The following is a 67040-nucleotide window of genomic DNA, read 5'->3' as shown; positions in this document are numbered from 1 at the left end:
CATCTCTTCCCTTCCCTTGCCTGAGGTAATGTCTATCCAGAAGCTTCCTTGACATAAAAAAAAGGGGGGGGGCGCCTGGGTGGCTCAAATGGTTAAGCATCTGCCTTCAGCTCAGGTCATGATCTCCAGGTCCTGGGATCAAACCCTACATCTGCCCCACAGTGGGCTCCCAGCTCAGCAGGGAGTTTGTTTCGCCCTCTCCCTCTGCCCCTCCTCCTGCTTGTGTTCTCTCTGTCTTTCTCTCTCTCTCAAATGAATAAATAAAATCTTTAAAATAAAAAAACACTTAACAGCTTTGCTGAGATATAATTCACAGACCATACTGTTCAGTCATTTAAAGTGTGTGATGCAATGATATATTCAGAGTTGGGCAACCATCACTGCAATCAATTTTAGACTATCTTCATCAGCCCCCAAAGAAACTCTGTGCTTGTTATCCGTCTCTCCTCCATCTCCTCTACCTCTGCTCTAACCCCTAGCTTTAAGCAACCATTAATCTACGTTGTGTCTCAGTGGATTTGCTGCACCATTTTACATTGCTACCAGTAGTGTGTGAGAGTCACAATTTCTCCTTTCTCTTACTTTTGAAAATACAGTTTCTTAAAAATATATTCTCTTGCCTTTAGCTTTGTCAATAACCTATCACGCTGCATGTAACCTTCTGGTATTTACTTTCTCACTATTACAGTGCTAAGATTCACCTAAAGTATTGCACCTATGTGGGTTTGGTTCATTTTCCATTGTGAGGATATACTACAGTATTCCTATCTGTTGTCCCATCCATGGACAATTAGGTTATTGCCAGGTTTTTGCTCTAATGAAGAGTGTTACTGTTACCAATCCTAAATGTGTCCCTGGAGCTCAAGTGCAGGGTCTCCAGAGTGTATCATGGAAACTGTGATGGCTACACCTGAGGACATGTGAATGCTAACTTTTACAAGATAACGTCAAACTTCAAGTTGCACCAATTAACTTTCACCAGCAGCATAGAAGATATCCTTTTCTTTTTTTTTATCTTTTTTTTTTTTTTTTTTAAGAGAGGGAGTGAACATGCATGCTTACTTGTGCGCATGGGGGGATTGGGAAGGGATGGAGAGGGAGAGAATCCCAGCCAGGCAGACTCCATGCTCAGCCCATGCAGGGGCTCGATCTCAGGACCCTGAGATCATGACCTGGGTGGAAACCAAGAGTCGGACGCTTAACCAGCTGAGCCACCCAGGCGCCCCGGAAGAGATCCTTTTCAGCCACGTCTTGTCCAAAGTTTGGTGTTGGTGTTGTCAGACGTCTTCATTTTTGCCCATATTATTCTCATCATCTTTCTATTTGCTTCATGGCACTTTTAACATTCTGGAAGTATTTTATTTGTTCACTTGTTTTTTGCTCATCTTCTCTCCACTAGAATGTAAGATCCAAGAGGGCAGAGATTTTTGTCTGTTTTGTTTTATGGCTCTATCCCTAGGAGAGTGTGAAGCACATAACAGGGGCTCATTAAATATTTTATTTTATTTTTTTAAGATTTTATTTATTTATTTATTTATTTATTTGACAGAGAATGGGACATAGCAAGAGAGGGAACACAAGCAGGGGGAGTGGGAGAGAGAGAAGCAGGCTTCCTGCAGAGCAGGGAGCCAGCCTGAGGTGGGGTTCGATCCCAGGACCCTGGGATCATGACCTGAGCCGATGGCAGACACTTAACGACTGAGCCACCCAGACGGCCCTGTGGGCTCATTAAATATTTACCGAGTGAGTCAAAGGCAGTGTTCTATCAGGAGTACACTCAAATTCCTATGGGAACCCGGAAAAGAAAGTAAAATTTTGGAAAACAAAACCTAAAACTTCAGTCTGCCACTGAGATGTGGTGATTACCAGTGCATGCAGGCTACCCTGAGTCCTTTCAAATGGGTGCCCCAGAGTCTAAATCTTGTAGGCCATAGGTTTTTAAGGCTGGGCTCGCCACTGAGCCGTTCGGTGTAGACTACAGTCGGAGGACGGTGAGGTTTTTCAAGAGATGCTGACCACCGCTACCCAATGGGTCAGGCCACCATCACCTCTCATCCGGGCACCTGCCACACTCTTTTCTGGTCCCTACACCTGCCAAGTCTCCTTCCATTTCATTCTCCCTGAAGCCAGAGTGATGGTATTTTCCAGTCACGAATCTGATTGTGTGTGTTCCCTTCTTAAAGCCCTTCGGTGGTTTCCCCACTACTCTCAAGATGAACACCAGGCTTTCACAAGGCCCACCAGGCCAAGCTTAGTCTGACCCCTACTCACGATCTGACCTCCTCTCCTGCTTTCTTGGTCTTGAGCCAGTTTCCAGCCACATTGCCTCTTCGGTTTGTGGAACAAGCTGGGCTTCCTCCCCACACAGGGTGTTGTGAAGTCCATTCCCGGACCCTTGCCTGCACTCTCACCTCTCTGTCCCTCCTTGTAGCTCTCCTAACCCCATGTCCCTTCCTTTCAGTGCACCAGGGGCCTACCTGGCTCATGTGACACTCAGGACAGATGACTTTTTTTTTTCTTTCTTCTCTTTTTGGAGACGGTGGGTGGGGAGAGTGGTGGAGGCAAAGGGAGAGGAACAGAGAGAATCTTAAGGAGGCCCCTCACAGAGCCCAATGCCAGCCTCGATCCCACAACCCCAAGATCATGACCTGAGTGAAAATCAACAGTCAGATGCTTAACCGAGTGAGCCACCCAGGCACCCCAGGACAGATAACTTTTTAATACGTATATCCTCTAAATGATGATATTTTTTAAAAAAAGATTTTATTTAGGGCGCCTGGGTGGCTCAGTTGGTTAAGTGACTGCCTTCGGCTCAGGTCATGATCCTGGAGTCCCGGGATCGAGTCCCGCATCGGGCTTCCTGCTCAGCGGGGAGTCTGCTTCTCCCTCTGACCCTCTTCCCTCTCGTGCTCTCTATCTCTCATTCTCTCTCTCTGTCAAATAAATAAATAAAATCTTTAAAAAAAAAGATTTTATTTATTTATTTGACAGAGAGAGAGAGAGAAAGCACAAGCAGGGGCAGCTGCAGAGTGAGAGGGAGAAGCAGGCTCCCCGCTAAGCAGGGAGCCTGATGAGGGGCTGAATCCCAGGACCCTGGGATCATGACCTGAGCTGAAGGCAGACGCTTAGCCTACTGAGCCACCCAGGTGTCCCTAAATGACAGTATGTTCAATAACGTTCGTAAAATGCAATAAATAATACAAATGAAAATGGCCAGAAAAGAAATGTAGATGGTGAAAATATTCTTTTTTTGAACTTTTTATACAAATCATGTCAGCAAAAATAAACATTACAGTACAAAAAAAGGAAGAGTATCGAATCAATAGTTTTCAATTACATTAATATATTTCTTTGAAAAAAAAGAAAAAAAATACCTACATAGTGATCTTTTGCAATGATAGTTATGTCACATTATGGTTTAAAAACAAGAAAACGCTTTAAAAACAAGAATCAATTTTAAGATTAAATACATTATTCAAATTCAGTAAAACATAATTTTATCAGGGGCACCTGGCTGGCTCAGTTAGTAGAGCATGAGACTCTTGATCTCAGGATTGTGAGCTCAAGCTCCACAGTGGGCATGGAGCCTACTTAAATAAAACAAAACAAACAAACAAACGAAACCCCACATAATTTTATCAAATGAAAATCGTAATATGATGTAATATAATATAGCATAATAATACAATATTACTAAATAATAAAATTTGCAGTTACCACACTGCAATTCACTCTTTGTTTCACTATTTTAACTTAAATACAAAAGCTTCAAGTGGTCATATTGAATGACAGGTTGAAGCAACTCAAGTTCTGGATCTTCAGCTTCATAATCACTGTGCTATCATTGCTTATTTTGAATCTATTTTTTATTTTTTTAAATGTTTTATTTATTTATTCATGAGAGTCAGAGAGAGAGAGAGAGGGGCAGAGGCAGAGGGAGAAGCAGGCTCCCCGCCCAGCAGGGAGCCCCATGCAGGACTCGATCCCAGAACCCTGGGATCATGACCCAAGCCGAAGGCAGATGCTCAACCATCTGAGCCACCCAGTTGCCCCTGAATCTATTGTTTAAACAGAGACATATGTTGTACCAAAGGGGCTGGAGACACAAGCGCTCAGGAAGCTAGCTGGAACAATTCTGGACTGCTATGAACTTATTTTCAAAACTAACATGTGTAGCTGCCTCTGACTTGGCATGTCAGGGGCTGATTGACCTGGGAGTGCTCTGAGTTAACTTCCTTGAAGAATATAATGTTTGTTAGTGCATAAGTAATTAAAATAGACTGAGTTGAAGCTTACAAATATATTATTAAGATTCAAGTTAAACCAAAAAATTGATCTTCGGGGAGGAGTATTTTATCACTGACAAGGTTTAGAATTGTGGGCACATGGAGATAATAAAATGCAGGCTGATTTTCAATCAGTTTTATTAGTGTTTTTAAATTCTCTGTGGACAATACACCCTCTCATTGCCTGCAAGCCCCACTTGGTACGCTACCGCAGAGCAGAAGCTCCATGAGATCAGAGGACCCACCTAATTTCCACTCTCACCATTGTATCCCCAGCACCTAGCAGATCTCAACACAACATAGACTCTCAGTAGCTGTTCAAAGAAGGAGCCCACCCAGACACCATCTTGCAACTCCTCGCATCCCAACTGTGACTTGCTCCAAAACATCAGTCTGTGAGCTGGCATGGTCATCAAGGACATACATAATGCAGAGAGAGAATAGTAAGAACAAGGTAATTCATGTTTTGATTTATCTAAATGTCTTCTTTATTTTTTTAAAAGATTTTATTTATTTATTTGAGAGAGAGAGAGAGAGAGAGAAACAGCATGAGAGGGGAGAGGGTCAGAGGGAGAAGCAGGCTCCCCGCTCAGTGGAGAGCCCGATGTGGGACTCGATCCCAGGACCCCGGGATCATGACCTGAGCCAAAGGCAGACGCTTAACCAACTGAGCCACCCAGGCACCCTATCTAAATGTCTTCTTTAAAAATTCAGAGATTATGGGCACCTGGGTGGCTCAGTTGGTTGGGCAACTGCCTTCGGCTCAGGTCATGATCCTGGAGTCCTGGGATCGAGTCCCACATTGGGCTCCCTGCTCAGCAGGGAGTCTGCTTCTCCCTCTGACCCTCTTCCCTCTCGTACTCTCTATCTCTCATTCCCTCTCTCTCGAATAAATAAATAAAAAATAAATAAATAAATTTTAAAAAATGTGGCTTCTAGAAAATTTTATTTTATTTTTTAAGATTTTATTTATTTGTTTATTTGGGAGAGAGAGACAGAGAGGGCACAAGCAGGGGGAGGGACAGAGGGAGAGGGAGACACCCCGCTGAGCAGGGAGACTTAAGCTGGCCTCTATCCCAGGACTCCGGGATCATGACCTGAGCTGAAGGCAGACACTTAACCAACTGAGCCACCAGGTGCCCCTGGAAAATTTTAGATTACACTTACGACTTGCATTATATTTCCAATAGACAAGACTGATATAGAAGATGGAAATTTTTCTCACTTTAGCAAAATAAAAAGTTGGCAATCTTTTGCCTATCCCCAAATTTTTAAAATGTGTGTTTTTGTTTTGTTTTAATGGGGAGGATTTTTTTTTTTTTTACTTCTTTGTGAAATGCCAAAGTCTTAAAAATCCTGTTTGAATGCTGCATGGCCAATCTATGAAATGTAGTTTGAGATTCAGACAAGCACAAGGCAGAAAGGAGAGACCAGAACTGGGGACATATTTATGGGGAGAAGAAGACAGCGGCAGAGTCATTTTAACAGCAGCGGCACAACTGATGGAATGGGGATTAATCAGATTGGGAGAAAGAAGGGGAAGGTGAATGGGTGAGGGAGGGGATTTGATCTGGGTAGCAGGTCCTGCCTGGTGACCCTGAAATCACACACCACTGGTACATCCCCTCATCTCCTGGAGTATAATCTTTACCACTACACCCTGAGTCTAAAATTCATTAGACTTTTTCCTTTGGCAGTGACCATGTAGTTTATGATGAAAGGGACACTATTAATAATCACGCTGGAACAACAGAGATAACTGAGACCACCTGGGTAAACCAGGAAGCAGGTCATCCTCATCTTATTGGCTAAAAGTAGTGGACTCCCTTCCATGACTCAGAAGTCAAGCATCGGAATACTGGGGTTTTAAATAATCAATGTGTCCAGGATTTGAAATAAAAACTTCAATATTATTAGTCTTCGGGGAGTTATTTCAACCCATTAGTTTCCATTTTCTTATCTGCAAAATGGGAGAGCATAATAGCTGAGGACATGGGACATGGTAACAGTTTAGTGAGTGCTAGCTATAACAAAAGCAACAACAAATATACTCTAGTGTGTCTTCTCTTTATTTTTTTAAAAGATTTTATTTATTTATTTGACAGAGAGAGAGACAGCGAGAGAGGGAACACAAGCAGGGGAAGTGGGAGAGGGAGAAGCAGGCTTCCCGCGGAGCAGGGAGCCCGATGCGGGGCTCTATCCCAGGACCCTGAGATCATGACCTGAGCTGAAGGCGGACACTTAACAACTGAGCCACCCAGGTGCCCCTCTTAAAAAAAAAAAAAAAAAAAAGGGCGCCTGGGTGGCTCAGTTGGTTAAGCGACTGCCTTTGGCTCAGGTCATGATCCCGGAGTCCCGGGATCGAGTCCCACATCAGGCTCCCTGCTCAGCAAGGAGCCTGCTTCTCCCTCTGACCCTCCCCCCTCTCATGTACTCTCTCTCTCATTCTTGCTCTCTCAAATAAATAAATAAATCTTAAAAAGAAAAAAAGGCACGGGGGCGCCTGGGTGGCACAGCTGGCTAAGCAATTTTGGCTCACCTTGTGATCTTAGGTCGGTAAGATCAGCCCCAGGTCAGGCTCTGTGCTCAGCGTAGAGCCAGCTTAAGTTTCTCTCTCCCTCTGCCCCTTCCCCCCATGCTCTCTCTTTCTCTCTCTCTAGAATAAATAAATAAATCTTTTTTAAGAAGATTTTCAGGGTGCCTGGGTGGCTCAGTTGGTTAGGCGACTGCCTTCGGCTCAGGTCATGATCCTGGAGTCCCTGGATCGAGTCCCGCATCAGGCTCCCTGCTCAGCAGAGAGTCTGCTTCTCCCTCTGACCCTCCCCCCTCTCATGTGCTCTCTCTCTCTCATTCTCTCTGTCTCAAGTAAATAAATAAAAATCTTAAAAAAATAAATAAAATAAAATAAAAAGATTTTCATTTATTTATTTGAGAGAGAATGAGAGTGAGAGAGATCACAGAGGGAGAGGGAGAAGCAGACTCGCCACTAAACAGGGAGCCTGATGTGGGGCTTGATCCCAGGACCCTGAGATCATGACCTGAGCTGAAGGCAGCCACTTAAACAACTGAGTCATCCAGGCGACCCCCAAAAGTCATTTTTTTTTAAATAGGCACAAAAGGCAAAACTATAGAGATAGTAAAAAGACCTGTGCTTGTCAGGGTTTGAGGGAGAGAGGGCTGAATAGGTGAAGCACAGAAGACTTTTTTAGGGTGATAAAACTCTTCTGTACGATCCTGTAATGGTGAATACATTATGCATTTGTCAAAACCCGTAGACGTGTACAACACAAGGAGTAAATGCTAATGCATGAGAATTTTTAAAAAATCATTTGAAGCATCTGGAGAACCTCAAGATGGAATGCAGAATGCAATGAAACAATCAAACTGTATTAGAACTGTATGAAATAGTCCCACTGAAGAGGGTGGGAAAAGGGTGCTGACTTAAGTAACTTTAGAAATGAATGGATCCTGGGGCACCTGGCTGGCTCAGTCAGTTAAGCGTCTCCCTTCAGCTCAGGTCGTGATCCCAGGGTCCTGGGATCGAGCCCCGCGTCGGGCTCCCTGCTCAGCGGCGAGTCTGCTTCTCCCTCTGACCCTCTTCCCTCTCGTGCTCTCTCTCTCTCATTCTCTCTCAAATAAATAAATAAAATCTTTAAAAAAAAAAAATTAAAAAAAAAAAGAAATGAATGGATCCTGTAAAACTAAAAGCAAAAGAAAGTGTGCAGAAGTACTGCACTCTAGTTGGTAAAGTTTCCCACATGGGTATGGGTCAACAATGCTGATACTGCCATATAGGTACACTGGAATTGAACAATTAGGTAAATGGATGATGGATAGTGGGAGCCAGGTTTCTCACCGTTGGAATGGGAATTTACAGATAAGCAAAGAGAGAAAGCTATAATGACTCATGTGGTAATGGATTAGAGTTGGAAATATAAATATGAACTCATGGGTGCCTGGGTGGCTAGATGGTTAAGCGTCTGCCTTCGGCTCAGGTCATGATCCCAGGATCCTGGGATCGTGTCCCGCGTAGGGCTCCCTGCTCCTTGGGAGCCTGCTTCTCCCTCTGCTTCTCTCTCTCCCTCTCTCTCCCTCTGTCTCTCATGAATAAATAAATAAAATCTTTAAAAAAATAAATAAATATGAACTCATGTTTAGTTTAATATAGATACAGATGGTTATATACAGAAATATTTATAGATAGTGTTTACACACAGGTTAGTATATATACACATAAATTTCTTCTGTTAGTTGAGAAGGCTTAAAAGAAATGACACTTCAGTAGCAATGAGCACACTTAGCATCCAGATCTTGGCTTCTTTTTTTTTTTTTAAGATGTTATTTATTTATTTGACAGAGAGAGACAGCGAGAGAGGGAACACAAGCAGGGGGAGTGGGAGAGGGAGAGGTAGGCTTCCTACAGACCAGGAAACCCGATGTAGGGCTTAATCCCAGGATCCTGGGATCATGACCTGAGCCAAAAGCAGACACTCAACAACTGAGCCACCCAGGTGCCCCCAGATCTTGGTTTCTAATACCATTCTCCAATGGGAAGAATCAGGGCTTTTGAGAAACGGCTGATTCTAGACTGGGGCAGGAAATATGAAAGATAAGCCTGGGGCATCATATAGTGCCAGAAAGAAGGAAGTGCCCAAGAACAACAACAAGAAAAAGAAAGGACGCACAAAGATTGGGTTATGTCAAAGGGACACAGGAGGTAACTAAAAGAGCTCCCAAAAGACAAAGCTGGAACACTTTGAGCGAAAAATTAAGTAGTATTGAGTACTTTAAGTATAAAATAAATATCTAGGGCGCCTGGGTGGCTCAGTTGGTTGGGCGACTGCCTTCGGCTCCGGTCATGATCCTGGTGTCCCTGGATCGAGTCCCGCATCGGGCTCCCTGCTCGGCGGGGAGTCTGCTTCTCCCTCTGACCCTCCCCCCATCTCATGTGCTTTCTCTCTCATTCTCTCTGTCTCTCAAATAAATAAATAAAATCTTTAAAAAAAATAAATAAAATAAATATCTATGAGTCTATACTAATATAAATAAATAACCGAATAAATAAATAGAAAAGACAAAATTCACTGCAGAAAAATTCCAAATAACTTATGTAGCTACTCTACCCTCAAGGGCATGGAACATAACTCCCCACAAGTGTGGGCTGAGCATAGTCACTTCCTTCCAAAGAGGACAGCATGAAAAAGGGTAAAAGAAAAGTAACTTTCCAGTGGAGAAACCTGACAAACTCCTCTTCAGCCAGGTAGTCAAGGTGATAAGTCATGTTGATGTCTGACAAAATGCCAGAGCCCAGAGGAACCAAGGGGTTATAAGATAAATGAGATCCCATGCTGGATGGGATCCTGGCATAGAAAAAAGGCATCAGGTAAAAACTAAGGAAATCTGAATAAGCTATGAACTTTAGCTACTAGTAATGTATCAGTATTGGTTTATTAATTGTAACAAATTTATCATGTTAATATAAAATGTTAATGGAGGAAACAGGGTAGGTGGGGGTAAAGAACTTTGTATTATCTTCACAATTTTTCTATAAATGTAAAACTGTTCTAAAAAATAAAGTTTATTTTTGGGGCACCTGGGTGGCTCAGTTGGTTAAACGCTGCACTCCTGATCTCAGGGTCCTGAGTTCAAGCATTGCGTTGGGCTCCAACGCTGGGCATGGAGCCTACTTTAAAAAAATTAAAAAAATAAAAAATAAAATAAAATAAAGTTTAGTTTTAAAAAATGACATAAGGTCTTAATTACTTATTTTTTTTGTAAAGATTTTATTTATTTGACAGAGAGAGACACAGTGAGAGAGGGAACACAAGCAGGGAGAGAGGGAGAGGAAGAAGCAGACTCTCCGCTGAGCAGAGAGTCTGACGCGGGGTTCTATCCCAAGATCCCGGGATCATGACCTGAGCCGAAGGCAGACGCCTAAGGACTGAGTCACCCAGGCGCCCCGACATAAGGTTTTAAATACACATTTAGTTTATTTAGACTTCAGAATGTCAAAGCCATTACACAACCTACTTTGAAAATGGAATTTCTTCAATGGAGTAAAATAAATATTCATTTATCCTACAGTTTTACTGTGTTTTGAATTCAGGCAGGAGTTAAACTAAAAGTCAGCTACCAGTTACTTAGGTCAATGTCTCATGAATTCAGCATCAAAAGCTCAGCATCTTTAATTTGTATGTATTTGAAATACAAACAAGGAAAGCTGACTGGTTCCTTGATCATTTTAAATTAAATGAAAATACGTATAATGAAAGAAATCCACATAGAGCAGATATCATCCCCATTGCCTGCACTTTCATTGCCTCAAATTGTTTAGTACAGAATGACATATATTGTTATGTAATTGGAACAATTTTGTTCTCCTTAAATAAAATACCAGCCAAAGATCATTCCGGCTGCAACTGACAGAAGCGTTACTACTAGTTCCTTCTAATTTAGAGAATTCCTTTTTTTTTTTTTTTTAATCGAGTCTTGTTTCTACATTAAAGCTAAATGGAGAGCGGGGTCGAAGCTCATTGGTGGTGTGCCTGGGCCGAGGGCAGGGCTCTAAGCCATTGGTGGGCTGCCGGCAGCGGCGACCGGGCGGGGGCGCCGGGGATGGAGCTCGGAGCCCATTGGCTGCGTCGCTGGAGGATGGTGTAATGGACCGCCAAGGCCTGTGCAGCCGGTTTCTACGGCAACGGAGGCTTGAAAGAACCACTCAGATTTCGGCGTTCGCCCCCAACTCCCCCTTCCGGAGGGGGCAGGGCGGCCTGGATTTGAGGGCCCGAGAAGGAGGCGTGGGGGCTGGGAGTTAAGGGGACAGGGCCTTCCTCCGACCAAAGCTACCTAGCGAAGCAACATTGGAACCGGTTCGAGGAACCCGGGCTGCGTGCTCAGTGGGAAAAAAAAAAAAAAAAAAAAAAAAATCAGCCAAGCAGAAAGCCGTAAAGAAGAAAGAGAAAAATGACATAAAATTCCATCTTCCCCTGATTTTTTCATTGGTAATGTTTTGCATGTGAACGAGCACAAAGCCTGGCACAGAGTAGGAACTCAGTATTTAATGGAAGGGAGGAAGGAAGAGAAAGGGGAGACGGAGGGAGGATCCATGATGTGGGCAACGTGGCGTGAGACAAAGTGCCCGCCCTACTGGGCTGAAATTCCACAGACAGACCCCGAGAACTGATGGGAGTATGACGGCCTTGAAAGGAGAGAGGGGTCGCCGGTGCGCGGGCACCGGGCGGGGTGGAGGGGGCGGCAGGCAGGGTCGTGACTGGATATTTGGAAGACCTGACTCTGCAGTAAGGCTCCTTGGGTTCACATTCCCGCTGGCTCTGCCCCTCGCCAGCTGCCAGGGCTCCAGCTCTCCAGATCCCAGTGTCTTTGTGTTTGGGGAATAATAATACTTCATCGAGTTGGTGTCAGAACTGAGTTGAGATAATGCATGTCAAGTTCTTAATACAATGCCTGAAACATCCTAAACGTGCAATCACCAGCAGCTGTTTTCATAATTGAAGAGGGGTGGGATCCGCCTAGGTGGAGAGAATGGGGGGCTTATATGGTTACCGGGTAAGGAAGGAGGAGGGGGGAGCTGTGTGGAAATCCTACAAAAGAGACCAGTTTGGATGTCATAGAGAAAATCATGGGAGATGATAGCCAGAGGGCAAACAAGAGAAAAGTAAGGAGGGTAGCTACTGTTCGCTGAGGGCCTGGCACCCTGCCAAGCCCTTTGCATGAATTGTTTCATTTCATTTTCTCACCATCCCTGATGAGGCAGTTATCATTAAACTCATTTTTTCTGGTAAGAAAACCGGCCCAGAGAGGTTATGTGGTTTGTCTGAGCTAAGACATGACACAACCAAACAGGGGCATTTGTGGGGGCTGGGACAAGAGTACAATTGGAGGTCCATAGGTCTCTAAATAGTTAGAAGTTATACATCAATGTCATGTGCTGAATGAAATACGTTTTCTTTTTATTCTTGACGAATATACCCTCAGAAAAACCTGGAAGGCCAGGTTCGAATTAGAATTCCAGGACCCCTGGAGTTCTGTACCAGAATGTGTTGGCCTAAGGAGAGCTACTGGATCCTGCGTCCTGCCCTTGTCCAGCTCCCTCGCATCCCATCAGTGAGGGACCCAGTGTGCATGAGTGGACAATCCAGCCCCCACATCCAAGCTGTCTCTTGCAAACAGCTACTTTGAGAACTAAGCCTCAGGTCTATAAGGTGTGCATTAGGCGGTGTAGTTTACCCTCCGCTGAGATGGACCCAGGGATGAGACCCATGAAGGCTCTGTAAATGAGCGTAGGGATATTTTGGAAGGGGATTCTGGGGTCTCAGGAAATGTTCTAGAAAGGGAGGACACAAACTCGGGTGGGCAGTTCCTCTAGGACCTACAGAATCCTCGCTCTACCTCCTGGGGAGGAGAAATCAGGTCTCAGGGCAAAGGCTACTCTCGCCAGTGATGATGAGGGAGCGTTGAAGCCGGGTATTTGGAATCCAGGAACCTGGTGCTGTCTCCTGGGCCTCATTGTGCCAGGAGACATGCAGGCTGTCTCAGTGATAGACCCTCAGAGAACTTGGGGAGGATGGGCCTGACCTCTCAGGCTGAAGGAAACTATTAAAGCTGAGAACACTGAAGGAGTATATTAGCTTTTTTAAAGATGAAGGAAGAAGACCTTTTTCAGTATAGAATCAGTGCAGGTGTGCTAAGGGATATTTTGAGTATCATTAAAGAAGGACAAGTAGAGGGGTGCCTGGGTGACTCAGTTGGTTAGGCGTCCATTCTGTTAGTGATCTCAGGGTGGCAAGATTGAGCCCCTCGTCCAGGCCCTGACTCAGGCTCTGGGCTCAGCTGGGAGACGGCTTGAGATTCTCTCTCCCACTCCCGCTCCCTCTCCCTCTGCCCCTCCCCGCCCCCCACCACTTTCTCTCTCTCTCAAATAAATGAATAAATGTTTTTGTTTGTTTGTTTTTAGAGAGAGAGAGTGTATGGGGGGAGGAGCAGAGGGAGAGGGACAAGCAGACTCCCCGCTGAGCATGGAGCCTGATATGGGGCTCTATCCCAAGACCCCGAGATCGTGACCTCAGAGGAAACCAAGAGCCAGACACTCCACCAACTGAGCCACCCAGGCACCCCAATAAATAAATCTTAAAAAAAAAAGGACAAGTAGACACCATGTCTTGATCTGTAACCTCAGCTAAGTAATTTCTAGATCATTCATGCAAACGAATACTTAATGGGCTTTTACTATGTACCACACACAGTGCTAAATGGTGGGCTACAACCAAGAGCAAAAAAGTCATGGTCCCTGCCCTCTGGGCTCAAAATTGAGAGAGAGAGACAGATATTATTAAAGCCATGACCTAAATAAACCTATCATTGTACTTGCAAGGAGCTGCTGGAAGGAGAGGACAGTGTAAGAGGGTCTGGTCTAGAAGGTTAGGGAAGGCTGCAGTTAGGAAGTGCATTAGAGCTGAGCACCAGGAAAGGTAAGAGTTAACCATGGGTGAATTCCAGGAATGACGAGCAGGAGCCCAGCCAGGGTGAGGGGGTGAGGCCCAGAAGAGGCAGGGCTCTAGCAGGGCCTGGAGGGCCCCAGGGAGGACACAAAGTCTTTGAAGGTCTTTAAACTGGGGAGTAATGTGATCAAATTTCATTCTGGGGACTGTTGTCCTGGACTGAAGGAGACCAAGCTAGGAAGCAGGGAGACCAGTGAGTTGGCTGCTCTAGAGTCTTAAACTTTCCCATCAAAATTTCTTATTTTGAAAGATAGAGGAAAGGGATTCCAGTCTCTGCAGAGTCTACAGGAATTTCTTTGAAGTCTTATGTTGTATTTTGCATTTTTTTTTATTTTTTTGCCAGAAATAACACATGAAATAATTAAAACAAAACAAAACCTCTAGGGATATACTGTAGAAAATAAGTTTTCCTTTCATCCCACACCCCAAACATCCAGTTCTCAGAAGCTACAATAGTTGGGGCACCCGGGTAGCTCAGTTGGCTAAGCAGCTGACTGTTAATTTTGGCTTGGGTCATGATCTCTGGATCCTGAGATCAAACCCCCAGTCAGGCTCCCCCAGAGTCTGCTTGGGGATTCTCTTTCCCTCTGTCCCTCCTGCCCCCACACATGCATGCTCTCTCTCTCTCTCTCAAATAAATAAATTTTTTAGAAAAAGAAACTACAACAGTTACCAATTTCATTAATAGCCTTCCAGTATTATTCTATATATAAATAAGTATATGTACATATTAATTCCATAATTTTAAAATATGTGTATCAAATCTGCCTTCAGCTGATTTGATTTGTACATTTTATTTTTTTTTCTTTAAAGATTTTATTTATTTATTTGAGAGAGAGAGAATGAGAGACAGAGAGCACGAGAGGGAAGAGGGTCAGAGGGAGAAGCAGACTCCCCGCTGAGCAGGAAGTCCGATGTGGGACTCGATCCCGGGACTCCAGGATCATGACCTGAGCTGAAGGCAGTCGCTTAACCAACTGAGCCACCCAGGCGCCCTGATTTGTACATTTTAAATATCTTACAATTTTATTGCCAATTATAACTCACTAAAAAATGGAAAAGTTAAAGTTAGAAATTTTAAACAGTAACATACCATATCTTGCTTTGTTCACTTTATTTTCTTTTAAAGATTTATTTATTTATTTGAGAGAGAGAGAACGAGGGGAGGGTCAGAGGAAGAGGGAGAGAATCCTTAAGCAGACTCCCTGCTGAGGACTGGAGCTGGAAGCTGGGCTCGATCCCAGGACCCTGAGATCACGACCCCAGTGAAACTAAGAACCAGATGCTCAACCAACTGAGCCATCCAGGCACCTCACTTTGTTCACTTTGAAATACATCTTAGAGAGCATTCTGCATTAATATATACAGAACTGTTCTTTATTTTTTATTTTTTCTTAAAGATTTTATTTATTTATTTGACAGAGAGAGACAAAAGTGAGAAAGGAACACAAGCAAGGGGAGTGGGAGAGGGAGAAGCAGGCTTCCCGCCCAGCAGGGAGCCCGATGCGGGGCTCGATCCCAGGACCCTGGGATCATGACCTGAGCTGAAGGCAGACGCTTAATGACTGAGCCACCCAGGCGCCCCCAGAACTGTCCTTTAAACAGCTATATAATGTTCCACTATCTAGTTACCTATTGATAGACAGTCAGGCTTGTTTCTAGCCCTTAGTACCCCTAGTAATTCTTCAGTGAACATCCTGGTACACTGGTATTGTGCACATGTCCAAGTTTAGCTATAGATTCATTTCCTATAAGTGAATGCTGTGTTAAAGATTTTGCGAATTTTAAATTTTGACAGAACATGCCAAACTGTTTTCCAAAAATGTTAGTCCATGTTTTATTTTATTTATTTATTTATATAGGGGGGCTGCGCAGAAGGAGAGAGAGAGAATCCCAAGCAGGCTCCACGCCCAGCTCAGAGCCTGACTCGGGGTGGGTCCCACAACCCCGAGATCATGACCCTAGCCAAAATAAAGAGTCAGATGCTCAACAGACTGAGCCACCCAGGCTCCTCCCATGTTTTACTTTAAAGTTCTGTAAAGTTTGCTTTCTCCTCCATATTATATCTGTGTTTATTTTCATGAAACATGTCTTCCTCCAAATAGTCTCAGTCAGGTTGAAAATCCAGTCAGTGGCACTGTATGGACCCACTGGCTTTGCCCATGTCTGGTGTACACTCTCATGAGACTCCACCTTAAACTTGGTATAATCTGAGCCCTGTTCACCCATAGCTTCCTCTTGTACCGCTCCACCCTCCGCCATACTGAACTCCTTCTGCTTGCTCTGTGTTGGCCATACCTGGAGTTGACATGCATAGATGTAATGGGCACTCTGGCTGAGAATGAGGTCCCAAAGGAGCCCAGGAGCCTCTTGTGAAAGGACTTGGATGCCAGGCTGACTCCCTAGAGCAATAGGGAGCCCCAGAGGGAGTGTCGGAGCACTGGGCATTTTAGGAAGATTATTTGTTCCTTGGTCTGCCTCCTGTTGTCATCACTCTGCCTCTAAAAGTCCCTCACCAGTGACCTCCCCATTACTCAGTCCAAGGGGCACTCTTCTTTCTTTATACATAAGTACATATATGCATATGTCTGATGGCCACAATATAAAATGTCTACCTTATTGTGGGATGTGGGTAAAGCGTATGAAGGCCATTGCTATAGGAATCCTGTTTCTTTCTCTAGCCCAGAACTCTCCTTAGAATTTAAGACCTGTGTTAAGCCACCTATTCCATAACTTCCCTTAGACATTCTTTATGTCCCAAATCTGACTCAAGACCTTCATCTCAAACTTGGATTTTCTCCTCTCTTCTGCATCTCAGGGACTGGACCGACCATCTATCCAACTGCAGAAGCTGGAAACCTGGGAATCATCTTTGGTACTTACACGTCCCCCAGCCCATGTCTAAGTCTTGCTGATTTAAACTCCTAAATATATCTCTTTACCTTGACTACTTTTCTATGTCCATCTTCACCATCCAGGTCCAAGGTGCCCTCATTGCTCACCTGGGGAAATTGGCTTTCTTTATGCTTTTTTTCTTTTTTAAGATTTTATTCAGGGGCGCCTGGGTGGCTTAGTCGTTAAGCGTCTGCCTTCGGCTCAGGTCATGATCCCAGGGTCCTGGGATCGAGCCCCACATCAGGCTCCCTGCTCAGCGGGAAGCCTGCTTTTCCCTCTCCCACTCCCCCTGCTTGTGTTCCCTCTCTTGCTGTGTCTCTCTCTGTCAAATAAATAAATAAAATCTTTAAAAAATAATAAGATTGTATTCATTTGAGAGAGAGCGAGCGAGAGAGAGCACAAGTGGGTGGAGGGACAGAGGGAGAGAGAAGCATACTCTCTGCTGAGCATAGAGCCCAATATGTGGGGCTCAATCCCAGGACCCCAAGATCATGACCTGAGCTGAAGTCAGCTGCTTAACTGACTGGCAACCCCTGGTACCCCTGCCCTTCTTTATATTTGGGCTCCTGCTGACCCATTCTCTACAAAGCATCCTGAATTATCTTATATTTTATTTTTATTTTTTATTTATTTATTTATTTTTTTTTAAAGATTTTATTTATTTATTTGAGAGAGAGAATGAGATAGAGAGAGAGCATGAGAGGGGAGAGGGTCAGAGGGAGAAGCAGACTCCCTGCTGAGCAGGGAGCCCGATGTGGGACTCGATCCGGGGACTCCAGGATCATGACCTGAGCCGAAGGCAGTTGCTTAACGAACTGAGCCACCCAGGCGCCCTATTTTATTTTTATTTTTTATTAAGCAGGCTCCATGCCCAGCATGGAGCCCAACACAGGGCTTGAACTCACGACCTTGAGATCAAGACCTGAACTGAGATTAAGAATCAGATGCCTAACCACCTGAGCCACCCATGTGCCCCCTGAATTATCTTTTAAAAATACAACCCTGATCATGTCTCTTCCTCGCTTAAAAATCTTTCAATGGTTCCTCATCATCATTCTTAGACTCAAATTCTAAACATGGCTGACCAAACCCCCAGGATCTTCAGCCTCATTTTGTACCATTGTCTCCCTTCTCTCTCTGCACTGGCCACACTAGCTGTTCTGGATAGGGTTGGTTAGTTGGCAGACGGCATCCATTCCCACTGTTTTTTGTTTGTTTTTTAACTCTACCCCAGAAGTGGGGCTTGAACTCAAGACCCTGAGATAAAGAGTCACAGGCTCGGGATGCCTGGGTAGCTCAGTCAGTTACACATCTGCCTTCGGCTCAGGTCATGATCCGGGGGTCCTGAGGTTGGGTCCTCCTTGCTCAGCGGGGAGCCCGCTTCTCCCTCTGCCTGCCGTTCCCCCTGCTTGTGCTCTCTCTCCGCCAAAAAAAAAAACAACAAAAAAAAAACCTTAGAAAAAAAAGAGTCACAGGCTCATGGCTCATGGGGCTCTTGGCTGGCTCAGTAGGAAAAGCATACAATTCTTGATCTCGGGGTCGTGAGTTCGGACCCATGCGAGGTGTAGAGATTACTAAAATAAATAAAACTTAAAAGAAAAAGTCGCAGGCTCTATCGACTGAGCCAGCCAAGTGCCCTGATTCCCACTGTTTATGTGCCTTCCTGTGCTCACATACTGGAAAGCTAAAAAACTTCCTGACTCCCCTGCAGCAAGTAGATACATTTGCATGAGGTTTGAAGGTGGGAGTAAGGCAGGAGTCAAATAGTTTCGGCTGTTTCTGCTAAGTAAGCTTGTGGAGACATGCGTGTCCTGTCTCTGGCTTCAAAAACTCATTTCATTGTCCTGGCAGTAGACATGGCAGTGGCCTTCTGATCCCGGCAGCCTGTCCTTGGATGGTAGCTTCAGTAGTGTGTCCTCAAACTCAACCCTTCCAGTGATGGCTTCCTGGCTCCTTTCTAGGAGAGGTAGCAGCTCCTGTAGTAGGTTAGTTCAGTAGTGTTCTAGGAGTCATTCTTAATACCCAACTTAGGCCCCATCACTTTCTTCAATACCTACAGTGGTTTCTGTTTCTAAACCTGGACTTTTACACTGGGCATTTGGTTTCTAGAATCGGCCATGGCTCGCTCCTCTCAGCATAGGGTTGTTATACTTGTTATCCCTTTTGCGGAGGCTAATATACTCTTGTCGCCTGTTAACCCCCAACACCATCTCTCAATTAACTCCTTATAGATTTTCTTGACCTCAGTTCAGACGTTTTTTCTGGGAAGTTATCCCTGACCTCCAAGACCAGATCAATCTCTGTTTCTTTCAGTGCTTGATCATAGTTTGTAATTATGTCTTTGTGTGCCCCTAGAATTTGAGCCCCAGGGAACTTGACTCTTGCTGTATTCCATGCCTAGAGAGAGTTGGTGCTTAGTATACATGCTAAATAAGTGGATGGAATGGAGGTGGCCAGACTGGAGGGGGTCAGGACAAAATAAAGTCTCTTAAGTAACACCGACAGGCCCAACAGGCCTGGGGCCACCTCCTCTTGGCCTTTTCCCAAGCACATCTTTTGGTGACTCTACAGCCAGCCTGAACACCCTGTGTGCTCTGGCCTCCAGGTCTTTGCACAGGCTGTTTGTGCTGCTTGGACAGCTCGGCACTCTTCACATGGCTTCTTCATCATGCGGGTTTCAGTCATGACATCATCATCTCTTCCAGGAGACCTGTACTTCAGACAATTTTATATTCTTTGTCTTTTTCAGAATATTTAAAAATACTTAATATTATTTTAAACACTGCTCTTCACTTATCTGCATCTCCCTCTGCAAGTAACTATCTCATTCCCGGGTGTATGCAAAATGCCTTGCAGGAGGGCTTGGCTCTAATGGCCCTCCTATCTGTTGAAAGCCCAATGAAAAGAATGTCAGTTAGCCAGCCTCAGTCTGGGATCTCTGCATACTCCCTAGGAACCCATGAACAGTGAGGGATTGTAATTTGGGGGTTGCTAGATCAGGAGAGGAAGCTGGGGGAGGTTTGTTCCTTTCCAGCCCATGGCTCCGTCCCCAGACCGCCAGGCAGGAGGCCCTGGAGCAGATCCTGTGGGGGATGGGCAGGGAAATAGTTTCTTCCTCTGCTCCCTTCAGGAGAGCTGGGGGGAGGGGGGGAGATGGGGGGAAGGGCAGAGAGAGGGAAGATTCCTTCCAAGGAGGCTCCTTGGCACAGTGCCTGCTTGGAGGGAAGGAGGGTATGATGAATGCATGATGAATGCAGGCTTTCTCCCCGCCTCCGGCCTGTGAAGGAGGGAAACCCAAGGCACAGAAGGGAGAGATAAGGGGGGAAGTGATCGAGCAGGGAAGGGTCTGTTTGCTTTGGGAGACAAGAATGAGGGGCTGAGCAGGCCTGGAAAGGCAGGGCTCCTAAGAGCCAACCAGGCCTTGACTATACCTTATCAGTTCTGGAAATATCCTCAAATCACTGAGTTAGAGAATCAAGACATTGAGAAATTTGGTTCTTAGGATTGGATCATTTTAACGTCTCAGAGCTGAAAATCCTTCAGTTGGTTGTGTCTGGGGTCTCAGAGCTGTGTCTGGGGCTGGCTTGGAGTGAGTCAGCTCTCTGGGAAGTTTCCTGGACTCTTTCTTCCTCCCTTAGTACCTGAAAAGATGGCATTTAAAAAAAAAAAATTTATTTATTTATTTGACAGACAGGGACAGCGGGAGACGGAACCCAAGCAAGGGCAGTGGGAAAGGGAGAAGCAGGCTTCCCGCGGAGCAGGGAGCTCCATGCGGGGCTCGATCCCAGTACTCTGGGATCATGACCAGAGCCGAAGGCAGACGCCCAACGACTTGAGCTACCCAGCCGCCCCAAGAGATGGCATTTTTAAAAGCCCATAAGTACTTTGCATCCAATTCGTGGCATTTACTCTAAGATGATGAAGCTAACATCTTACTTCTGCCTTCCCCATTGTAATCTCCTGAGGCAAGAATCCATCTCTCTCATTTTAGTACCATTCAGAATTGTGGTCTCAAACCTGGCTGCCAATCAGAATTGTTTGGGGATGCTTACTAAAAAAATTCTCACTCACACCAGCGATTCTGAATCCTTGGAGCAAAGTTAGGGCTTAAAATTTGAGTTTTTACAATGTGCTAAGTGAGTGCGATGCATACATACGGTTTAGGTAACAATTCCAAAGGGCCTGGCACAACACAGTAGGTGCTAAGCGTGGCCTGCAGGGGTTGGAAATGTTTTTGCAGGGTAAACAAATGATGTGTAGAAATATGGATTGAACTAGAGAGTCTGTGTACCCCAGCATCTTACACTTTGAAAAGAGATAGGGCAACGGTGTTAGCAATACAAAAGATAAATATTTATTCAGAACAAAACTTTTAACAATCGATTTTACATTCTAAGCCACAAGGAAATAGCAAAACATAATGCAAAGGAAAAACAAAAACTAAAAGAAAAGCAGCTGTCTTTTCTACTTTAACTCGGTAACACTTAGTTGACCCAATGCCCTCTTGCTTGACCTGTTTTGCAAGCAAATTTTAGAGTTAACAGCTTACTTATGATTCCAGGTTAAAATCACCTTTCTCCTGTGAGTCAGGAAGTTGTAGATGAGCTCCAGTTAGAGGCTTCTCTGGGGTTTCTAGCTATTGGGGCTAAGGTGCAAATGTAAACCTCTGGTAGGTTTCCTTATTTAGGAACACCCCCATTTCTAAGTGGTGGCAGTGAATGATGAAGGGTAAGGCCCCAAAGGACTTGGCACTTTAATCCAGATATGATACCTCACGGAGCAATGAGTACACCCTAGATTATGTTCCTTTGGCCCTTCCCTATCTCCCAAGTATTCAGAAGCCCCTGCTAAATCCCTTTCTGCTTCCTCCCCGAGATGATTTCTTAGCATTCCTCTGGGCTCATCATTCTGGAGAGATCAGACTTTCTGGGCCCTCAAGTGTTGAGGAAAATGTTGTGAAGTGTGAGAGGTAGTGGAATGAGCACCGGGCTTGGGGTCAGGGAACTCTACTCTAGGCTAGCTCTGGCACCAGACAGCTATGTGATTTTGACCCAGTCATTTAACCTCTCTGGGCCTGTTTCATCTGTTGGAAATCCAGGGGATTGGTCTAAACCAACTTTTAGGTCCTTTCCAGCAAGAAAATTCCAAATTCCATGATTCTGTGAAAAATGGCTTCTGAGCCACTGAACAGCTGTCCCAAAGTCCATGCTTTTTAATGCCATAAGAGAGGCCCTTGGCCACCATTCAGAGCTTATTGACTCAGATTACATACACTTCTAACAACAATGGTTTCACAAATTCTCAGACCACATAGATTAGAAGCAGCAAATTAAACGGGGAGGGGGGGAAGAGCTGCAAAAAGTAGACACCCTGACAGAAGCCACAGTCAACTTCTCAATTCAACAAACACTGATGGAGTGCCTACCACGTGGTGGGCCCCGTACCTAGTGCTGGGGCATAAAGATGCGCAAGGCAGCCCAATGGATGAAAATCCCGGGAGAAGACAAGGCGTGGGGAGTAAAAAGTACAAAAAAACCCACACAAAAACCACACACAAAAACAAAAACAACCCAGATACAAAAACGAAAACAAAATTTTAAAAAGGGAGAGGCGACACATCTGCACGCTACAGTTCTCGGTGGTTACTGATGACAGAGTCACCAATTCGGAAAAGGCTGAAATGGAGTAAACTCGATTTAAGAAGGCAGAGAGAGATGTCTCTTGTAGGTTTAAAAAGATCTCCTTCGAAAACGTAAAAAATGGTTTAAAAAAAAGTTTTGGCACTTAAGAGGGGTAAGCTGGCTCTGTATTCACCCTGGCAGGCAGGCGGGTGTTCAGTGCCCAGCCACCCCGGTTAGCTGAGCTGCCACGGAATTGTGAACTGCTTTGGGACACTGGGCAAAGGCGTGTCCTCGCTTGCCACAGAGGTTACACACGATACCCTTCCGGCAGTAAGGGCTCAGGTGCCCCTCCTCCCCGCACCTGAAGCACCTGTCCTGCGTGCAGCTGCCACTCATGTGGGTCCGGGAACCACATTTAAAGCACGTCTTGGGCTGCCCCTTGTACCAGCTGTAGCCCCTCTCGGCCCCCAGGAAGAAGGCCCCCGGCAGGTGCCTGACCCCGCCCTCCCCCTGGCGCAGCTCGATCTCACACTTGTACTCCCCGGTCCAGATCCCAAACCTGTCGGTCACTTTCACGGGCACGGCCAGCACATCGCAGTGGCGCTTGAGCCAGGTCACGATGTCCTCCACGTCCACCGTCTCGTTCCGGAAGAGGATGAAGAGCGTCTTCAAGCTGGACTTGCTCCGCCCCAGCACCACAAAGTTCTCCCAGCAGTCCTCCTGCTCGCGCTTCTCCTCGTAGACGCGTAGGAACAGGGCCAGCTTCTCCGCCGAGCGGAAGCTCACGTCGAACTCGCGGCTGCCTGGGATCTGGATGACCGCGTAGATGTCGCTCGGGTCCATGCCGATGGAGCGCAGGATGAGCGCGCCCACAACGAAGTCCCGGGTCGGGCAGGCGCCCTCGTCTCCCTGGAAACAGATGCGCACCAGGAAGCGGCCCTTGCCCGGGCCCGCCGCGGGGCCCGTCGCCACTGCCTGCTCGTCCTGAGCGGGCCGCTCCGCCGCGTCCTCGGCCGCGCCAGGCCTGGCCGGGCCCGCCATGGCCGCCGCCGCCGCCTCGGCCTTCTTCCTCCGGCCCGCCTCGGCTGCACCCTTTTTCTTGCGGGGATCCGCCGCCTCGCCGGCCGGGTCTCTCCGCCGACCTTTCGGGTCCCCGCGGCCGGCCGGGGGGAAGTCGCCGAGGCCCGGCACCGCCAGGCCCGCGGGGGCGCCGAGCGCGCCGCCCACGCCGCTGCCTCCCTCCTCCTCCCGCCGCGACGGCCGCGACTCGCGGAACTCGCCCTTCTTCTCGGCCAGGTTCTTCACCACCTGGGCCCAGCCCATCTTCTCGCGGCCGCCCTCGGCCTCCTCGCCGCGAGCCGCGGGCCGCGCGGGTGGCAGGAGCTGCGGCCGCCCCCGCTTCCTTTCCTCCTCCGCGCCGCCGCCGGTGGCCATTTTACCTCCTTCCCAGCATCCTCCACTCGCTCCCGCAGCCAAAGGGCGCCCATCCGCGCGCCCGCCCGCCCGGGGCTGTGGGGGTTTGGTGGTTTTTTTTTTTTTTTTTTTTTTTTTTTTTTTTTTATTTTGCCCCTTCTCCCCCCCGCCCCGCTGAAGGTGTTTACCCGCGGCGCGCCGCGGCGAGCGCCGGCCCGGAGCCCTCGGGTAACGGCCGAGCCTCGTGTCTGCCGGCGCGCTCCGGCCCCACCTCCTGGGCGCCGAGGCGGGATGCGCCGCTTGGAGCGCGTCCCTGTCCCCTGCGAGGCCTTGGCAGCCCCGGGTCACGCTCTCGAGGATTCGCTCTTTCGCAAGCGGTCCTCGATTTCATTCCGGCAGCATCACGAAATGACCCTCGGCCCTGAGGCGGGCCCGAGCTGAGGAAGGTCTCGCCCATTTTGTTTTCTTTTCGATACCTTTTCTGTTTATCAGGAAACAAAACGAAACTAACTCTTCCTCTTCCCAAAGCACACGACAATGCGTTGTTTTTCCAGCGTTGGGTTATGGACATTTTCAAACACAGAGAAGGTTGAAAGAATTTTACCCAGTGGGTATTTTACCTCTAACTTTGGACTATTTTAACTTTCTGTCAGAATTTTTACTATGCCTTGTCACACTACACCTCTATCCATAAGTCCTTATTTTTTGATACACCCCTAAGTAATACCGCATTATTTTTTTGAAAAGACTTCCATCATACTCATGATGACAATTATAATATATTGAGTTCTTCGGCGCCCGGTACTGTTGTAAGCACATTAGGACAATTGCAAGCTTTACCACATGGAATCTTCCAAAACCACGCTGTAATTACACCCATCTTACAGGAGGCAGGGGGCTTGGAGACAGGGTTAAAACACTCGGTGAAGTGGCAGAGTTAAAAGGCGACCGCGTGAAGCTGGCTTATATTTCTAAAATCGCTTGCTTCTGACATTGTGGATCAAGGCTGTCTGCATCAGACTCCCCAGAAAAATCTGGTTAACACGAAGATTCTCGGCTAAAGTTAGGGAGCGCTGGACAGAATTTCTGTTCCTCCTTCAAATGTCTCAACTGGAGCTTTGGAACAAAGCATTGATAAAATCTGGGTGTTTGAGGGGATGGGCTTAACAATACCCTTTGTGAGCTTTGTTTTCTTAACGCAAGTCTGTGCGTTTCAGGGTGCTTCAGTGACCATTGTGACTTTGGTGAAAGGAGAGGTGGAGATAGGGAGACCCTAGTGTCAATCTGACTGCTTTGAGTCTCAACCTTGTCACATGGGGCCAATGACCTCAGTTTTCATAGCTTCAGTTTGCTCATCCATAACAAAGGGATATTAAGGTCTACTCTCAGAGGACTAATGTTGGGGTTCAAGGAGATAGCCTGTGTCAAAGAGCTTGGTCCACAGTGGGGTTTCCAGGAAAGGTCATTCTTCCTTCTGTTGGTGTTGGATTCTGTCCTATTTCTCTGCCATATCTTCTGGTTCTACTTAGCATTAAAGGAGTCCCTGTGAATTCTCTCGTCTTGCAATCTTTCGCTTCACCCAGTTCCACATATTGGTCTCGGGGAAGCCGACATCTCCAACTCTTGTGCCATTTGGACCTTCCAATTCCCTCACATTATATAACCTCTGGCATGCTTTCCTCCATCCCTTCTCTGCCACACATTCCCATGATCATACTCAGATCACTACCAGAAACATCAAACTCTTTGAGTCATGTAATCCACTCTTTTCTTCTTTCTGTTTGCCAGCTCACTGGGAGGACTTTTACAAAACCAAACAGAACCTATATAATTTAAAATAATCTCTTCCATTCCTCTTCCCTACCCTCCCACCCCAGGCAATATCATACAAATATCTACAGGATCAGGCAGGTACCTTAAATAAGAACAATGTGCTGGGTGAACTGGAGAGCACGTATTCTATCTGAAGGGGCAGTCGCAAGTCAACTCTAGCTAATTATTGCTCTCCATAAGAGCCCGCTATAGCCAGATACTCCAAATTCTAAAGAGAAAACCGAACTCTATTTTATTTATGGGAAGCATTCTTCCTTCTTCCATAAGGCTGTCTCAGCTATATTTGGGTCCTCTGTACAAAATTTAGATTCAGTCTACTAAGTTCCAGGAAACCATTTTTTGGGATTTCAATTGGAATTGCATTGAATTTGTACATAATTGCCATTTTATAATACTAAATTGCTCCATCTATAACCTCACTGGATGTCTCCTTTATTTAAGTCTTATTATTTTTATAAATTGCAATAACATTTTATGGTTTGGGAGGGGGTTGGGGGGATGGGTTAGCCTGGTGATGGGTATTAAAGAGGGCACGTTCTGCGTGGAGCGCTGGGTGTTATGCACAAACAATGAACCATGGAACACTACATCAAAAACTAATGATGTATGGTGATTAACATAACAATAAACAATTTAAAAAAATTGCAATAACATTTTATAGTTTTCTTCATAAGGGTCTTGCATAATTAAACAAATTATTCCAAGGTACAGTATGGTTTGGTTGCTATTGTAAATAATATGTTTAGAAATTACATATTTGTTTCTGGTATTTAGAGGGAATACAATTGGGGCCCCTGGGTGGCTCAGTTGGTTAAGCATCTGCCTTGGCTCAGGTCAGGATCTCAGAGTCCTGGGATTACCCCGCATCCTGCATGGGCTCCCTGCTCAGTGGGGAGCCTGGTTCTCCATCTCCCTCTGTCTGCCACTCCCCCTGCTTGTGCTCTCTCTCTCTTTCAAGTAAATAAAATCTTTTAAAAAAATAAAGGGCATAGGGGCGCCTGGGTGGCTCAGTTGTTGGGTGTCTGCCTTCGGCTCCGGTTGTGATCCCAGTGTCCTGGGATCAAGCCCTGAATCGGGCTCCCTGCTCAGCAGGGAACCTGCTTCTCCCTCTCCCACTCCCCCTGCTGTGTTCCCTCTCTCTCTGTGTCTCTGTCAAATAAATAAATAAAAAAATCTTAAAAATAAAGGGCATACAATTGAATTTTGTGTAGTAGCAACAATGCTGACATCTTTTAAAATTTCCAATGGTTTTTAGAATCACTTTGCTTTTCTGTGTTGATAGTCAATATGGTGTGAATAACGAAGGTTTTGCTCTTTATGTTCAGATCTTACACTTTTTTTTTTTTTGTCTTACTGCACTAGCCAGGACCTCTCATATAACCAACATATAGTGGGCATTTTTGTTTTATTTCTGACTACAAAGAGATCTGTTTGTATTTTGAAAAGATTTGACTTGTGGATTGGGTTCTGGCTCCATCTGAAATTTTAGTAACAACATCTTGTATTGTAAGGTTTTGTTGATATATGTATGGCCATTCCTTCCATCAATTCCATTTTTCTCAGGTCAAGTTTTGCAGATCCAAGATTTCTGTATTCTCTTTTGGTTATTTTTTTGCTTTATTTCTTGTTGATTGTCATTGCCAGCAATTTTCCCTATGAGTTGGATAAAAGACTAAATCTTTATATTTATTTCTCAGTGGATTTCTTTTTTTTTTTTTAAGATTTTTTATTTATTTATTTGACAGAGGGAGACAGCGAGAGAGGGAACACAAGCAGGAGGAGTGGGAGAGGGAGAAGCAGGCTTCCTGCTGAGCAGGGAGCCCGATGCGGGGCTCGATCCCAAGACTCCGGGATCATGACCCGAGCCGAAGGCAGATGCCCAACGACTGAGCCACCCAGGCGCCCCTCTCAGTGGATTTCTTTAAAAATTATCAGCCATCCTCCTTAGCAGTGTTCCAGCAGGCAGGCTGGCCTGTTGTGGAGATCACTGAACCAGGAGCTACAGGGGCCACGCAGGTACCCTGTGAACAGATCAGTCCAGATGGGCACTGAGGCCATCTACAGAGGGGAGCCTGACTTATTTCTGGCAAATTATTGCCACAGAAGGATATCAGAATTGGTCAGTTTGGCACCTCAGTCTAGGTTCTTATTGACAGACTTTTAGAATTGCACTTTTTTTTTTAAGATTTTATTTATTCATTTGAGACACAGAGATAGAGAGAGAGAATGAGCAGGGGGAGAGGCAGAGGGAGAGGGAGAAGCAGACTCCCCACTGAGCCAGGAGCCTGATGTGGGGCTCCATCCCAGGACCCCAGGACCACGACCTGAGCCAAAGGCAGACGCCCAACCATCTGAGCCACCCAGGTGCCCCATGGAATTGCACTTTTAAAAAATGTATTTTATTTATTAAAAAAATTTTTTAAGGATTTTATTTATTTGAGAGAGAGCACAAGCTGGGGGAGGGACAGATTGAGCAGGGACTCAATCAGGTCATGGGATCATGACCTGAGCTAAAGGCAGGCACTTAACTGACTGTGCCACCCAGGCGCCCTGCACTTTGTTTTAAAAAAAGATTTTATTTAGCTATTTGAGAGAGAGAGAGAGCAAGCAGGGGGAGGGGCCGAGGGGGACTGAGAGGAACAAGCTGACTCTGGAGCTACGTGTGGAGCCCGACCCAGGGCTCTTATCTCATGACCCTGGGATCGTGACCTGAGCCAAAACCAAGAGTCAGATGCTCAACCAACTGAGTCACCCAGGCACCCCGGATTTGCACTTTTTTAAAAAAAAGCTAGTTAGCAGACTGTGGAGGAGGCACGATTTGAGATGCACCTTGAAAGAAGAAGCGGGTTTTGGAGCGCAAGAGAGAAAAAAATCTGTGCGCCAGAATTTGGCAGGTAGGTCTCTCTGTCCTGCAATGTCATAGTCTGGGTGTGAGACGAGAAGTAGGTGTGTGTATGTGGGGTGGTGGTAGTAAGAAGTATGATTCCAGATGTACTTTCAAGGTATTGCTGACAGACTTGGATGTGCGATGAGAGGTGAACCAAAAGATGAATCAAGGGTGACTCCAGGAAGAGTGTTGCCATTTTGAGTTGGGGGAAAGAGTTGCATGTTAGAGTTACCTATTAGGCACCCAAGTAGAGATGTTGAGTAGATGGTTGGATGTATGTGGCTGGAATTCAGTGGAGACCCTGGAGATATGAGTCTGGGAGGCCTCCAGGTAGAGATGGCATCCGAAGTCACAAGACTGGAAGGGAACATGAATAGAGTGTGAGTGGATAGAGGGAAAGGGAGGGTGGGTCTGAGCCCTGAGACACTCCAATAATAAAGGGAGAAGAGGAAGAACCAGCAAAAGAGAGAAGGGGTCAGGAAGCCACTCAAGAGAGTGGTTTCCTGGGCACCAAGTTTAGAAAGTGTTTCAAGGAGGGAGTGATTCGCTCTGTCAAATGCTGCAGATAGGTCACGTAAGATGGGGATGGAGAAGTGACTGTGACGTTTAGCAAAGTGGAGGGCACTGGTGGCATTGACAAGGGCAGTTTTAGTGGAGAGGTAGAGAATGAAAGCCTGATTAAGAGGTGGAGAGGAATGCGCAACAGTAGACAAACCTCTCTAGGAGTTGTGCTGTAAGTGAAGCAGAAATGGCAGGTTGCTAGATGGGAAGTGGTCACTTTTTAAATTTTTAAAAAATTTTTATTTATTAATTTATTATTTTTTAATTAATTTATTTTTAAAAAGATTTTATTTTTTTTTAAATTTTATTAATTTGACAGAGACACAGCGAGAGAGGGAACACAAGCAGGGGGAGTGGGAGAAGGAGAAGCAGGCTTCCTGCGGAGCAGGGAGCCCGATGTGGGGCTCCTGGGATCATGACCTGAGCCAAAGGCAAATGCTCAACGACTGAGCCACCCAGGCGCCCCTAAAAAAGATTTTATTGACAGAGAGAGAGCACAAGCAGGGGGAGCGGCAGGCAGAGGGAGAGGGAGAAGCAGGCTCCCCACGAAGCAGGAAGCTTGATGGCATGTGGGGCTTGATGCAATGACCTGAGCTGAAGGCAGATGCTTAACTGCTGAGCCACCCAGGCGCCCCTGATCACTTTTTTTTTTTTAAAGATTTATTTATTTGAGAGAGAGAGAGAGAGAGCGCACATGAGAGGGGGTAGGGTCAGAGGGAGCAGACTCCCTGCTTTTTTTAATAGAAGAAATTAAAATATGTTGGTATACTGAATAATATAGAGAGGATGGTAGGAGAAAAGGGGAACTGCTGGGGCGGTATCTTAGAGAAAAATGAGGAGGGTAGGATTCGGTGTACAGTTGTCGAAATCGGTCTGAACAGGCAGTTTATACAGTCACAGGAGGGAGACAATTAGGTGGGTAAATGAAGTGATGTGAAAATGTGGGTTTACTGGGGCGCCTGGGTGGCTCAGTCGTTAGGCGACGGGCTCCCTGCTCGGCGGGAAGCCGGCTTCTCCCTCTCCCACTCCCCCTGCTTGTGTTCCTGCTCCCGCTATCGAGGTCTCTGTCAAATAAATAAACAAAATCTTAAAAAAAAATGTGAGTTTACTAATCCCCATGATTTTCTTAGTGAAATAGGAAGCAAAGTCATTAGACAAGAGTAAGGATGGAGAAGAAAGTGATGGAGGTTTGATGAGAAGGAAATATGACATAATTCTTTAGGATGATGGGTGGGGCCCAGTTGAGCAGGCTGTGGAGAGCTCCGTTTCTCCTTGAGAGATTAGTCCCTCCGGGCGCTCGGTAGTCTGCGTCCGTTTCCTTGGAGACGGAGACGAGGGACGGGTCTCGCTGGGAAGTTTCAGTGGCCTAGGTTACCACGCGGTCCACGCTGAGGCAAGAAAGTCGGAGAAGCCGAATAATAAGTATCGCAAGAGATCAGGCCTCCACGGACTCATTACTCGTCTTCCATTTTCCCCCAATGGCGCGCGTCTTTCCGAAGTAGGTATAAGAATCGAGAGGTGGTGGGGTGCGCATGCGTGTCCGCCTTTGCTTGGTCCGGGCCTGGTTGTCTTTTGACCCCGCCCTCTCTCCGCCCACAGCTCCCTAGCCCCGCCTCTCCCTCGCGCTCTCCCACCTCCCGCTCCCTCGGGCTCTTAGTGAACTGTGGTCTCTGTGGAGACTTCACGCCTGTTTCACGTTTGTTGCTTACAGTCCCAAGGGTTGGGAATGATGGAAGTTCTTTCCCGTCCCAACTCTTTCCAGACCCAACCGCTCTGGGATTCGCTCCACAGTCCACAACTTCCAGAATCCGGTGAGTCCGGGAGGGCTGGGGAGGAGATGGGGGCTTGCTGACCCTGGGTCTGCAGTCCGCCTGCCCTCATGGCCGCGACTGTCCCGGCCGATGGAATCTGGAGATCTGAATTCCAGCCCTACCTGTGTCACACATTTGCTGTAGGACCCGGAGCCGAGCCCCCGAACCTGTTTTCGCACCACCTTATCCGAATGTGAGGGTATATTATACTGCTCTATTATTCATCTCTGATTGCTCCTCTGGTTTCCTCTTGGGTCTTTTCCTTGCCTTGTGTTTAAGAACTGTGTGCCACAGTTCTTAGCACCTCACAGCCTGGATGTGCTTCGTAAATTACGGCTGGCTGATAAAACAAGTGATAGCTAACATTTATGGAGCACTTATCACATGCTTTACAAATATCCTCTCTTGGTGTTCTCCCATCAATCTGTGGAGATAGGTTTTATAATTAGATCTAGTTTACAGATGTGAAAATTGAGGCTCAGACCTCAAAAGTCACTTGCTCAAGGTCACAGATATCTGTAAGGGGCAAAGCTGGGATTTGAACTCATCAGGCTGTGTGACTTTTTTATATCTGGTAGGATTATGTTCCATGGCAGCGGTCCAAGCAGAAAACCAAGTCACCTACTCTGCCTCCCATCCTACAAACCAGAGGCCACCAGAAGAGCAAAACGAAGACTTTGACTAGCGTCCTGCCAGGTGGGCAGAGGCACTTGAGGCCGGATATGGGAATTGGGGACAGTGTATGCCCTTGGCCTTTGGTGACATCAATTATATTAGAGTAGGCTAATTGCTATGACAAACAATCCCCAGGTTTCAGGTATTAGTACAGAAGCTTATTTCTCATTTATGTCAAAGTACATTTGTGGATCTTCAGGGGTGGAAGTAATCTTTTCCACATGATCATGCAGGGATCCAGGCTCCTTCAACCTTGTGGCTCTGACAGTTTGTAAGGCCTTGAAGTCCTCTGCTTGATTCAGAGGACTGCATTCAGTCTGCATTCAGCTGGTAGAGAGGGAAGAGAGAGAGAGAGCAAAAATATCGGTAATTTTGTTGGCAGTTTTTTGTTCAGGGCCTAGACTTGACATGACCCGTATCACTCCTACTCATATTCCAGTGGCCATAACTCAGTCATATGACCACCCTTAATCACAAGGGAAAATGAGAAATGTCCTGCTGTGTGTCCAAGAGGAAAATAAAACAGGGTTTGGTCAACTCAGGATAATCTCTGCCATGTCTTTGTTATGCCATCCAGGGGAGTTCTCATGCCCTTGGCTGAGTCAGACATGGGTTCACATCTTGGCTCTGCTGTTTACTATCTTGGAAAAGCCATTCATCTCTCTGAGCTTTAGTTTTCTCGTTTGTAATATGAGGACCTGATAAGATTGTTGCAAGAATTAAATGAGAAGATCTATATAAAGCATTGTTGCTCTCAACCTTATCAGACCCAACATTCCTTTTTTTTTTTTTTTAAGATTGATTTGTTTATTTGAGAGAGAGAGCATGAGCAGGGGGTGAGAGGGAAGCAGACTTCTTGCTGAGCTGGGAGCCCAACATGGGGCTCGATCCCAGGACTCTGAGTTAATGACCTGAGCCGAAGGCAGTCACTTTTTTTTTTTTAAGATTTTATTTATTTATTTGACAGAGAGACACAGCCAGAGAGGGAGCACAAGCAGGGGGAGTGGGAGAGGGAGAAGCAGGCTTCCCGCGGAGCAGGGAGGCAGCCTGACGTGGGGCTTGATCCCAGGACCCTGGGATCGTGACCTGAGCTGAAGGCAGACGCTTAACAACTGAGCCACCCAGGTGCCCACGGAAGGCAGTCACTGAACTGACTAAGCCACTCAGGCACCGCCCCCCAATATTCCTTTTAATAACAAATACTTTGTAATATTCCTTTAGTATCTGAAATAAATTTCATACAAAATATAACCTACCTATATATATAATTAAAAAACTTAATATAATACCCAAAGTGTAAAGTAAAAGGAAAGTTACTTATAGTTAAAAAACATATATTTCATTATGTAAATGCCCAGGATGTGCTCTACTAGAAGATATGTCAAAGTAGTCAGAAGGGGAGATGTGGAGTCATGGTGAATGTAACCACTGCAAATGCAGACGGACATGTGGTGGGGTATCAGGGACTCAGATATCCAGACGGATGTTTCATTGTGGTCATGATTTCCAAAGTGGTGCCCATCTCTTGGTAAAGTTCTGAACAAAACAAAGTACAATCTTCCCTTGAATATAGCTGCTTTCCTGGAAAATTTAGCATTACTGTAAAACTCTGCAAAATATTCTTTGTGTTTATATGTGAAAAAGAGTCAGGTTCTGGGAACAGATCATTATAAATAAGGTTTTGTTTACCTACATCAGTATCTGCTAGGGTTTTGGAAAGTCATGCAGGACATAGGAGAATTCTGTGTTCCATGGGGCTGTCTTGTTCTGGGGGATATCTAACGTCCCTGGCCCCCACCCCCAGATGCCTGTTGGGACCCCCAGTATTTGAGAGGATCACAAATCCTCTCTACCAATGTAGAGGACGATCTAAAACATCATCAAGAGTCTTTGATGTAAAGTGCTGAGCACAAGGCCTGGTGGTAGTGACAGAGTTTTTGACTTTGGCTCTAGACCCTATTCACACAGCATCTACAAGGAAACACTTTCCTTTCTTTTACTGGGGAAGGAAAGGTATGTATGGTGAGGTATGTAACAGATACAACCATGGTAAGAACAAGAACAATTAACATATACCAAGCCCTTAGGTACTGTTCTCAGCACTTGACCCATATCACTTAATTTAATCTTCTCAACAACCCTGTGAGGTGGGTGCTGTTATTACCACCTCCTCTTAGAGATGAGGCATGGACAGGTGTAACTTTGAAGGTCACAGGGAGGAGGATGGCAGAGCCAGGCTGTGACATTTGGCAGTTTGGCTCCAAGAGGCACAATCTTTTTTTTTTTAAGTGTGAGGACAGGGGCAGAGGGAGAGAGAGAATCTTTTTATTTTATTTATTTACTTATTTATTTATGCAGGGGAGGGGAGAGAGAGAGAGAATGAGAGCATGCAAGCATGAGCTGGGGGGGAGGGGCAGAGGGAGAAGCAGACTCCCTGCTGAGCAGGGAGCCCGATGTTAGGAGAGATCCCAGGACCCCGGGATTAGGACCTGAGCTGAAGGCAGACGCTTAACTGACTGAGCCACCCAGGTGCCCCGGGAGAGAGAGAATCTTAAGTGGGTTCCACACCCAGCATGGAGGTTGACAGGGGGCTCCATCTCACAACCCTGAGATCATGAGCTGGGCCGAAGTCTGGAGTTGGATACCTGACCAATTGAGCCACCCAGGCACCCCTCCAGGATGCACAATCTTTTTATTTTTATTTTATTTTTAATTTTTTTTGAGAGCGAGAGAGAGCGAGAGAGCATGAGGGGTGTTGGGGGCAAAGGAAGAGGGTGAGAGAGGATCTTAAGCAGGCTCCCACGCTCAGCATGGAGCCCAATGCGGGGTTCAATCCCATAACACCGAGACCATGACCTGAGCCAAAAATCAAGAGTCAGACACTCAGCCAACTGAGCCTCCCAGGTGCCGCTCCAGGATGCACAGTCTTAACCATGTATTAGTGGGGAGAAACATGGATCTGAGTTGATGTTCCAGTTTCCCTTGTAATCCCATCTAGGTTACTTGTCACAGTCCCAGTCTGCAAGGATTCCTGCCTTTATGCCAGTGAAATCATCTTTGTAAATTATAATGATGAAAAGAGCTACCGCTTGCTCAGGACTTATTTTGTGTTGTGGAGGCATCATTCATTCATTCATTCATTCATTCAGCAGCATCCATTTGCTGAGCACCCATGTGCCCAGCAATGGGCTGAATGTTGTTGACTCATGGTGAAGGAGACAGATTGGGTTTCTAGCTGTGTAGAGTTCACGGTCCCAACCTCAAAATGTTACTACACAAAACTTAAAATTTTTTTTTTAAGATTTTATTTATTCATTTGAGACACAGAGATACGGAGAGGGAGAGAGAGAAAGCATGAGCAGGGAGAGAGGCAGAGGGAGAAGCAGGCTCCTCACTGAGCCAGGAGCCCAATGTGGGGCTCGATCCCAGGACCCTGGGATCATGACCTGAGCCGAATGCAGACGCTTAACCATCTGAGCCACCCAGGCGCCCCACTACACAAAACCTTAAATACACTTGAGGTGGATGGATAAAAGGAGGTCATCATTTCATTCATTCCTTACACCTGGGAGATGATCTCATCACCTTTTTACAAATGAAGGAACTGAAGCTTAGGTTGGTAACATGTCTTATGCAAAGTCATGTCCTTGAGGGCAGCTTTTTTGTGTTAAAAAAGATAAACCAGCTGATTCCACCAAGATGGAGTAGCCCCATTCCTTCTTGGTCCCCTCTTTTACACCTAAAAAAAAGCCCTGGATGTAACACAGTGTACACAGAGGACTCTGAAGACTGGCCTTCATGCTACATCTCAACAGGGGACTGTCTGCAGTAGGATCCAGAGTATTATTTAAAACATCAAGGATATAGTAAAAATCACTTGTCATACCAAGAATAAGGAAAATCACAACATGAGTGAGAAAAGAAGGATACCAACATCGAGATGAATCAGATAGAATGATCTGAGTGTTTTTATTTACAGATGACATGCCCGTCTATGTAGAGAATCTTAAAAAATCTACTGAATTTGAGAAACTGGAATTAATAAGTGAGTTCATCAAGGTTGCAGAATACAAGTACGCAAAAATCAATCACATTTTTAAAGCTTCTCTCTCTTTTTTTTAAATGTGTTACTCTTGGTCTCAGTTTTTTTTTTTTAAAGGTTTTATTTATTTATTTGACAGAGAGAGACAGCTAGAGAGGGAACACAAGCAGGGGGATGGGAGAGGGAGAAGCAGGCTTCCCGCTGAGCAGGGAGCCCAATACAGGGCTCGATCCCAGGACCCCGGGATCATGACCTGAGCTGAAGGCAGGTGCTCAACGACTGAGCCACCCAGGCGCCCCTAAAGCTTCTTTCATTTATTTATTTAGAGAGCGTGAGCACAAGCTGGGGGAGGAGAAGAGGGAGAGGGAGAGAGAGGATCACAAGCAGGCTTCATGCACCCATCACGGAGCCCCACGCAGGGCTCGATCTCATGACTCTGAGATCATGACCTAAGCTAGAATCAGGAGTTAGATGCTTTAACCAACTGAGCCACCCAGGTGCCCCAATCACATTTCTGTGTACTAACAATGAATATGGGGAAACCAAAATTAAAAATACATTTATAATCCATAGAAATAAAATATTTTTTAAAGATTTTGTTTGTTTTTTCAAGTAATCTCCATACCCAGTGTGGGGCTCATACTCACAACCTTGAGATCAAGAGTTGCACTCTTCACCGCCTGAGCCAGCCAAGTGCCCCAGAAAATGAAATATTTAGGTGTAAACTTAACAAAGGAAGTATAGGACCTATATGCTAAAAATTACATAATGCTAATGAAAGAAATCAAAGAAGACCTAAATAAAAGGAGAGACATACTATGTTTATGATTAGAACACTCCACATAGTAAAGATGACAGTTCTCCCCAATTTGATTTCTACATTTAATGTAATTCCTGTCAAAATCCCAGCACAGTGTTTTGTAAACAGACAGGTTTATTCTAAATTTTTTTAAACATTTATTTATTTATTTATTTATTTATTTATTTATTTATTTGAGAGAGAGAGAGAATGAGAGATAGAAAGCACGAGAGGGAAGAGGGTCAGAGGGAGAAGCAGACTCCCCGCCGAGCAGGGAGCCCGATGCGGGACTCGATCCCGGGACTCCAGGATCATGACCTGAGCCGAAGGCAGTCGCTTAACCAACTGAGCCACCCAGGCGCCCCAGGTTTATTCTAAATTTTATATAGAAAAGCAAGGCCCTGGAATAGATAAACTATTTTGAAAAAGAAGAATAATGCGGGAAGAATCACTTTACCTGATACTAAGGATATTATTAAAGCCAAAAATAATCAAGATAGCATAGTATTGGCAGAGAGATAGATACATAGATCAATGGAGCAGGCTAGAGAAACCAGAAATAGAGCCACACAAATATGCCCAGCTGATTTTTTTTTTATAGGAGTTAACAAGGTTTTTTTTTTTTTTTAAGATTTTATTATTTATTTGACGGAGAGAGACACAGCAAGAGAGGGAACACAAGCAGGAGGAGAGAGAGGGAGAAGCAGGCTTCCCGCGGAGCAGGGAGTCTGATGCGGGGCTCGATCCCAGGACCCGCCCAGCTGATTTTTGACAAGGCTGAAAAAACAGCTCAGTGGAGGAAAAGAAAGCCTTTTCCACAAATGGTGCTGGAGCACTTGGACATCCATAGGCAAGAAAAAGAACCTTGACTTAAGTCCAAATGTAAATGTAAAATGAAATAAAAATTAAATGTTAAATGTAAAACTAAAACTTTTAGAGAAAAATATAGGGGAAAAAAAATCTTTGAGACCCATGTCCAAGTGAAGAGCCTTAGACTTTCTACCATGATCCATAAAAGAAAAATGAAATTAATGGATAAGTTGGACATCATCAAAATTAAACACTTGTTCTGTGAAAGACTGTGAAGAGGATGGAAAGACAAGCTACAGACTTGGAGAAAATACTTGCAAACCACCTCTTGACAAAGGCCTGCTATGCGGAACCTATCGAGAACTCTCAAAACTCAACAATTTCTAACAACTGAATTGAAAAACGGGGCGCCTGGGTGGCTCAGTCATTGAGCGTCTGCCTTCGGCTCAGGTCGTGATCCTAGGGTCCTGGGATCGAGCCCCGTGTCAGGCTCCCTCCTCCGTGGGAAGCCTGCTTCTCCCTCTCCTGCTCCCCCTGCCTGTGTTCCCTCTCTTGCTGTCTCTCTCTGTCAAATAAATAAATAAAATCTTTAAAAAAAAAAAAAGAAAAACAATTCAGTTAGGAAATGGGCAAAAGAGGGGCACCTGGGTGGCTCAGTTGGTTAAGGGTCCGGCTCCTGATTCGGACTCAGGTCATGATCTCAGGGTCATGGGATGGAGCCCTGCGTCAGGCTCCGTGCTCAGTGCTGGGTCAGCTAGGGATTCTCTCCCTCTCCCTCTGCCCTTCTCTCCCACTCACTCACACGTGTTCTCTCTCTCTGAAATAAATAAATCTTAAAAAAAATGGACAAAAGATATGAAGGGATGTTTCATTGAAGAGGATATCCAGATGGTAAATAAGCAGACGGAAAGATACTCAACATCATTATCCATTAGGGATATGCAAATTAAGCCATAATAAGTTGTCACTACGCACCTAGCAGAATGGCTAAAATGAAAAATGGTGATTACACCAAATGCTGGCCAAGAGGAGAAACTGGATCATGCATGCATTGCTGGTGGAAGTGTAAAATAGCCCAGCCGCTCTGGAAAAAAGTATGGCAATTTCTTTTTCTTTTCTCACAGAGAGAGACAAGAGCATGGGAAGGATTGGGGAAGGAGCATAGGGAGAGGGAGAGAGAGAATCCAAAGCAGACTCTAGGCCCAGCCTGACACGGGGCTCGATCTCATGACCCTGAGATCATGACCTGAGCTGAAATCAAGAGTCACTTAACTGACTGAGCCACCCAGGCACCCCAGTATGACAGTTTTTAATGAAACTAACATGCAGTTCTCACCGTGCTCCAACAATTGCACTCTTGGGCATTTATTCCAGTGAAATGAAAACTTACGGTCACACAAAAACCAGTGCATGAATGCTTCATAGCAGCCTTATCATAATACTCACAAACTGGAAGCAATCCAGAGGTCCGTTAATGGTTAAATAAGCTATGGTACATCCATACCATGGAATACTATCCACTAATAAAAAGGAAAGAATTATTGATATAGTCAATAGCTTGGATGAACCCACAGAATTTTGCTGAGTGAAAAAAACCAATCTCAGAAGTTATATACTCTATGATTCCATTTATAGAGCATTCTGGGAATGACAAAATTCCAGAAATGGAGAACAGATTAGTGATTGCCAGGGGTTAAGGACAAAGGTGGGGGTAGCATGGTAAGGGGAGGGAAGAGAGTGTTGCTGTAAAAGGCAGCCTGAGGGATGCTTACGGTGATGGAAATGTTCTATATCTTGTCCGTCTTAATGTTAATATCATGGTTCTGATATTGTAGTTAGTTTTGCAAAATGCTACCATTGGGAGAGACTGGGTTAAAGATACATAGGATTTCTCTGTAGTCTTAAAAATTTCTTTTTTAAGATTTTATTTATTTATTTGATAGAGAGAGACACAGCAAGAGAGGGAACACAAGCAGGGTGAGTGGGAGAGGGAGAAGCAGGCTTCCCACTGAGCAGGGAGCCTGATGTGGGACTCGATCCCAGGACCCTGGGATCATGACCTGAGCCGAAGGCAGACACTCAATGACTGAGCCACCCAGGAGCCCCGGGATTTTTTTTTAAACTTAAATTCTAGTTAGTTAACATACAGTGCAATAATGGTTTCATGTATCTTTTAAAAAAAAGATAAAGCAGGGCTACTACCACTAATGAAAATAAATAGTCATTATTAAAGGTACAGATCTCCCTAAGTATTTAAGTTTGACTTACTAATCTTATAATTTTTATAAACACTTCTAAGGGGGATTTTGGAACTTGGTTAATTAGGTTCCCCTAATCCTTTTAAGCCACATTTTAAAATTTAGTATATTCATTTTTCATTTTCAAATAGTTTACTTGTCTGATTAACAAAAACCACTGAGCATTTAAATAATTCTTGTACAACTAATAAATAAACTTCTAGAAATGGGTAATCTATGTTCTCTTAAAAGTTTTGGTAATTTATACACATTTAATAAAAATGTCTTAAATCTTTAATGTAAAACAAATCTAAATCAAAATCTCATTTAAATTAGAACCACAAGATTAATCTATTAATCATTCCATCTTTTAAACAATACAATTAAATATCCAATATATACAGATAATTCATAACTGTAACACAAGATTATTTTAATTTACTTCATCACTTCAATTGTTAATACTAAAATTTTCCCGGGTTCACTGTATTTATCCATTAAATAAATAATATTTTCTGAAAAGTACTGTGCTGCACTTGGAGTGGGGGTTTTGGTGGGTATCGAGAATGTGGCCTCAGCATTCAAGATGATGTGGGTGATTTGTCTCAGGCCGGTGCCTGAGAGGAAGCAGGGGTTCTGAGAACATGCCCTCCAAATGCTTTATTCTGATCTGAAATATTTCCATATAGTCCTTATCTGGAAGGACCACAGCTTTTTTTTTTTTTTTTTTTTTTTAAAGATTTTTGACAGAGACGGAGAGGGAACACAAGCAGGGGGAGTGGGAGAGGGAGAAGCAGGCTTCCTGCTGAGCAGGGAGCCCGATGCGGGGCTGGATCCCAAGACCCTGGGATTGTGACCTGAGCTGAAGGCAGACGCTTAACTGACTGAGCCATCCAGGCGCCCCAAGGACCACAGCTTTTATAGGTGTTTCAGACAGCCATTTGGGAGTTTTGCCCAGCTCCTGTGCCTTTGTGTAGGGCTGTGGTCCTAATGCTAAGCCTCAGGTCATCAGTAGTGACAGTGACAACTAGGAATGCCTATTCAGCACTGAATATGTGTCAGGCACTATTCCAAACACTTGAAGGTATAGTAAAATCTTATTTAATCTTCAGGACAACCCTATGAGGTATGCATGATGATGACTCCTGTTTTATAGGTTGGAACAAACCGAGGGACAGAGAGATCAGGTGACCTGCCCAAGCTCACATGGCTAGTAGAAAGCAGAGCCTGGATTCGAACCCCGGCTGTCTGGCTCATTAGTTCTTGCCCTTAACCCCTGCCTCATCTGACCTTGCTACCGGCCAGGTTGGTGGGAGAGACTGTGGGCACCTGGTCGGCCCCTGTTGCTGCTCCTCTCTTCCCCTCTGTCCATACCCATAGCCATATGAAAGTCCCCTGCGCAGAGTGGGGCCTGGGAGCTTACTGATGGATGTGAGTCCCATGCTCTGCCTCACTGTCACCGCTTATAAGTTTGAGACTGGGTGGGGCTGGTGCCCGGGCCGTCTCCTGGATGGTGCATTCCCTGAGACCTGCTCCCAGGCCTGCCTGTACCCTCACTCCCTCTCTGCTCTTTCCCATGCCCTAGGGTTGCATTCCAAGCCCACCATGTTGATGACAAGCCAGCTGAGGAATCCACAAGAAAAGCACAGAGGGAGGTTGGACTCTGGGAAGATACAGGCCAAAATCCGGCTATTGAGGGTATGAGCATCCTCCCTACAGGCACTGGGGCTCGGGGTAGGGATGGGGGGGTGGGGGAGGGGGACGGTGATAGCAAACATACACTGAACATTTTGCGGGTGCCAGACTTGACTCATTTCCTTATCAGCAGTGCCATAGGCATGCTTCTCATCACCCCCCTTTTACAGATGGGAAACTGAGGTTCAGGGAGATCAAGGACTTGTACCAGGTCGCATGGCTAGAAAAATGGCAGTACTAGGGATCAAAGCCGGTTAAACAAGGTGTTTGCCTTTGTGTTGAAGACCAGGAAAATGATCAGAATCCTTTTTTTTGTTTCACTACATTAGGAACACAATCTGGTGGCTTGTTCATTTAAAAATTTCCAGTAAATTAACCTTTCATGGAATACAGTGCACCTCAAAGCAAAGCTCAGAAGCTATTACATTTTTCACATCATCCGATACAGCTTAGATAATTAGCGTTCTCACCATCTATTGCTTTTTTATGGCTTCTGAACAATGTTTCAAAGTATTTGAAATGACTAAAAGAGGAGGAGTCTTTTGTGTCCCAGGCAGAAAATAGAATACTAAATACTACAAATGCTACAAAATACTGGAGAAGAATTAGTACTTTCTTCAAGAAAGTTTTAAGAGCTCAGTGAACAATGACTACTATATAAAGAAATAGGGAAGAATGTATTTGCTTTGAAACCTTTTCTTCCCTTTAACCTTCAATATTGCAGAATGGTTCAAAGGCGGCCCAACGTTCTTAAAGGAAGAGCTCATATTTCTGGTGTTATTTTTATCCTGACTTTAGAACTTGGACAATTTGGCTCTGAAGCCTGGGCTCCCAACCCATTCCTAATGTTGTCTCTTGTGATCATTCAGTCAGTTTATTGAATGCCTACTGTGTGCCAGGCCCTGTTCTAAGTGCAAGGATTCACCAGTGATGTGGCCTCCGACCTTAGGGAGCTCGCATTCGACTTTGGGAGACAGATAATAAACAAGACAAATTTAAGTATATAATATGTGCCATGGTGCTAAGGGCAATGAAGAAGTGTAAAGGTAAAGTTAGGGGCTAGCGAGGCACAGAGGAAGAGTGACCGTGACCATTTTAGACAGGGTCGTTAGAGAAGGCTGCTTAAATGGTGACATCTTAGGGAAGAATGTTCCAGACAGAGGAACCGCAAGTGCAAAGGTCCTGAGGTGGGTGTGGCTAGAGCAGGAGATGAAGAAAGCTGGTGGGTGTGAGGGAATGGATGATGACTTGTTTGTAGCTCTGTAATCCATGCTTAGGCTTTGTGTTTCTATGTTGAGTAAGACAGGAAGACCCCGGGGGATTCTGAGTAGAGCAGAGACGTGGTATGACCTAGGTTTTCACAGGAATCCTTGGGCTGCCACTGCTGCTATGCAGAGAATGGACCATGGAGACAAGGGGGAAACAGGAAGGGAGCAGAAATTACTCAGTTGGTTTGCTCTTGGAGATGGAATAGGATACTGACTCTGCCCCTCAGTCTCAGGACAATTATTTGTTCAATCTCCAGCTCTTGAGGGAGTGCCTACTATGTGCCGGGCACCCTGCCAGGTGTTGGGGACACAGCTGTGACCATGGTACTCAGAATCTGTGTGCTTATGGAGCTTACACTGTAGTGGGGAGACCTATAATAAATGAATTTAAGAAACTCAAAGAATAGTTAGTCATCAGTTTATTCAGCCCATACTTATGGAGCTCCAGGCACCGTCCTGTGTGCTGTGTCCTACAGCTGGGTCGGGACAGCCAGCCCCCCTGCCCTCCTGGCTGTGCCATTCAGGTGGGGGAGACAGATAAGAAATAAGAAAAATAAGACAATAAGATAATACAAAAAACATATAATTACAGACTGGGGTTAAGGGTCAGGAAGGAAACAAACTAGGATTTCTGCACTCAATCGGGTGCTCAGGGAAGATCCATTTCTAGAGCAGAGGTCATTAATTCTACAGTTTCTCCAAATCCCCTGGGAATGGGGTGTGTGCAAAGGAGACACATTCCTGGTGCTTTCCCCAGCGATGTTGGCTCCGTGGGGCTGAGAATAGTGCCAAGTGAGGTAGTGCATGTGAAGTGCTGAGCAGAGTTTCGGGCCTATAATAGACACTCTGTACGTTTGCACTCTTACTCTTATTATTATATGAAGAATATGGGAGCTGAGGGCCAGGAAAGGGGTGGCTTCTAGTGAAGGACAGAGAAATGAGGAAGAACAGAGGAAAAAGGAAGAGAGTGCGTAGGCATGGCAGAGCTGGAGGGCTAGAGCCGGTGAGAACAGTTGTCAGCTCTGGTTCCTGCGTGCACACTGAGGGTGCCAGGCACCGCCACTCACTGGCTTGGCTGTGAACATTATCTCATTTGTTTTTTCCAGCAGCTCTCCGAAGCGAGTGTTAGTTTCCCAACCTTTAGAACAAGTATAGCAGGGTTCTGGGGGGCTGACTCGTTTGCCCAGGTGCCCCGAGGGAGTAAGTGGCTGAGTTGGTATTTGAACCAAGTGGGTCTAGGCCTAACATCCAAATCTGAATACCCTACGAGGCTCAACCAGCCCGCTCGCTTCCTTGTCTTGTGGTGGGAGAACAGACAGTGGGAGTCAGAAGTCTGGCTTCCCAGTTCCGGTGCCATGACTTTCTGGCTGTGTGACTTTAGGCAAGTCACTTAACGCCTGCACGATGCTGTACGGGCAGGACATCCTTGAGGTGAGGTCCAACCGCCCCCGCCCGATCTTGGCCTCCGCCCTCTGCACCTTGGTCCTGTCCACAGGCGCCGCCCCCTTGGGCCCTCGGGCGCCATCTCCTGGCCTCTCCCGGCCGGTTGCGCAAGCTGCTTCCCCCCTCTGGAAGATGCGTCTCTCCCGCGCTTCGCCCCCCTCAGCTGGGCTTTGGAACCGGACCGAAATGGGGGCTCATCCCAACGCCAGCATTTATTAGCTGGGGGACTTCGAGTTAACCTCTGAGCTCTGTAAAATAGAGCACAAAGCACCCACCCTAACGGGGGTGTTGTACTTGGCACGCAACAGGTAGGTAGAGCTCCAACCACCGGCATCAGTCCTCACGCAGTGTTGTGTATGTCCGTATAAGCCTTACAACAGCCCCGTGGGGTGAGCCTCCATTTATCAATAAAATAAGAGTCAGTAAACATAGGGCCTTTGGATGAACTGATAACCACCTGCCGTGCGCCCGGGGAGGCCCAGTGCCCAACACATAGTAGGCCCTCAACAATTCTTGTTGTTCTTATTGTAGATTTTGTGTACCTGCTGGAGGTGACCTTAGCAAGCCCCTTACCCTCTCAGCCTCTCCTTGTTTCCGCGGGGCGATGGCTGAAATGAGAGGGTATTCATTCAGCTCAGCTGCCTGATGAACAACGGTAGCGATTATCATCCACTTGGCTTCCCCGCTTTTCCAGACATCGCCCATCACCTCCGCCCCTTTCTTACCTACCTGGGGTGTTTTCTATTTTTATTACTACCGTTACTACTGTTTTTATTTTTTTTTATTTTTAATTTTTTTAATTTTATTTTTTTAATATTATTTTATTGATTCTAAGAAGCCAGTGATAATAAGGTACAGCCTTATCTTATTTCCCACGAACAAATTTTGTCAATTAGATGGTGACATGCCACCCGTTGTAAGAGGCGTCCACCTCTGAGATGTAAAATTCGGGAAAATGGGCGTTTCAGAACGGATGCAATAGTTCAGGGGCTCTGACCCGCAGACAATGGGGCCGCCTTTACCAGTCGAGACCACAAGGGGGCGTGCGTGCGGCGGGAGGGTCCCTAGGCTCCGGGAGGATCCGGCCGCCGCACGCAGCACCGCCTCCCATCCTTGCCCTCCCCTCCGCCTGCAGACGTTGCTCAGGAACCGGCGAACCACACTCCAGGAGCTCTCCAACCATGAGGTCTTCCTCACCAAGCTCAACTGGGAGCTGATCAAGGCCATCCAGGACATGGAAGACAGCTCGGCCCTGAAAGTGCGCACGATGCTGTATCGGCAGGACATCCTTGAGGTGAGGTCCAACCGCCCCCGCCCGATCTTGGCCTCCGCCCTCTGCACCTTGGTCCTGTCCACAGGCGCCGCCCCCTTGGGCCCTCGGGCGCCATCTCCTGGCCTCTCCCGGCCGGTTGCGCAAGCTGCTTCCCCCCTCTGGAAGATGCGTCTCTCCCGCGCTTCGCCCCCCTCAGCTGGGCTTTGGAACCGGACCGAAATGGGGGCTCATCCCAACGCCAGCATTTATTAGCTGGGGGACTTCGAGTTAACCTCTGAGCTCTGTAAAATAGAGCACAAAGCACCCACCCTAACGGGGGTGTTGTACTTGGCACGCAACAGGTAGGTAGAGCTCCAACCACCGGCATCAGTCCTCACGCAGTGTTGTGTATGTCCGTATAAGCCTTACAACAACCCCGTGGGGTGGGCATTATTATCTTTATTTCACATAGGAAAAAACGGAAACAGAGGCGGGGTAACTTGCTCAAGGTCACCCTGAAGCTCACTCACCTAGCAAGCGTCAGAACTGGGACTTGCACACAGGCCGTCTGGCACCAGGATCTGGCTTCCTTCCACCGTGCTGTGGTTACCACCCTCAGCCAGTGGTGCTGCTCACAGTCTACCGGTGGAGCAACTTTTCCCGAGAACCCCCGGGGGCATCCTCTGCCTCCTCTGGGAGAGCTGGAAGGGAAAGCTGCCAGAGGAGCGCTGGAAGTTCACGGGGGACCCAGGACTTGGGGCTGGAGGAGAGGCAGAAGAAATGGTTTCATGGAGCAGTAAGATGAAAGCCGGGTCTTGGGGACTTAGTCTGCTCCGGGGACCGTAACAAAGCAGCATAGACCAGGTGGCTTCCGCATAGAAATTTATTTCTCATAGTCTGGAGGCTGGAAGTCCAAGATCAAGGCGCCAGCAGGGTTGATGTCTGGTGAGGCCTCTCTCCTTGGGGTGCAGATGGCTGCCTTCTCTCTGGGTCCTCACATGGCCTTTCCTTGGGCCTACATGGAGGTAACTCTGGGGTCTCTTCCTCTTCTTACAAGTACACTACTGCTACCGGATTCTGCACCCTTTGGACCTCATTTAACCTTTATTACCCCCTTAAAGGCCCTATCTGCACAAACAGTCATATTGGGGGTTAGAGCTTCAACATATGAATTTGGGGGTACACAGTTCAGTCTACAACACAGGCCAAGGATTGCAGAGTCATTTAGCTCAAGGGGACTTAGTAGAATATTCTCCAAACTTAGACAAAATCATTGTTGATCTTCTGGCATTGATCCATTAATATAATTTTTGTTCATCCTGAGTGCTCCCTGTGGGCCCCTGGGAGACAGTGATCAGTGGGACCCTGTCCATATCAAGCTGTCATTCTAGTGGGGTCACAGGCAGAAAGTCATTTGTATATACTGCCATGGGGATGGGGATCTGGGGAGCTGAGAGGGGCCTCTCGCCCAGACATGGGAGGGTCAGGAAGGCTTCCTGGAGAAAGTGATGCTTGGGTTGAAACCTGCAGAAGTAGGTGTTAACTGGTAGAGAGCAGGAGAGTGTTCCAGGCAGGGGAAATGGGTGCAGAAGGCCTGTGGAGAGAGGGGGCATGGCCAGCTCAAGGAGCCACACATTGGCATAGGCCAGCTCCGGGAGGGCCTTGTCAGCCAAGGTAAGGAGTTAGGGCAGAGGGGAGCCCCTGGAGGGTTTTAAATAGGGGAGGGATAAGGTCAGCTTTTTTTTTTTTAATTGTTCATTTTTAGACAAAGATCATCCTGACTGCGGCGTGGAGCAGAGATCAGAGGGGGACCGGTTAGGGGTAGCTGTGGTGGTATTTGAGGCAGGGGATGAAGAGAACTTGAATAGACAGTGGCAGTGGGGATGGAGAGAAGGACATGGCTTTGAGGGCTGTTGTGGTTAAATCCATCGCACTTGGTGACATTTTGAAAGAGGGTGGAGTGGGGACCGCTGTCTGGGTTCGGGCCAGTGCCTGGGTGTGTGGTAGAGCCACCCGCTGGGGTGGGTGGTAGGAGAGGGCCCCGTTTGGAGCGGCTGGGCCAGCCTCCGGTCAGGTTCCTGGGTCTGGGAGCGGGTTTGGGTCTGGGGAAGTGCCAAGCCCCCCCGAGAGCCCCTGCCTCGGTAGCGCCAGGAGAAGTTGTGGGGCGAGCTGACCCTGCCTCTCCCACAGACTGTCATGGATTTCTTGGAGTACTCGAACAAGAAGAAGCTGCAGAAGCTCAAGTGTGAACTTAAGGAGTGGGAGGAGAGGGAGGAGGCCAAGACGCAGTGTAAGAATCCCTGGCGTGAATTCCTTGATCCCCTCCCTGGCTTCGGGGAGGTCAGCGGGGCATTCATCTTGCACCTACCTTTTGGAAACCAGTAGGCCCAGCATCTCCCCTGTTAGGCAGATGGAATTGCTAAGATGCAGAGCTAATAGCTTACTTCTCGAGCACTGAACACAGCACTTCCAGGCCCCCCGAGGCTTCGGATGTATGGGCACACTCTCAGCCATTGCAACTACCTGTGAGGCAGGGACTATTCACCCATTTTACAGATGAGAAAGCTGGAGCTAAAGGAAGTGCGGTAGCCTGCCGAAGGTCATAACAGCTAGGAGCCAGGATCCAGCCCCAGCCTGCCCCTGCTTCCCGCCACTGTCACCGAGTCAGTGGCTCGGCCATGTCCCAGGTCTTCTGGCTTCGATTGCGCTGAGCCTGTGGTTTCTTTCCCTGGAGCAGACTGGAAGCCTTCTGAGGGGAGGGGTGGTGTGTCAGACCCTGGGGACACTGCCCATGGAAGGCATCAATACAGACTTTGTCTTAATGGTCATTTCACGGGAGTCTGCGTTGCCCCATCTCCCTGGGCTCGTTGCCGTGGGAGCGTGTGCATGAGGAGACTGAGGTCCAGGGAGGAACAGGCTTGGCGAGGCCCACACAGTAAGTCAGTGGCAGAGCTGAGACTTGTCTGGGGATCTTGCCCTGGTTTAGTCTCTTTCCTACCCAGTTTTGCCTCTTCTCCTGCGGGGGCGTAAAAGACTCTAGTGTGAGCTCACTTCAACCAGACCCCAGTCCCTTGGCCAAGGAGAGCTTTGCCTCCCAGATCTCCTGGGAGGGGTCCTTGAGGGAGGATCCTGCCTCCTGTCCCTCCCGACCTCTCCAGCCCTGGCGCGGCAGGTGGAACAGCTGAATGCCGAGGTTGAGAAGACCTACAAGGAAGTGAGCTTCCTGAGCACGTACATGGACCACGAGTATGCTGTCAGGTCGGTCCAGATTGCCAACCTTGTGCACCAGTTGCAGCAGATAAAGGACAGCCAGCAGGTGGGTGAGCCCCTGGCCCTGCCCTGCTGGACCATACTGGAGACAGGGCTGATGGCCCACACCCTCCTGCTGGCCCCTAGGATGAGCTGGATGACCTTAGTGAGATGCGCAGAATGGTCCTGCAGTCTTTGTCTAATCAGATTCAGAAGAAGAAGAAAAAGCTTCTGAAAGCTCTGGTGGTGGTGAGTGGTGGGTGTCCAGGTCCTGCTCCAGCCCTGCTTCCTTCCCCATCATCTGCCTCTGGGCCCCCTGCATCCCCCGCTGGTCTCTACCAGGCACTGCTGCCCGGGAAGAGGCACCTGGGGGCCAGAACTCTTCTCCGTCCGCAGAAAAGCCAGCAACCCCATCAGGAGGCTCTTCTGCAGAAGACCCAGGACAGCCAGGACATGCTGAAGTGCATGGACAAGTTCAGAGAAGTGAGTGGGCATGGAAGGGGACGGCCCCTCTGTGAGGGAGCAGAAAGGCAGGCCCCAGGACCTGTGGGAGTCAGGCTTGTCCTGATCTGGCGTTGGCCTCCCTCCTAGCTAGCGCCGTTACTGTCCCTTGCCACTCACCTGAGAAGGAGGTTAGCGCGGGCCCAGGCCTTGCCTCATTGACCAGCATCACCAGGGATGACCCATTAGCAGCATCACCAAGCATCACCCGCTCACCCATCATTTTACTGTCATTGCCACCCCCTATCTTCACCGCTTAATTCTCACCACTGACCATCACTCGTTAGCTGTGTTAATGAACTTCACCATCACCACCCCCCCCCCCCCCCCCCGCATTCATTTTCATTATCATCCTCCATCCACTGTCAGTGTGAGTGACCTTCACCGTCTCTGCCAGCCCCCATTCATTCTCATCATCAGGTACTGCCCCCCTTTGCCACCTGTCTCCGTGCTCCACGATCTCCGCGCTGTGTTCAGCACCATCAGACGTTGGCCCTAACTCTCAAGCAGCCCTCCAGAGCTCAGGAGGCCCCATGACCAAGCCGTGCCATCTCCCTAGATGGCCTTCCTCCTCATCCGGGTTGCTCTGTTCTCCCTTCTGGTGGGGGACATTGGGCTCCTCACACTCCCCTGCTGTGCTTCTCCCCTCAGTTTATCAACCAGTTTGAGGAGGAAATACCCATATTGAAGGCAGAGGTGGAGCAGCTCCAGGTCCAGGTCCAGGAGCCCCGAGAGATCATATTTGCGGACGTTCTGCTTCGGAGACCCAAGTATGTGATCTGTTTTGGCAGTTGCTTCTTAAACCTGCCATGCTGTGTCCTCGAAGAGGCTCTCTGTTCCCAGGGAAGGCAGCCTGGTGGAGAAGGCAGAACCCCGGACGGGGTGCAGGGAGACCTGGGTCTCGCCTCGGCTCTGCTGCTGACCATGTGGCAGACGTGACCTTTCCTGTCTCTGGGCCTCCGTGTCCCATTAGTACACAGGAAGCTGAGTTACATAATCTTTTTGGACTCTTCCGGGTCCCGGATTCCATGTTTCCATGGACCCCTAAGCTCCTGGGTGTACTCCTAAGCTCCTGGGTTGTTCAGGAAGATGGACTTGAGTAGGGTGGCTGGCTCCAGGCAAGAAGGGCCTGGAAGACACTCTGTAAGGAGAGAAGGATGTGCTCTGTGCCTGGCAGACTCCTGGGCCCCAAAGGAAGAACTTCCTTCCTTCCAAAGCCAGTTCTCCGCCTGCCTTTCTTGGGTCAGGCTCTTTGTGGCAGAGCTTGGGGAACCCACGAGGCCAGGCCTCTCCAAGATGTCACACAGGCCCTGGGGCACCTCAGTGCAGAGCCCTCAGGTAGACGGCAGACCTCAGAAGACAGATGCTGGCCAGAGATGGAAATTTGGGCATTGTCAGTATAGAGATGCTTTTTCTTTTTACTATTATTATGGACAATTTCAAATATACAGACAGTAGAGAGAATATTTTGATGAATACTCAGTTGCCCGTGTGGATTAGAAGTTGTTATGTTTTTGCCATACTGGCTTCATCTTCATTCCTCCGCTTTTTCTTGTGAAGTACTGTAAATTGCAGACATCCTGACATTTTGTGCCTAAATACCTCGGTGGGCGTCAGGAGAGTGTGGAAACCACGAGAGTGGATGAGAGAATTGGGACAAGGTGGAAAGAGCATGTGATCCTGTGGCCCCCTAAGCGTGCTGGTCCCTGCAATGGGGGCTGTATTGCAGGCGGGAACGCGCTGTTCTCGCTCCTTGTGTGCAAAGGACACCTGTCAGTTACTGAGCACTTGGTCCACGTCAGCACTTAGTCTCACTTAGTCTGCCTGCCAAAGATCGAGGTTGGAGTTACTCCCATTTGAGCGGTGAGGAAACAGGCTGCCCTGGGCTCTGGTACACAGCCAGCGCTTGTTACATACGTGCCAGCCGAGGGCGTGGGGCTCCAAGGGGAGTTGTAAGCTCAAGGTGACACGCAGCCAGGGGTCCAAGCCGGCCATTCTGACCGCACAGAGAGTGCTGGTCGTGAGAGGGCCCGCATTTCAGAGCCGAGTGCCTGCTCCCTCTTGACCTCAGACCTCTGGAGGGGAACATTAATCATGCCAAGCCCGTGCCTTTATCATTTTTGGTGTATGCGTGTGTGCACGCACACCCACATGCACACCAGTGTTTTGGGATGGGGCTCTAAGGACCAGTGTTCTGAAGAGCAGGGTGCCCCCGAGGCCGTGCTCCCCCACTCTGCAACTCTGGTGCCCCTGCTTGACTTCTCACCCCCTCTTTGCTCTTCCCTACCAGGTGCACCCCAGACATGGATGTCATCCTCAATATCCCGGTGGAAGAGCTGCTACCCTTCTAGATGTTGGGGTCAGGGGCCAGTCTTCTCTCCCTGCTCTTTACCCCATACCTGGAGCCTTGAATTGTCTTCTTCCATGACCGCGTGCCCACTCGGAGCCTCGTCTGCTCTCCCTCCCTCCCTCCCTCCACCCTTCCTCTCTTCTTCCTGGTTGGTGCTGCTGCTTGGGCCAGGTGGGCATTCCCAGTCAAGTCTGCCATTCCTTTTGACCAATAAAGCTGGATTTGCATTTGCTCTTTTACTTGGAGATTTCCAGCTAGGCCTTGAGAAGAATGGACTTTGTCTTAAGATAAGGGGTGGGTAGGGCGCCTGGGTGTCTCAGTCGGTTGAGCGTCTGCCTTCGGCTCAGGTCATAATCCCGGGGTCCTGGGATTGAGTTTCACATCAGGCTCCTTGCTCTGCGGGGAGCCTACTTCTCCCTCTGCTTCTGCCTCCCTCTTTCTCTCTCTCTGTCTCTCATGAATAAATAAAATCTTAAAAAAAAAAAAACGGGTGGGTAACTATGCTGACTGTATCTGGGGCCCAGGACTTCTCGAGAAGCGCTGAGCGAGACTAGCTTGGGCTGCGCTATTCCTGGTGCGGTGGGAGCCCAGCTTCTCTCCTGATTTGTGCTCACACCTGTTGAGGCCTGTGCCAGGGCAGAGGGGAGACCCCCCGAGCTGATGGCCCTGGGAACTTGCCGGGTTTTCCTCGCTGATGGCCATCCCTCTTCTGGCCCATTGTCTGTCTGTCCAGTGCTTGTACCCCAGGTTTGCGTGGACGTGAACACACACTCTTAACTCAGATGCAGAGTTAGGCGCAGCCCCCCACCATGTGCTGGCTTGGAGATGTGCTGCCCGAACCCCCCTTCAAGCAAGGACTGTTGCTGCAGTTACTGGGAGCGCTGTGGGCACGTATCCTTCGGTGGTCAGACCCTTTGGGGTTTGCCTCGCACCTCATCCAAGGTCAGTCCCCTTCTCACATCCGATGACTGCTCCGTGTGCAAATACCAAAGGCCCAGCCATCTTGGCCTCACTTGGGACACCTCTGAAGGCCTCTTCTGGCTCCAGCATCCCATGTAGGGCCAACTGAAACTGTCCCTGGGCTTGCATGACGGCTGACTTCTCCCTCTGCCCAGACCTGCCTACTTCTGCCGTCCTCCGTTGATTTCCAGGGGCTCAGTAGTCAACATCCTGCACTTCGCACTCGGCCTCAGGGCCGCTTCCCCGGGGACCCAGACTACTGCAAACCCTCAGACCCTCTGGCTGCTCACCCACCCGCCCTGCCCACAGAGAGACTTCGGGTTACAGGTTACAGGACACCTGACCAAATTGCCCTAGACAGTAAAGGGCTCAGGTAAGTAAATGTTCAAGGTGAGGCAAGGCTTTATCCAGACATCAAGTGACGGCACCAAGGACCCAGTTTCTGTTTCTCTACTTGGTTCTCCAAGGTGTTCTCCTCCTCCTGAGGCTGGTACTCCTGTGGCCGCAGTATGGCTCCCAGCATCTCCTGGGGGGTTGCAGCTCCTTGTTCACGTCCTGCTGGAAAGAGTGTCTCTGTTCCAGAATGTTCAGCCAAAGTCTTCATATTCACTATGACTGGCCTGGCTTATATCGCATGCCCACCTTGAACCAGTCTAGGAGCTGGAGAGTGCCTACTGGTTTAGTCTAGGTTACGTGCACTACCCTTGGAGCAGGGGAGGGGTGGTTGGGGTGGAGCACGTGACCTAGGTTAAGCCAGTAGGCACCTTTAGAACCATATGGATTGCAAAACAGAAATGGACCACGTTTTTTTTTGTTTTTTTTTTTTTAGATTTTGTAATTTTGTCGGGGAGAGGGGCAGAGGGACAGGGAGAGAGAGAATCAATCTTAAGCAGGCTCCCAGCCCAGCAGGGAGCCTGATGTGGGGCTCCATCGCATGACCCTGAGATCATGACCTGAGCCAAAATCAAGAGTCCCGACACTTAACTGAGCCACCCAGGCGCCCCTAAGGATTTTATTTTTAGGTAATTTTCATAGCCAACATGGGGCTTGAATTTATAACCCTGAGATCAAGAGTTGCATGCTCCACTGATGGAGCCAGCCAGCACCCCAGAAAAGGACAACGTTGAACATAATAAGAGCAAACACTTAGCTAACACTTACTCTATGCTTCTCATATACTTAATGACTATTAAGTATATACTTAATGACTATTAAGTCCACACAAGGTCAACCCCTTTGAGGTAGGTATTGTTAGCATTTCCATCTTACAGATGAAGAACCCACTACACGAAGAGGCAAAGAGATTTTCCAAAGTCACCAGGCATAAGGTAGTTCACTCTTTTTTTTTTTTTTTTTGAGATTTTATTTATTTGTCGGAGAGAAAGAACAAGCAGGGGGAGCAGCAGAGGGAGAGGGAGAAGCAGACAGCTGAGCAGGGAGCCCGGTGTGGGGCTTGATCCCAGGACCCTGGGATCATGACCTGAGCTGAAGGCAGATGCTTAACCAGCTGAGCCACCCAGGTGCCCTGAGGTAGTTCACTCTTAAAAGCACTGTCCTGTCAGGAGGTCAGCTGAGCTGAAGAGCTGAGCTGCCAGGTGTGAGAGCAGCCAGCTAAGACAATTCAAGACTAAAGTGACAGTCAAGCCTTTCATTGCTTACTTAGTGCAAGGAAGAGGCTAAACCAGGGAAAGTGCTTCCATCCATTCCTTTTTCCCTAGGGAATGGCGCCCACGGTCAGGTGGATGAGTGCCTGGGGGTGGTCTCACTGCTGAGGGAGCCCCGAACAAAAGGCTCCTGCAGTTTTGTGAATCTGGGGGCCCCCATCGGCAGTTGGGGTGGGGAAGGAAAGTGCGGGGTCCCGAGGTAGTTGGGAGACAAGTGTCTTTCCAGGGTTTCCCCTCCCCTCTGCCAGGGAGGGGTTGGCAGGGGCACCCGAGGAGGGTGTTGGTCGCTGAGTCCTTGGCTGCTCCCCACTCAGAGACTGCCAGGCACTGGCTGGGCACCCAGGCTGGGGCGTGGAGGGTAGCTTCCTGGGAGGACTGCCAGGGGGAAGCCTTTGTCATGGCCTATGGTTGGGCCTAAAAAATCACATAGGCTTTCAGCCAGGACCTGGACACCTTATAGTGAAGGAACAAATGAATTCTGGGAAGGAAAACCAAGGAAGGAAGCCTGAACATACAGATTCCGTCACATTGCACACAGTCCTCGTGCCTCCAGATGCGACAGAGAGTAACCCCACACTGCACGGCGTACACGGATCTTCCCCACTTAACCAGGGCTGCACGTGGGTCAGACCTCGTGTGCACAGGGATGCCTCCACACACGTGCACATGGGTACACACCAGGACTGTCTTAATTCATAGAAGGAGGACCCTTGTTACATGACTTGTCAGGAATTCTATGTCCTGGTTAGCTTTGTCCCCAGTAATAATGCTGCATAAGAAACAGTGGAAACTGAGCCACCCAGGTGCCCCAACACAAGTTATTTTTTATCTTACAGTTCTGTAGGTCAGAAGTCTGGCACAAATCTCAAAAGGCTAAAATCAAGGTGTCAGCAGGGCTGCGTTCTAGAGCAGAGGCTCTAGAGGAGAATCTGTTTTCTCCAGCTTCCAGAGTCTGCATCTATTCCTTGGTGTGTGGCCACTGCCCCAGCTCCAGCCCCAGAAACTGCAGGTCAAGTCCCATCTCCTGTCCCTCTGGCTTCCTCTTCTGCCCTCTTCTTCCACTGTTAAGGCTCTGTGACATTGTATCCGCCAGGATAATTCAGGGTGATCTGTTTCCAGGTCAGCTGATTAGCAACTTAATTTTATCTGCAATCAGAATTCCTTTTTGTCGTGTAACATAACACACTCCCAGATTCTGGGGAGAGGATGTGGACATCTCTAGGGGGCTGTTTTCTGCTTACTACAGTCTGCTTTCTGGACTCCAAAGGTTCCCATCCATCCCACATGCAAAATACATTCACTTCGTCCCCAAGTCTCATCCTGTGATAGCATCAACTTGAAGCAAAAAATTCTTACCTGAATCTCATCAGCTCAAAGGTCCCCTATCTCATCATCTGAACTAGGTAGAGGGAGGATCTGAGAATAACTCATCGTGGGGCACAATTTCTTTCCATCCGTGGATCTAAGAAACTCAAGAAACAGGTTACCTGCTCCCAAAATACAATGGTGGAGTGGACATAAGGTACCTAAAAGTTATAGGCTTTTCCATTCAAAAGGGAGAAAATGAAAGGAAAAAAAGGAGTCACTGGTCCCAAGCTATTTCAAAATCCATCTGTTGTGTAGGCGTAGAATAATCCTCTGGGCTTGTGGCTCCACCTTCTGGGCTTGAGACTTTACCTTTGAGGTCATTTTTCCTTTCTGATGCCAGATAGTACCTTTTTGTGGCTCAGCGGTTCCACCAGCCTGTTTCCTGCCTAAAGGATTTTGGAGGTTGACATCCTGCTTTCATTTTTTGTCTTCTTTCGTCTCTGTCCTTTTCATTCCAAGCTGGCCATGTTTCTACTGACATGACACCCTCAGGAAGCCCGTGGGACTCTGGTGCGTGTCACGGGAATTCACTCCATTCGTCTCCACCACGTAGCTTTCCTAGAGACTCCCGTCCCTTGTGACTTGTGACTTCTGCTCAGCTGGCTAAGGGGATCTGGGAGTCACATGCTTCCTCTCTTCAAAGAGGCTTTAAAAATTGTGGCGAAATATATATAACATAAAATTTACCATTTTCAGTGCACGATTCAATGGCCCTAAGTACACACACAGTATTGTGTCAGTGTCACTACTATCTCCAGAATTTTTCATCTTCCTAAAGAGAAACTCTGTACCCATTAGAGAATAACTCCCCACCAATCCCCCACCCCCCCCCCCCCCCCCCCCCCCGCCCACCGTCCCAGGCCCCTGTCACGTCTGCTCTCTTTGTCTCTGTCAGTTTGCCTGTTCCAGGTACTTCATTTAAGTGAAACCATACCGTAGTTCTCCTTTCCGTGTCTGGCTTATTTCACTCAGCGCAGTTTGTTTCCAAGATTCATTAATGTTGCAGCACGGGCCAGAATTTCATTCCTTTTCAAGGACTAATATCTCATTGTACGGATACACCACACCTTGTTTATCCATTCATCTGTTCATGGTCACTTGGCGTGTTTCCACCTTTTGGCTGTTGTGAATAATACTGCTATGAACTTGGGTGTCCAAGTATCAGTTTGAGTCCCTGTTTTTAGTTCTTTTGGGTACATACCTGTGAGTGGAATTGCTGGATTATATGGTAATTCTATGTTTAACTTTTGAGGAACCACCAAACTTTTCCTCAGTCACCACTTTACATTCCCTCAAGCAATGCGTAGGGTTCCAATTTCTCCATATCCTCAACATTTGTTACGTCCTTCCTCCCTCCCTCCCTCCCTCCTTCCCCCCCTCCCCTCCCTCTCTCCCTCCCTCCTTCCCTCCCTCCCTTCTCTCTCTCCCTCCCTCCTTCCATCCTTCCTTCTTTTTTTTTTAAATACAGCCATTCTAGGGACACCTGGGTGGCTCAGTGGTTAAGTGTCTGCCTTCGGCTCGGGTCATGATCCCAGGGTCCTGGGTTCCAGTGCCATGTTGGGCTCCCTGCTCAGCGGGGAGTCTCCCTCTCCCTCTGCCTGCTGCTCCCCCTGCTTGTGCTCTCTCTCTGACAAACAAATAAATAAAATCTTTAAAAAAAATAGTCATTCTAATGAGTGTAAGGTGATATCCATTGTGGTTTTGATTTGCATTTCCCTGATGACTAATAATGTTGAGCATCTTTCATGCGCTTCTTTCAAAGAGCCTTTTGTGTGACTGAGTACTCTGAACTTTTGATCTTTCGGAGGTATTAACAAAAGTTTGTACAGCCACACCCTCAGCGTCCTTCTTAGAACATGCTTTCCTTACAGCAAATCTCCTCATGTTAGTACCCTTGGTGGTTGCATAGTGTGGGTATTTCCCAAACCAGCAAGTCCTGGTTCCTTTTGGGTTTACAGCTCTTTCTCTCACTTCATCTCTTTTCTCTCCATTTTACTATCAGCAGCAAGAAGAAGCCAGGCTTCACCTTCAACACTGATTCTAGTTTAGGACACCAGTAGAAATTAGGAGGGCTCCGAAAGCCCTGAACGGCGGCGACCCCTCCCCCCAGAGTATCCGGTGTGTGTTCCATTAAGCCAGTGTCGACCATGGCGTGGGCATGCCGAATATCGCCAGCAGATGGCGGTAAAGGGCCAGTAAAATTAACCTGTCAACGACTTTAAGGGCGGGCTCTCTGGGAATGAATCCCGGGTTTGTAAATCGCTAATGACACGTTTTTTGTTTTGTTTTGTTTTAAGATTTTATTTATTTAATTGACAGAGAGAGAGAGAGAGAGACAGCGAGAGAGGGAACACAAGCAGGGGGAGTGGGAGAGGGAGAAGCAGGCTTCCCGTGGAGCAGGGAGCTCGACGTGGGGCTCCATTCCAGGACCCTGGGATCGTGACCTGAGCCAAAGGCAGACGCTTAATGACTGAGCCACTGAGGAGCCCCAAGATTTTATTTATTCATTTGACAGAGAAAGACAGCAAGAGAGAGCGAGCACAAGCAGGCAGAGCAGGAGAGGGAGAGGCAGGCTTCCCGCCGAGCAGGGAGCCCGTTGCCCGATGCGGGGCTCGATCCCAGGACCCTGGGATCATGACCTGAGCTGAAGGCAGTCGCTTAACGACTGAGCCACCCAGGCGCCCCACTAATGACTCGTTTTATTGTAGAGTTGACAATTGGAGCAGATCATTTCGACCACTAGCGTGGCGAGTGAGAGGCCTTTGTTATGTGCCCATTGCTCTTGCCTGCTCCATGCCTCCAGCCTCATCCCTTCCCTTTTTCTCCTGTCCCTGTTTCTAGTTCGGCGAGCCTTCCTTCCGTCCAACAAACAAGTTCATTTCCATCTCAGCCTTTGGCACTGGCTGGTCCCCTTGCCTGAATGCTTTTTTCCACATCTTCAAGAGGCTGGCTTATCATGGGTTGGCTTATCACGAGTTCAAATTTCCTTTCTCAGAGAGATCTTGCCTGACCACAGTTTCTTTCCCATCACATCACTCTGTTTTACTTTATTTTATAGCATCGATTACTGCTGGACATCACACACTCATTTACTTCTTTCTATGTTTGTTATCTGAGTCTGTCAACCATAAGGTAAGCAGCACGAGGGCAAGCAATTTGTCATTCTGGTTTATTGCTATCCCTGGTGTGGGGAGCTGTTCCCGGCACATAGTTGGTGCTCAATAAATATTTATTAAATTATTGAATGGGTGAACTGGCTCTGCTAGTGTAAAGCTAAGTTTCAGTGTGACACTTGCATTGTCATGGAAACGAAGCTCCGACCTGGGGAAAATGCTCCAATGAGGAGGCAAAATGGAGTATCTGGCTAGCAGTCTGCATTATAAGACTCTCACCAGTCTTGAGCTTCTGATGACAGGACCAGGGTGCTTGGTCCTGCCCTCCCACTGAACTGAGGCAATGAGCAATCTGGCAACCTGGCAATCTGGAACCTCCAAGTTGTCCTTCATCTTCACAGAGGCATGTCCCTGTGTCAAACATCGCAGAATCTTTTTGTGCAGCTTTTTTACTGGTTGGATTGAACCTGCCAATTGTCTCTTAAGAATGCACCAGCACTGGGGCGCCTGGGTGGTTCAATTGTTAAGTGTCTGCCTTCGGCTCAGGTCATGATCCCGGGGTCCAGGGATCAAGCCCCACATAGGACTCCCTGCTTGGCGGGGAGCCTGCTTCTCCCTCTCCCACTCCCCCCTGCTTATGTTCCCTCTCTTGCTATATCTCTGTCAAATAAATAAATAAAATCTTAAAAAAAAAAAAGAATGCCCTAGCATTCACTAAAAAAAAAAAAAAGAATGCAGCAGCACCTGGTGCCCAGCCCACCTGCCACCTGGGCGGGGTTCAATTACCTCCATCTCCTGTGAAAGTGCATCATTGTAACTAGCTCTGAGTTGGCCCTTGTCCTCATGGAATTTCATCAGAGCTCTGTTTTAGGCAAATTAGGATTTGTGCAGGGGGATGAATAGGGGAGATGATGCAAGATGGAAGGTCAACAGATGCAAGCTCTCACTGCTGAAGATGGTGGTTTGGTTATTACTAGTCGACATCTTAGGGCTGCGTGGATTTTTCTTTTTTTTTAGTAGAAGCGCATTACAAATATGGATTAAAAATAAGTGTTTAAATAGCCATTTACATAAGTTTAATGTAGCTGTGCAGAGTTATGGGCAGAGTCATCTTGAACAAGTCAGTGAGAGAATACTGGTATAACATCGACTGAACAATTTTCTCTTTTTAGATGTTTACAGTAAAGACAATTCTAAATTAAAAACAAATCTGAATAGCACTCGTAGTCATGAATCATTTTTGAGAACTGCAGGGTGTATTCCATCCTGGAGCATCTCAGTTTGACTCTAGACTCATGTACCTAATGCTGGCTCTCAGCTTTAATTTCAGTTGTTTAGTTGGGCGGTGGGGGGGATGCTTTCAGAGACTCACTTGGACCTGTAGCCCAGAACACTGAAACATAGCCAGAAACTTCAGGATGGTTATTGACTTGTATTCCATCTTTAAGTTTCCGGGGACACAGTGTCTTCATGGTAGGGGTAGCTTGCTTTCTGCCTCTGATGGGCAGAAAGAACCTTTCTAAGGTTCGCCCTCTTAGGAAAAGGAAGATGCATAAGCTTAAAACAAAATTCTTCTTTATCAAAATACATGAATGAGTTCTGGAAATGTGGCTTTACAGTTTTTAAATTCTGTGATTAATTCAATCAATATTGCATGCCTAGGTGTGCCTGGCTGGCTCACTCTACTTCCTGTGATGACAATTCCGAAATTTCCATTTGGGGAATCCACCCTGGCTCCATTCTCAGTCCCTGCAAAAGCTGTCTCTATTTCTGGACTTGGGGGTGAGATTCATGACCAAGACTAAGACACTCAGAGTATTCTATCCCCCCAGCCACTGACTGATTTAGAGATGGGCACAAGACCTAAGTAAGGCCAATCAGTCTACTGAAGTTCAGGTCTTGGACTTCTATTTGTGCTGCAGGGGTAGTGAGCTCTCTTTCCTCCTGGGTTTCCTATTGCAGTTGATGCATAATTGCAGCTGCTTGAAGCCATCATGTACACATGGCCTGACAAGGAATCCAATACAGCAGGAGGTGGATATTACCACTGGAAGTGAAAGGAAGATGGGTTCTAATGACATCATGTGAGACCTCACCAATAGCCTTGATGATTGTCCCTGGTCTTTCAGTTGGGTGAACCAATAAATTACCTGTAGAGTGTTGACTGGTATGTAGCTTAATTGCTCCTTTTTGTATTTAAACCCGGAATTTACTTTGAAATACATCAAGAAAATAAGATGGCTCGTTAACGGCACTTTCTAAGGTTCGCCCTCTTAGGAAAAGGAAGATGCATAAGCTTAAAACAAAATTCGTATTTATCAAAATACATGAATCGGTTCTGGAAATGTGGCTTTACAGTTTTAAAATTCTGTGATTAATTCAATCAACATTGCATGCCTAGGTGTGCCTGGCTGGCTCAGTTGTTAGGGCGTGTGACCCTTGATCTTGGGGGGTCGTAAGTTTGAGCCCCATGTTGGGTGTGGAGCCTACTTAAAAAAATATTGCATGCCCACTCTGTATTTGTGCTAGCTGCCCATTCTAGCAAGGTCAGGGAGCTCAGCAATGGGAAATAAATGCAGTCCCTAAATGCTTTTATGTGCTTCATTGGCATGCCTCACTTAGTGGGAAAATCAGCACTGCCTTGAAGAAATGAGCAATTCTCATCATCCAACAGCTTCATGTTCAAACTATTTTGATGTTTTGTCACATCAGTAAAAATAAGTAACTTATTTCCCATGGGAGCCAGGGCTGGCTTCATGGGTGTGTGACCTATGCAGTCACACAGGTCCCCATACTCAAAAGAACTCTTTGCTTGGTTTAATATTCTGCTGTAACTGTCTTGACATTCTTAATACTTTTAGAACAAGGGCCCTCACATTTTTATTTTGCACTGGGCCCCACAAATTATGTGTCTTGCGCTGCCTGCAGTCTATCAGGTTGAATCTCATATTCCTTAAATCCCCCAATTTTTTGATTTGCAGAAGCAGCTGACTGCATTCTTCATCAGATTTATGCCAGCAGCCTGCATTTCTCCCATCTGATGCTATGAAAATGAATGAATTCCTGTACCATGTTTCACAGCCTCAGGACATACCAGATGATGATTAAGGGCACGAACATGGAGAAATGTCACATCTTTCACTTCTTTCATCATGTTATTTGACTGATAAATGATGCTGTGGGAGAGGAGCTTGAATAACGGCTGGAACATTCTCTTCTGGTTTGCATTGCTCTAGTGAGCTCAGCTTTTTCATATTTGTGCCAAATTTAAAAAATCATTTGCTAGCGAAAGAGCCCAAAGAGTTACAGGGGCTAAAATTAGGCCCAACATTCTTTGCTAAAAATATCAAGAGGGACGCACTTTGTTCATAGGTCACAGGTTGGGTCCTTCTTGGAGGGACCCTTTGTCTATGTAAAAATGGCTCAAAGGATGGGACCTGGGAGAGATTGAATGCCAGGTCGGGGAAAGTTTCTTTCTTTCTATAAGATACAATGACAGCTTTTCCTCCTTCACGGCAGCCACGACATCCTCAAATTAAATGAGGTTTCGGGGACAGTGATCAAAGGCAGCTATGCAGGAGGCAGAGGGAAAGCACCTTAAGTGCCCTGGGAGAGCTTCAAACTCCCTCTGAGTTGAAAGGAAGAGATACTCTTGAGCGAGAAAAAACCCAAGTGGTTAGCTCATTCCAAGTCTTCACTCAATAGGAGACTCATTTCCCCAACCCTTTCTGAGGAAACATTTCAAATGTACAGCAAAGTGGAAAGAATACCCTTGCCCCACCACCAAGATTCTACTCTCAACAATGGACTGTACTTCCTTTATCACATGTCTGTCCATCTGTCCATCCCCCATCCATCCATCCGCCCATCTTATTTTCATGATGTTTTTCTTTCTTTTTTTAATTATGAATTCTATTTTTTTAATTGTGGTAAAAAACACATAAAACTTACCATCTTAACCATTTCTAATTGTGTGGTTTAGTGGTTTTAAGTATGCATGCATTGTTGTGCATCTAGTCTCCAGCACTTTTTCAACTTGTGCAACTGAACCTATACCCATTAAATCACAACTTTCCATTTCCCCGTCCCCCACAGGCTCTGGCAACTGCTATTTTACTTACTGTTTTTACAAATTTGACTACTCTAGATATCTCAGTTCAGTGGAATCATACCCTATTTGTCTTTTCTGCAACTTTTTTTTCACTTATCACTGTGTCCTCCAGGTTCATCCACGTTGTAGCTTATGTCAGAATTTCCTTCCTTTTTAAGGCTAAGTAATATTCCACTGGAAGTATATGCCACATTTTGTTTTCCCATTCATCTGTTAGTGCACATTTGGGTTGGTTCCACCTTTTGGCTATTGTGAAGAGTGCTGCTATGAAAATTGGTGTGCAAACATCTCTTCAAGATCTTGCTTTCAATTTTTTCCCCAGCTTTATTGAGGAATAAATGACAAATATAATTGTTTTTATTTAAAGTGTATTCAAATACTATTTCTATTTCCTTCACCTATCCACCATTCTATCTACAAGTTTCTTTTTTAGGAACAGAACCTCACATTTTAAAGACACCTTACCTCTAGGAATAAAGACAACATTTTCTAGCTTCCCTTAAAGTTGGTATGGCTATGGGACTAAGTTCTGGCCAGTTGTATGTAAGCAGAAATGTTGTGTGGCACTTTTGGGAAAGTTGCCTAAAAGTGAGGTCTTCTCCCATTCCTTCTGTTCTATGAAACAAAAGCATGATGGCTGGAGGCCCAGCACCCGTTTTGTGCCATGAGGTGACCTTTGAGCATGGAGGCTATTCAGTAGGGATGGTGAAGCAGCAAATTAGCAACCTGGGTTGGTGATGACATAGTAGGCCTGTCAAACCAATGCCTGAACTGCTTTTTGCAGAAGTTTTTTGCATAGGAGAGGAATAAACTTCTATACTGCTTAAACCCTTTTGGATTTTTCTATTAAATGAAGCTGGATATAAGCCTGACAATAAAGGAGGTTTCCCACATTCTATCTATATCTATCCTTCTTATAGCCCCCATTTTTTTTCAAACACAGGCCTGTTATAAATTCTGTACTTTTACAATCTGAAGTTCAAAACATCATTTCAATTTTTATATTATTTTATAATGTCCAAGATTTTGGTGTAGGAACTTTGTGGTAGTAATTACTGTTGCTTCTGGGTACACGGTAGGTTTTTACTTCTTTGTCCCCTTGTGGTTGGGTGGAACCACGTGACTAATTCTGACCAATGAATTGTAAGAAGAAGCACCTGCTGTCACTTGAGAAACGGAACATGTAACTGCCGGTGTGAGGCCCTGCAGAGTTCCTTTTACTTCTGGAATGGTGTCTGGGAATATTAACAGCCAGATGGTCCTGGGGACAATGAGGAGCAGAGCACCCCATTGCCATGTGATGGTCGTGCACATGAGTAAGAAAGAACACTTTTAAGACCATTCAGATTTCCAGGTTGTTGTTCCTGCAGCATACCCTAGCCCAGCTGTCCTCAAAATGTGGTCAGTGGAGTCCTGGGGGCCTCACAAACCCCTTAAGGTGGTCCTCAGGGATGGTCAAACTATTTTCATATTGACACAGAGGCATTATTTGTTTTTTGCTGGTTAGCATTTGCACTCCTGGCTCAGGAGCAGTAATGAATAAAACTGCTGGTGCCAAAGCACGAACCAAGGTGGTGGCACCGAATTGTACTCTTCATCCCCTTCCATTCACAGTAAAAACAAACAAAACATCCAAGAAACTAAAAAAAAGTCTTACTTAAGAACATCCTTTTTTTTTTTTAAGATTTTATTTATTTATTTGAGAGAGAGAAAGAGAGAGAGCATGAGCGGGGGGGGGGGGGGAGAGGCAGAGTGAGAGGGAGAAGCAGACTCCCCGCTGAGCAGAGAGCTCTGTATGAGGCTCGATTCCAGGACCCTGGGATCATGAGCTGAGCTGAAAGGCAGACACTTAACTGAGCCGCCCAGGGGCCCCACTTAAGAATATCCTTCATGAAAATTATAATTTTAATCAAATTTCATCCCGTGAGTACTATGGGGACCAAGGGCAGGCTGCTCCCAAATGTACCATTTTGGCATATTGATTTTTTAAAATAAAAGTTACTTAAGAAACAGTGGTGCTACAATAGCCAAACTGTGGAAAGAGCCAAGATGTCCATCGACAGATGAATGGATAAAGAAGATGTGGTATATATACACAGTGGAATATTATGCAGCCATCAAAAGGAATGAGATCTTGCCATTTGCAACGACGTGGATGGAACTGGAGGGTGTTATGCTGAGTGAAATAAGTCAATCAGAGAAAGACATGTATCATATGACCTCACTGATATGAGGAATTCTTAATCTCAGGAAACAAACTGAGGGTTGCTGGAGTGGTGGGGGGTGGGAGGGATGGGGTGGCTGGGTGATAGACATTGGGGAGGGTATGTGCTACGGTGAGCGCTGTGAATTGTGCAAGACTGTTGAATCACAGATCTGTCCTTCTGAAACAAATAATGCAACATATTTTAAGAAAAAAGAAAAAGAAGAAGATAGCAGGAGAGGAAGAATGAAGGGGAGTAAGTCAGAGGGGGAGACGAACCATGAGAGACGATGGACTCTGAAAAACAAACTGAGGGTTCTAGAGGGGAGGAGGGTAGGGGGATGGGTTAGCCTGGTGATGGGTATTAAAGAGGGCACATTCTGCATGGAGCACTGGGTGTTATGAACAAACAATGAATCATGGAACACTACATCAAAAACAAATGATGTAATATATGGTGATTAACATAACAATAAAAAAAAAGAAACAGTGGTGCTGGGGCGCCTGGGTGGCTCAGTCAGTTAAGCGTTTGACTTTGGCTCAGGTCATGACCCCAGGGTCCTGGGATCAAGCCCCATGTTGGGCTGCCTGCTCAGTGGGGGGCCTGCTTCTCCCTCTGCCTGCTGATCCCCCTGCTTGTGCTCTCTGTCTCTGTCAAATAAATAAACAAAACCTAAAAAAAAGAAAAAAAAAAAACAATGGTGCAAGGACACTCAGACTCTCCTCTGTCCCCCTGAAAGCAGGAAACAAATCTCCCATGTGAAAGATACTGTCCATATACTGAGAAATAAAAAGACATTTTTATCATCAGAGACAAGGAATTTTATTTATTTATTTTTAAAATATTTTATTTATTTATTTGAGGGAGAGAGAGCACATGTGTGCAAGCAGGGGGAGCCACAGAGGGAGAGAGAGAAGTAGCCCTCCCTCTCCCCTGCCCCCCACCCCCTGCCGAGCAGGGAATGACTGGGGCTTGATCCCAGGACCTTGGGATCATGACCTGAGCCGAAGATAGATGCTTAACCAACTGAGCCACCCAGGCGTCCAGAGACAAGGACTTAAAAGTAAAGAGAACTTAGAAGCAAACTTTGTTTTTTTCTAATTTACTACATCAGTCTAAATTCTGCTTAGAATTCTCTACTAAAGTTCCCAAACACCTGTTTTCTATATCCTGTCAAGTAGTCACAAGTTTATTGTTTGTCTAAAATGTATAAAAACTGCCAGTCTTGGTCATTTCTTTAGGTCTCAATCTCAATATTGGGCTTCTGTGCACATGTAATAAAATCTTGGGTTTTTTTCCTACCTTATCTCATGGGAATTTAATTATTGGTTCAGCTGGAAGACCTTGAAGGATAGAGGAAGAATATTTTCTTCCCTACAGAACACATCTTTTTAATATTCTGTATGATGAAATGGGAAGTGCACCTAAAGCAATTTTGAAATATAATGGTTGTTTCAAGTTAAAAATACTTGTGCCATTGAACTGTGGGCTGTACCGGCCACTCTTCATGAAACACTATTTTACTTGGATGAATGACTTATAGACCTATATAGGTACCTAGATAGTACCCTGGGAAGACTGATGTGGCCCACTGATGATCAAGGTGACTTTTTTCTTTTTTTAAAAGATTTTATTTGTTTATTTGACAGAGAGAGACACAGTGAGAGAGGGAACACAAGCAGGGGGAGTGGGAGAGGGAGAAGCAGGCTTCCCACTGAGCAGGGGGCCCGATGTGGGGCTCGATCCCAGGACCCTGGGATCATGACCTGAGCCGAAGGCCGAGGCTTAACAACTGAGCCACCCAGGCACCCCATCAAGGTGACTTTTTTCTTTTTTTCTTTCTTTTTTTTTAAAAAGATTTTATTTATTTACTTGAGAGAGAGAGAGAATGAGAGATAGAGAGCACGAGAGGGAAGAGAGTCAGAGGGAGAAGCAGACTCCCTGCCGAGCAGGGAGCCCAATGCGGGACTCGATCCTGGGACTCCAGGATCATGACCTGAGCCAAAGGCAGTCGCTTAACCAACTGAGCCACCCAGGCGCCCTCTTTTTTTTTTTTTTTTTTAAGATTTTATTTATTTATTTGACACAGAGAGAGAGAGAGAGAGCACAAGCAGGGGGAGTGGCAGAGGGAGATGGAGAAGCAGGCTCCCCACCGAGCAAGGAGCCCAACGTTGGGCTCAATCCTAGGACCCTGAGATCATGACCTGAGCCGAAGGCAGACGCCCAATGACTGAGCCACCCAGGTGCCCAAGGTGACTTTTTCCTGTAATGTCTAGATCATCTTAGTGCCTGGGACATGAAGTCTCTTTTCTTCGACAGGGGAGAGGTCAGTACTACAAATATTTTGTTCCTATTTCTTGTCTTATATTTTGGTATTAGTTGTGGTAACATTCGCTCATGTAACAAACTCACTCCCCAATTCAGCATTTTCACCTAATAGTTTATTTCTCACATACACCCCAATCCACAGTGTG

The 67040-nt window shown here is 46.7% G+C and overlaps 2 protein-coding genes across 7 annotated transcripts; one reads left to right on the top strand and one right to left on the bottom strand.

Annotated features, from left to right (window-relative positions):
- Window positions 1–21030: 21030 nt before the first annotated feature.
- ZCCHC3 (zinc finger CCHC-type containing 3) lies at window positions 21031–24164 on the bottom strand. Its single transcript, XM_025876661.2, has one exon. It carries the CDS (start codon window positions 23752–23754, stop codon window positions 22534–22536), a length of 1221 nt encoding a protein of 406 aa, XP_025732446.1. The 5' UTR covers window positions 23755–24164; the 3' UTR covers window positions 21031–22533.
- A 5879-nt stretch (window positions 24165–30043) lies between these two features.
- On the top strand, window positions 30044–51616 carry CUNH20orf96 (chromosome unknown C20orf96 homolog). 6 transcript variants are annotated; one of them, XR_012374735.1, is made up of 11 exons: window positions 30044–30512; window positions 30777–30825; window positions 31404–31521; window positions 40974–41086; window positions 44930–45088; window positions 47237–47336; window positions 48205–48362; window positions 48443–48551; window positions 48638–48778; window positions 49448–49566; window positions 51087–51616. XR_012374735.1 is itself a non-coding variant. In XM_073880601.1 (11 exons), the coding sequence occupies exons 1-11, from the start codon at window positions 30493–30495 to the stop codon at window positions 51145–51147; spliced, it is 1140 nt and encodes a 379-aa protein (XP_073736702.1). In that variant the 5' UTR covers window positions 30048–30492; the 3' UTR covers window positions 51148–51615. The 6 variants fall into 6 exon arrangements, 4 of the variants coding, with proteins under 4 accessions (XP_073736704.1, XP_073736702.1, XP_025732543.1 ...); XR_012374736.1 differs by having other exon boundaries at window positions 30046–30512; window positions 48692–48778; XM_073880601.1 differs by having other exon boundaries at window positions 30048–30512; window positions 48443–48544; window positions 51087–51615.
- Window positions 51617–67040: the final 15424 nt, after the last annotated feature.

Source organism: Callorhinus ursinus, unplaced genomic scaffold (assembly GCF_003265705.2).
Source record: "Callorhinus ursinus isolate GAN/ISIS: 27379988/994484 unplaced genomic scaffold, GSC_fseal_2.0 scaffold38, whole genome shotgun sequence".
NCBI classification, from domain to species: Eukaryota; Metazoa; Chordata; class Mammalia; order Carnivora; family Otariidae; genus Callorhinus; species Callorhinus ursinus.
This window is presented reverse-complemented; position numbering and strand designations above follow the sequence as displayed.

Excerpts from the sequence above, each read along its gene's own strand:
- ZCCHC3 (XM_025876661.2), bottom strand. The coding sequence starts at position 23,754 with ATGGCCACCGGCGGCGGCGCGGAGGAGGAAAGGAAGCGGGGGCGGCCG.
- CUNH20orf96 (XM_073880601.1), top strand. The coding sequence starts at position 30,493 with ATGGCGCGCGTCTTTCCGAA. Across the intron at positions 31,522-40,973 it reads TTTGACTAGCGTCCTGCCAG|GGTTGCATTCCAAGCCCACC; the intron begins GTGGGCAGAGGC and ends CCCATGCCCTAG. Across the intron at positions 49,567-51,086 it reads GTTCTGCTTCGGAGACCCAA|GTGCACCCCAGACATGGATG; the intron begins GTATGTGATCTG and ends CTTCCCTACCAG.